The sequence below is a fragment of the Danio rerio genome, chromosome 3 (assembly GCF_049306965.1).
Source record: "Danio rerio strain Tuebingen ecotype United States chromosome 3, GRCz12tu, whole genome shotgun sequence".
NCBI classification, from domain to species: domain Eukaryota; kingdom Metazoa; phylum Chordata; class Actinopteri; order Cypriniformes; family Danionidae; genus Danio; species Danio rerio.
This window is the reverse complement of record NC_133178.1, coordinates 47,215,962-47,284,147: the sequence shown is the minus strand read 5'-3', so window position 1 is coordinate 47,284,147 and position 68,186 is coordinate 47,215,962.

The window sequence follows — 68,186 nt, the reverse complement described above, 5'->3', positions numbered from 1 at the left end:
GGGGCCCCTAGTTGGAGGTCCAGGGGGCAACCTGGGTTCTCTACTGCAAGTCCAGGGAGAAAGGTGGACCCCTGGGTAGCTTGCTGGGGTCAGAGGCCCCTAGGTGGAGGGCCAGGGAATCCCCTGGGGCCTATAGTGCAAGTCCAGGGAGTGAGGTGGACTTCTGGGTAGCTTGCTGGGGTCAGAGGCTCCTAGGTGGAGGGCCAGGGGGCACCCTGGGGCCTACACTGCAAGTCCAGGGAGAGATTTGGACCCCTGGGTAGCTTGCTGGGGTCAGGGGCCCCTAGGTGGAGGTCCAGGTGGCACCCTGAGGCCTATACTGCAAGTCCAGGGAGATCAGTGGACCCCTGGGTAGCTTGCTGAGGTCAGAGACTCCTATGTGGAGGGCCAGAAGGTTCCCTGGGGCCTATACTTCAAGTCCAGTGAGTGAGGTGGACTCCTGGGTAGCTTGCTGGGGTCAGAGGCCCCTAGGTGGAGGGCCAGGGGGCACCCTGGGGCCTATACTGCAAGTCCAGGGACATCGGTGGACCCCTGGGTAGCTTGCTGGGGTCAGAGGCCCCTAGGTGGAGGGCCAGGGGTTCCCCTGGGGCCTATACTACAAGTCCAGGGAGTGAGGTGGACTTCTGGGTAGCTTGCTGGGGCCATAGGCTCCTAGGTGGAGGGCCAGGGGGCACCCTGGGGCCTACACTGCAAGTCCAGGGAGAGATGTGGACCCCTGGGTAGCTTGCTGGGGTCAGGGGGCCCTAGGTGGAGGACCAGGGGGCACCCTGGGGCCTAAACTGCAAGTCCAGGGACATCAGTGGACCCCTGGGTAGCTTGCTGGGGTCAGAAGGCCCTAGGTGGAGGGCCAGGGGGCACCCTGGGGCCTATACTGCAAGTCCAGGGAAATCGGTGGACCACTGTGTAGCTTGCTGGGGTCAGGGGCCCTTAGGTGGAGGGCCATGGGGCACCCTTGGGCCTATACTGCAAGTCCAGGAAGAAAGGAGGACCCCTGGGTAGCTTGCTGGGGTTAGGGGCACCTAGGTGGAGGGCCAGGTGGCAGCCTGTGGGCTATACTGCAAGTCCAGGAAGAGAGGTTGACCCCTGGGTAGATTGCTGAAGTCAGGAGCCACTAGGTGGAGGGCCAGGGGGCACACTGGGGCCTATACTGCAAGTCCAGGGAGTGAGGTGGACTCCTGGGTAGCTTGCTGGGGTCAGAGGCCCCTAGGTGGAGGGCCAGAGGGCACACTGGGGCCTATACTGCAAGTCCAGGGACATCGGTGGACCCCTGGGTAGCTTGCTGGGGTCAGAGGTCCCTAGGTGGAGGGCCAGGGGTTCCCCTGGGGCCTATACTACAAGTCCAGGGAGTGAGGTGGACTTCTGGGTACCTTGCTGGGGCCATAGGCTCCTAGGTGGAGGGCCAGGGGGCACCCTTGGGCCTATACTGCAAGTCCAGGAAGAAAGGTGGACCCCTGGGTAGCTTGCTGGGGTTAGGGGCACCTATTTGGAGGGCCAGGTGGCAGCCTGTGGGCTATACTGCAAGTCCAGGAAGAGAGGTTGACCCCTGGGTAGCTTGCTGAAGTCAGGAGCCACTAGGTGAAGGGCCAGGGGCACCCTGGGGCCTATACTGCAAATCCAATGACATCGGTGGACTGCTGGGTAGCTTGCGGGGGTCAGAGGCCCCTAAGTGGAGGGCCAGGGGGCACCCTGGGGCCTGTACTGCAAGCCCAGGGAGGGAGGTGGACCCCTGGGTAGCTTGCTGGGGTCTGGGTCCCCTAGGTGTAAGGCCAGGGGGCACCGTGTGGGCTATACTGCAAGTCCAGGAAGTCCAGGAAGAGAGGTGGACTCCTGGGTAGCATGCTGGGGTCATAGGCTCCTAGGTGGAGGGCCAGGGGGCACCCTGGGGCCTACACTGCAAGTCCAGGGAGAGAGGTGGACCCCTGGGTAGCTTGCTGGGGTCAGAGGCCCCTAGGTGGAAGGCCAAGGGACACCCTGGGGCCTATACTGCAAGTCCAGGGAGATCGGTGGACCCCTGGGTAGCTTGCTGGGGTCAGGGGCCCTTAGGTGGAGGGCCATGGGGCACCCTTGGGCCTATACTGCAAGTCCAGGAAGAAAGGTGGACCCCTGGGTAGCTTGGTGGGGTCAGGGTCCCCTAGGTGGATGGCCAGGGGGCACCCTGTGGGCTATACTGCAAGTCCAGGAAGAGAGGTGGACCCCGGGGTAGCTTGCTGGGGTCAGAGGCCCCTAGGTGGAGGGCCAAGGGGCACCCTGGGGCCTACACTGCAAGTCCAGGGAGAGAGATGGACCCCTGGGTAGCTTGTTGGGGTCAGAGGCCCCTAGGTGGAGGGCCAAGGGGCACCCTGGGGCCTATACTACAAGTCCAGGGACATCGGTGGACTCCTGGGTAGCTTGCTGGGGTCAGAGGCCCCTAGGTGGAGGGCCAGGGGTTCCCCTGGGGCCTATACTGCAAGTCCAGGGAGTGAGGTGGACTTCTGGGTAGCTTGCTGGGGTCATAGGCTCCTAGGTGGAGGGCCAGGGGGCACCCTGGGGCCTACACTGCAAGTCCAGGGAGAGATGTGGACCCCTGGGTAGCTTGCTGGGGTCAGGGGCCCCTAGATTGAGGGCCAGGGGGCACCCTGGGGCCTATATTGCAAGTCCAGGGAGTGAGGTGGACTCCTGGGTAGCTTGCTGGGGTCAGAGGCCCCTAGGTGGAGGGCCAGGGGGCACCCTGGGGCCTATACTGCAAGTCCAGGGACATCGGTGGACCCCTGGGTAGCTTGCTGGGGTCAGAGGCCCCTAGAAGTAGGGCCAGGGGGCACCCTGGGGCCTATACTGCAAGTCCAGGGACATCGGTGGACCACTGGGTAGCTTGCTGGGGTCAGGGGCCCTTAGGTGGAGGGCCAGGGGGCACCCTGGGGCCTGTACTGCAAGTCCAGGAAGAGAAGTGGACCCCTGGGTAGCTTGCTGGGGTCTGGGTCCCCTAGGTGGAGGGAGAGAGGGCACACTGGGGCCTATACTGCAAGTCCAGGAAGAGAGGTGGACCCCTGGGTAGCTTGCTGGGGTTAGGGGCCCCTAGGTGGAGGGCCAGGTGGCAGCCTGTGGGCTATACTGCAAGTCCAGGAAGAGAGGTTGACCCCTGGGTAGCTTGCTGGGGTCAGGGTCCCCTAGGTGGATGGCCAGGGGGCACCCTGTGGGCTATACTGCAAGTCCAGGAAGAGAGGTGGAACCCTGGGTAGCTTGCTGGGGTCAGGGGCCCTTAGGTGGAGGGCCAGGTGGCAGCCTGTGGGCTATACTGCAAGTCCAGGAAGAGAGGTTGATCCCTGGGTAGCTTGCTGAAGTCAGGAGCCCCTAGGTGGAGGGCCAGGGAGCACACTGGGGCCTATACTGCAAGTCCAGGAACAAAGGTGGACCCCCGGGTAGCTTGCTGGGGTCAGAGGCCTCTATGTGAAGGGCCAGGGGGCACCCTGGGGCATATACTGCAAGTCCAGGGAGTAAGGTGGACTCCTGGGTAGCTTGCTGGGCTCATAGGCTCCTAGGTGGAGGGCCAAGGGGCACCCTGGGGCCTACACTGCAAATCCAGGGAGAGAGGTGGACCCCTGGGTAGCTTGCGGGGGTCAGAGGCCCTTAAGTGGAGGGCCAGGTGGCACCCTGGGGCATATACTGCAAGCCCAGGGAGGGAGGTGGACCCCTGGGTAGCTTCCTGGGGTCAGGGTCCCCTAGGCGGAGGGCCAGGGGTCACCCTTTGGGCTGTACTGCAAGCCCAGGAAAAGAGGTGGACCCCTGGGTAGCTTGGTGGGGTCAGGGGCCATTAGGTGGATGGCCAGGGGGCACCCTGTGGCCTATATTGCAAGTCCAGTAAGAGAGGTGGACCCCTGGGTAGCTTGCTGGGGTCAGGCGCCCCTAGGTGAAAGGCCAGGGGGCACCCTGAGGCCTATACTGCAAGCCCAGGGAGGGAGGTGGACAACTGGGTAGCTTGCTGGGGTCAGGGTCCCCTAGGTGGAGGGCCAGGGGGCACCCTGTGGGCTACACTGCTAGTACAGGAAGAGAGGTGGACTCCTGGGTAGCTTGCTGGGGTCATAGGCTCCTAGGTGGAGGGCCAGGGGGCACCCTGGGGCCTACACTGCAAGTCCAGGGAGAGAGGTGGCCCCCTGGGTAGCTTGCTGGGGTCAGAGGCCCCTAGGTGGAAGGCCAGGGGGCACCCTGGGGCCTTTACTGCAAGTCCAGGGAGGTAGGTGGACCCCTGGGTAGCTTGCTAGAGTCAGAGGCCCCTAGGTGGAAGGCCAAGGGGCACACTGGGGCCTATACAGCAAGTCCAGGGACATCGGTGGACCCCTGGGTAGCTTGCTGGGGTCAGAGGCCCCTAGGTGAAGGGCCAGGGGTTCCCCTGGGGCCTATACTACAAGTCCAGGGAGTGAGGTGGACTTCTGGGTAGCTTGCTGGGGTCATAGGCTCCTAGGTGGAGGGCCAGGGGGCACCCTGGGTCCTACACTGCAAGTCCAGGCAGAGATGTGGACCCCTGGGTAGATTGCTGGGGTCAGGGGCCCCTAGGTGGAGGACCAGGGGGCACCCTGGTGCCTATACTGCAAGTCCAGGGACATCGGTGGACCCCTGGGTAGCTTGCTGGGGTCAGGGGCCCTTAGGTGGAGGGCCAGGGGGCACCCTGAGGCCTAAACTGCAAGTCCAGGGAGATCAGTGGACAACTGGGTAGCTTGCTGAGGTCAGAGGCCCCTATGTGGAGGGCCAGAAGGTCCCCTGGGGCCTATACTGCAAGTTCAGGGAATGAGGTGGACTCCTGGGTAGCTTGCTGGGGTCAGAGGCCCCTAGGTGGAGGGTCAGGGGGCACCCTGGGGCCTATACTGCAAGTCCAGGGACATCGCTGGACCCCTGGGTAGCTTGCTGGGTTCAGAGGCCCCTAGGTGGAGGGCCAGGGGGCACCCTGAGGCCTATACTGCAAGTCCAGGGAAATCGGTGGACCACTGTGTAGCTTGCTGGGGTCAGGGGCCCTTAGTTGGAGGGCCATGGGGCACCCTGGGGACTATACTGCAAGTCCAGGAAGAGAGGTGGAGCCCTGGGTAGCTTGCTGGGGTTAGGGGCCCCTAGGTGGAGGGCCAGGTGGCAGCCTGTGGGCTATACTGCAAGTCCAGGAATAGAGGTTGACCCCTGGGTAGCTTGCTGAAGACAGGAGCCACTAGGTGGAGGGCCAGGGGGCACACTGGGGTCTATACTGCAAGTCTAGGAAGAGAGGTGGACCCCTGGGTAGCTTGCTGGGGTCAGAGGCCCCTAGGTGGATGACCTTTGGGCACCCTGTGGGCTATACTGCAAGTCAAGGAAGAGAGGTGGACCCCTGGGTAGCTTGCTGGGGTCAAGGTCCCCTAGGTGGATGGCCAGGGGGCACCCTGTGGGCTATATTGCAAGTCCAGGAAGAGAGGTGGACCCCTGGTTAGCTTGCTGGGGTCAGAGGCCCCTAGGTGGAGGGCCAGGGGTTCCCCTGGGGCATATACTGCAAGTCCAGGGAGTGAGGTGGACTTCTGGGTAGCTTGATGGGGTCATAGGCTCCTAGGTGGAGGGCCAGGGGGCACCCTGGGGCCTACACTGCAAGTCCAGGGAGAGATGTGGACCCCTGGGTAGCTTGTTGGGGTCAGGGGCCCCTAGGTTGAGGTACAGGGGGCACCCTGGGGCCTATACTGCAAGTCCAGGGACATCGGTGGACCCCTGGGTAGCTTTCTGGGGTCAGGGACCAAAAGGTGGTGGGCCAGGGGGCACCCTGGGGCCTATACTGCAAGTCCAGGGAGTGAGGTGGACTCCTGGGTAGCTTGCTGGGGTAAGAGGCCCCTTGGTGGAGGGCCAGGGGGCACCCTGGGGCCTATACTGCAAGTCCAGGGACATCGGTGGACCCCTGGGTAGCTTACAGGGGTCAGAGGAACCTAGGTGGAGAGCCAGGGGGCACCCTGGGGCCTATACTGCAAGTCCAGGGACATCGGTGGACCCCTGGGTAGCTTGCTGGGGTCAGAGGCCCCTAGGTGTAGGGCCAGGGGGCACCCTGGGGCCTATACTGCAAGTCCAGGGACATCGGTGGACCAATGGGTAGCTTGCTGGGGTCAGGGGCCCTTAGGTGGAGGGCCAGGGGGCACCCTGCGGCCTATACTGCAAGTCCAGGAAGAGAGGTTGACCCCTGGGTAGCTTGCTGAAGTCTGGAGCCCCTAGGTGGAGGGCCAGGGGGCAAACTGGGGCCTATACTGCAAGTCCAGGAAGAGAGGTGGACCCCTGGGTAGCTTGCTGGGGTCAGAGGCCCCTAGGTGAAGGGCCAGGGGGCACCCTGGGGCCTATACTGAAAGTCCAATGACATCGGTGGACCGCTGGGTAGCTTGCGGGGGTCAGAGGCCCCTAAGTGGAGGGCCAGGGGTCACCCTGGGGCCTATACTGCAAGCCCAGGGAGGGAGGTGGACCCCTGGGTAGCTTGCTGGGGTCAGGGTCCCCTAGGTGAAGGGCCAGGGGTCACCCTGTGGGCTATACTGCAAGTCCAGGAAGAGAGGTTGACCCTGGGAAGCTTGGTGGGGTCAAGGTTCCCTAGGTGGATGGCCAGTTGGCACCCAGGGGCCTATATTGCAAGTCCAGGAAGAGAGGTGGACCCCTGGGTATCTTGCTGGGGTCAGGCGCCCCTAAGTGAAAGGCCAGGGGGCACCCTGGGGCCTATACTGCAAGTCCAATGACATCGGTGGACCGCTGGGTAGCTTGCGGGGGTCAGAGGCCCCTAAGTGGAGGGCCAGGGGGCACCCTGGGGCCTATACTGCAAGCCCAGGGAGGGAGGTGGACCCCTGGGTAGCTTGCTGGGGTCTGGGTCCCCTAGGTGAAGGGCCAGGGGTCACCCTGTGGGCTATACTGCAAGTCCAGGAAGAGAGGTTGACCCCTGGGAAGCTTGGTGGGGTCAGGGTTCCTTAGGTGGATGGCCAGGGGGCACCCAGGGGCCTATATTGCAAGTCCAGGAAGAGAGGTGGACCCCTGGGTATCTTGCTGGGGTCAGGCGCCCCTAGGTGAAAGGCCAGGGGGCACCCTGAGACCTATACTGCAAGCCCAGGGAGGGAGGTGGACCCCTGGGTAGCTTGCTAGGGTCACCCTGTGGGCTATACTGCAAGTCCAGGAAGAGAGGTGGACCCCTGGGTAGCTTGCTGAGGTCATAGGCTCCGAGGTGGAGGGCCAGGGGGCACCCTGGGGTCTAAACTGCAAGTCCAGGGAGGTAGGTGGACCCCTGGGTAGCTTGCTGGAGACAGAGGCCCCTAGGTGGAGGGTCAAGGGGGCACCCTGGGGCCTATACTGCAAGTCCAGGGACATCGGTGGACCCCTGGGTAGCTTGCTGGGGTCAGAGGCCCCTAGGTGGAGGGCCAGGGGTTCCCCTGGGGCCTATACTGCAAGTCCAGGGAGTGAGGTGGACTTCTGGGTAGCTTGCTGGGGTCATAGGCTCCTAGGTGGAGTGCCAGGGGGCACCCTGGGGCCTACACTGCAAGTCCAGGGAGAGATGTGGACCCCTGGGTAGCTTGCTGGGGACAGGGGCCCCTAGGTGGAGGACCCGGGGGCACCCTGGGGCCTATACTGCAAGTCCAAGGACATAGGTGGACCCCTGGGTAGCTTGCTGGGGTCAGGGGCCCTTAGGTGGAGGGCCAGGGGGCACCCTGAGGCCTATACTGCAAGTCCAGGGAGATCAGTGGACCCCTGGGTAGCTTGCTGAGGTCAGAGACCCCTATGTGGAGGGCCAGAAGGTCCCCTGGGGCCTATACTGCAAGTACAGGGAGTGAGGTGGACTCCTGGGTAGCTTGCGTGGGTTAGGAGCCCCTAGGTGAAGGGCCAGGGGGCACCCTGAGGCCTATACTGCAAGCCCAGGGACATCGGTGGACCCCTGGGTAGCTTGCTGGGGTCAGGGGCCCTTAGGTGGAGGGCCAGGGGGCACCCTGGGGCCTATACTGCAAGTACAGGGAGTGAGGTGGACTCCTAGGTAGCTTGCTGGGGTCAGAGGCCCCTAGGTGGAGGGACAGGGGGCACCCTGGGGCCTATACGGCAAGTCCAGGGACATCGGTGGACCCCTGGGTAGCTTGCTGGGGTCTGGGTCGCCTAGGTGGAAGGCCAGGGTGCACCCTGTGGGCTATACTGCAAGTCCAGGAAGTCCAGGAAGAGAGGTGGACTCCTGGGTAGCTTGCTGGGGTCATAGGCTCCTAGGTGGAGGGCCAGGGGGCACCCTGGGGCCTACACTGCAAGTCCAGGGATAGAGGTGGACCCCTGGGTAGCTTGCTGGGGTCAGAGGCCCCTAGGTGGAAGGCCAAGGGGCACCCTGGGGCCTATACTGCAAGTCCAGGGAGGTAGGTGGACCCCTGGGTAGCTTGCTGGAGTCAGAGGCCCCTAGGTGGAGGGCCAAGGGGCACCCTGGGGCCTATACTGCAAGTCCAGGGACATCGGTGGACCCCTGGGTAGCTTGCTGGGGTCAGAGGCCCCTAGGTGGAGGGCCAGAGGTTCCCCTGGAGCCTATACTGCAAGTCAAGGGAGTGAGGTGGACTTCTGGGTAGCTTGCTGGGGTCAGAGGCTCCTAGGTGGAGGGCCAGGGGGCACCCTGGGGCCTACACTGCAAGTCCAGGGAGAGATGTGGACCCCTGGGTAGCTTGCTGGGGTCAGGGTCCCCTAGGTGGAGGTCAAGGGGGCACCCTGAGGCCTATACTGCAAGTCCAGGGAGATCAGTGGACCCCTGGGTAGCTTGCTGAGGTCAGAGACCCCTATGTGGAGGGCCAGAAGGTCCCCTGGGGCCTATACTGCAAGTCCAGGGAGTGAGGTGGACTCCTGGGTAGCTTGCTGGGGTCAGAGGCCCCTAGGTGGAGGGCCAGGGGGCACCCTGGGGCCTATACTGCAAGTCCAGGGACATCGGTGGACCCCTAAGTAGCTTGCTGGGGTCAGAGGCCCCTAGGTGGAGGGCCAGGGGGCACCCTGGGGCCTATACTGCAAGTCCAGGAAGAGAGGTTGACCCCTGGGTAGCTTGCTGAAGTCTGGAGCCCCTAGGTGAAGGGCCAGGGGGCACACTGGGGCCTATAATGCAAGTCCAGGAAGAGAGGTGGACCCCTGGGTAGCTTGCTGGGGTCAAAGGCCCCTAGGTGAAGGGCCAGGGGGCACCCTGGGGCCTATACTGCAAGTCCAAGGACATGGGTGGACCGCTGGGTAGCTTGCGGGGGTCAGAGGCCCCTAAATGGAGGGCCAGGAGGCACCCTGGGGCCTATACTGCAAGCACAGTGAGGGAGTTTGACCCCTGGGTATCTTGCTGGGGTCAGGGTCCCCTACGTGGAGGGCCAGGGGTCACCCTGTGGGCTATACTGCAAGTCCAGGAAGAGAGGTGGACCCCTGGGTATCTTGCTGGGGTCAGGCGCCCCTAGGTGAAAGGCCAGGGGGCACCCTGAGGCCTATACTGCAAGCCCAGGGAGGGAGGTGGACCCCTGGGTAGCTTGCTGGGGTCTGGGTCCCCTAGGTGGAAGGCCAGGGGGCACCCTGTGAGCTATACTGCAAGTCCAGGAAGTCCAGGAAGAGAGGTGGACCCCTGGGTATCTTGCTGGGGTCACGCGCCCCTAGGTGAAAGGCCAGGGGGCACCCTGAGGCCTATACTGCAAGCCCAGGGAGGGAGGTGGACCCTTGGATAGCTTGCTGGGGTCTGGGTCCCCTAGGTGGAAGGCCAGGGGGCACCCTGTGGGCTATACGGCAAGTCCAGGAAGTCCAGGAAGAGAGGTGGACTCCTGGGTAGCTTGCTGGGGTCATAGGCTCCTAGGTGGAGGGCCAGGGGGCACCCTGGGGCCTACACTGCAAGTCCAGAGAGAGAGGTGGACCCCTGGGTAGCTTGCTGGGGTCAGAGGCCCCTAGGTGGAAGGCCAAGGGGCACCCTGGGGCCTATACTGCAAGTCCAGGGAGGTAGGTGGACCCCTGGGTATCGTGCTGGAGTCAGAGGCCCCTAGGTGGAGGGCCAAGGGGCATCCTGGGGCCTATACTGCAAGTCCAGGGACATCGGTGGACCCCTGGGTAGCTTGCTGGGGTCAGAGGCCCCTAGGTGGAGGGCCAGGGGTTCCCCTGGGGCCTATACTGCAAGTCCAGGGAGTGAGGTGGACTTCTGGGTAGCTTGCTGGGGTCAGAGGCTCCTAGGTGGAGGGCCAGGGGGCACCCTGGGGCCTACACTGCAAGTCCAGGGAGAGATGTGGACCCCTGGGTAGCTTGCTGGGGTCAGGGGCCCCTAGGTGGAGGTCCTGGGGGCACCCTGAGGCCTATACTGCAAGTCCAGGGAGATCAGTGGACCCCTGGGTAGCTTGCTGAGGTCAGAGACCCCTATGTTGAGGGCCAGAAGGTCCCCTGGGGCCTATACTGCAAGTCCAGGGAGTGAGGAGGACTCCTGGGTAGCTTGCTGGGGTCAGAGGCCCCTAGGTGGAGGGCCAGGGGGCACCCTGGGGCCTACACTGCAAGTCCAGGGACATCGGTGGACCCCTAAGTAGCTTGCTGGGGTCAGAGGCCCCTAGGTGGAGGGCTAGGGGGCACCCTGGGGCCTATACTGCAAGTCCAGGAAGAGAGGTTGACCCCTGGGTAGCTTGCTGAAGTCTGGAGCCCCTAGGTGGATGGCCAGGGGGCACTCTGGGGCCTATATTGCAAGTCCAGGAAGAGAGGTGGACCCCTGGGTATCTTGCTGGGGTCAGGCGCCTCTAGGTGAAAGGCCAGGGGGCACCCTGAGGCCTATACTGCAAGCCCAGGGAGGGAGGTGGACCCCTGGGTAGCTTGCTGGGGTCAGGGTCCCCTAGGTGGAAGGCCAGGGGTCACCCTGTGGGCTTTAATGCAAGTCCAGGGAGGTAGGTGGACCCCTGGGTAGCTTGCTGGAGTCAGAGGCCCCTAGGTGGAGGGCCAGGGGGCACCCTGGGGCCTATATTGCAAGTCCAGGAAGAGTGGTGGACCCCAGGGTAGCTTGCTGGGGTAAGGGTCCCCTAGGTGGAGGGCCAGGGGGCACCCTGTGGGCTAAACTGCAAGTCCAGGAAGAGAGGTGGACCCCTGGGTAGCTTGCTGGGGTCTTAGGCTCCTAGGTGGAGGGCCAGGGGGCATCCTGGGGCCTACACTGCAAGTCCAGGGATAGAGGTGGACCCCTGGGTAGCTTGCCGGGGTCAGAGGGCCCTAGGTGGAGGGCCAGGGGGCACTCTGGGGCCTATACTGCAAGTCCAGGGACATTGGTGGACCCCTGGGTAGCTTGCTGGGGTCAGAGGCCCCTAGGTGGAGGGCCAGGGGGCACCCTGGGGCCTATACTGCAAGTCCAGGGACATCGGTGGACCCCTGGGTAGCTTGCTGGGGTCAGGGGCCCTTAGGTGGAGGGCCAGGGGGCACCCTGGGGCCTATACTGCAAGTCCAGGAAGAGAGGTGGACCCCTGGATAGCTTGCTGTGGTTAGGGGTCCCTAGAAGGAGGGCCAGGTGGCAGCCTGTGGGCTATACTGCAAGTCCAGGAAGAGAGGTTGACCCCTGGGTAGCTTGCTGAAGTCAGGAGCCACTAGGTGGAGGGCCAGGGGGCACACTGCGGCCTATACTGCAAGTCCAGGGACATTGGTGGACCCCTGGGTAGCTTGCTGGGGTCAGAGGCCCCTAGGTGAAGGGCCAGGGGGCACCCTGGGGCCTATACTGCAAGTCCAGGGAGATCGGTGGACCCCTGGGTAGCTTGCTGGGGTCAGGCTTCCCTAGGTGAAGGGCCAGGGGGCACCCTGAGGCCTATACTGCAAGCCCAGGGAGGGAGGTGGACCCCTGGGTAGCTTGCTGGGGTCAGGGTCCCCTAGGTGGATGGCCAGGGGGCACCCTGTGGGCTATACTGCAAGTCCAGGAAGAGAGGTGGACCCCGGGGTAGCTTGCTGGGGTCAGAGGCCCCTAGGTGGAAGGCCAAGAGGCACCCTGGGGCCTATATTGCAAGTCCAGGGACATTGGTGGACCCCTGGGTAGCTTGCTGGGGTCAGAGGCCCCTAGGTGGAGGGCAAGGGGTTCCCCTGGGGCCTACACTGCAAGTCCAGGGAGAGATGTGGACCCCTGGGTAGCTTGCTGGGGTCAGGGGCCCCTAGTTTGAGGGCAGGGGGCACCCTGGGGCCTATATTGCAAGTCCAGGGAGTGAGGTGGACTCCTGGGTAGCTTGCTGGGGTCAGAGGCCCCTAGGTGGAGGGCCAGGGGGCACCCTGGGGCCTATACTGCAAGTCCAGGGACATCGGTGGACCCCTGGGTAGCTTGCTGGGGTCAGAGGCCCCTAGAAGGAGAGCCAGAGGGCACCCTGGGGCCTATACTGCAAGTCCAGGGACATCGGTGGACCACTGGGTAGCTTGCTGGGGTCAGGGGCCCTTAGGTGGAGGGCCAGGGGACACCCTGGGGCCTGTACTGCAAGTCCATGAAGAGAAGTGGACCCCTGGGTAGCTTGCTGGGGTCAGGGTCCCCTAGGTGGAGGGAGAGAGGGCACACTGGGGCCTATACTGCAAGTCCAGGAAGAGAGGTGGACCCCTGGGTAGCTTGCTGGGGTCAGGCGCCCCTAGGTGGAGGACCAGGGGGCACCCTGGGGCCTAAACTGCAAGTCCAGGGACATCAGTGGAACCCTGGGTGGCTTGCTGGGGTCAGAGGGCCCTAGGTGGAGGGCCAGGGGGCACCCTGGGGCCTATACTGCAAGTCCAGGGAAATCGGTGGACCACTGTGTAGCTTGCTGGGGTCAGGGGCCCTTAGGTAGAGGGCCATGGGGCACCCTGGGGCCTATACTGCAAGTCCAGGAAGAGAGGTGGACCCCTGGGTAGCTTGCTGGGGTTAGGGGCACCTAGGTGGAGGGCCAGGTGGCAGCCTGTGGGCTATACTGCAAGTCCAGGAAGAGAGGTTGACCCCTGGGTAGCTTGCTGAAGTCAGGAGCCACTAGGTGGAGGGCCAGGGGGCACACTGGGGCCTATACTGCAAGTCTAGGAAGAGAGGTGGACCCCTGGGTAGCTTGCTGGGGTCAGAGGCCCCTAGGTGAAGGGCCAGGGGGCACCCTGGGGCCTATACTGCAAGTCCAGGGAGATCGGTTGACCCCTGGGTAGCTTGCTGGGGTCAGGCTTCCCTAGGTGAAGGGCCAGGGGGCACCCTGAGGCCTATACTGCAAGCCCAGGAGGGGAGGTGGACCCCTGGGTAGCTTGGTGGGGTCAGGGTCCCCTAGGTGGATGGCCAGGGGGCACCCTGTGGGCTATACTGCAAGTCCAGGAAGAGAGGTGTACTCCTGGGTAGCTTGCTGGGGTCTGAAGCCCCTAGGTGGAGGGCCAGGGGGCACCCTGGGGCCTATACTGCAAGTCCAGGGACATCGGTGGACCCCTGGGTAGCTTGCTGGGGTCAGAGGAACCTAGGTGGAGGGCCAGGGGGCACCCTGGGGCCTATACTGCAAGTCTAGGGACATCGGTGGACCCCTGGGTAGCTTGCTGGGGTCAGAGGCCCCTAGGTGGAGGGCCAGGGGGCACCCTGGGGCCTATACTGCAAGTCCAGGGACATCGGTGGACCCCTGGGTAGCTTGCTGAAGTCAGGAGCCACTAGGTGGAGGGCCAGGGGGCACACTGGGGCCTATACTGCAAGTCTAGGAAGAGAGGTGGACCCCTGGGTAGCTTGCTGGGGTCAGAGGCCCCTAGGTGAAGGGCCAGGGGGCACCCTGGGGCCTATACTGCAAGTCCAGGAAGAGAGGTTGACCCCTGGGTAGCTTGCTGAAGTCTGGAGCCCCTAGGTGAAGGGCCAGGGGGCACACTGGGGCCTATACTGCAAGTCCAGGAAGAGAGGTGGACCCCTGGGTAGCTTGCTGGGGTCAGAGGCCCCTAGGTGAAGGGCCAGGGGGCACCCTGGGGCTTATACTGCAAGTCCAATGACATCGGTGGACCGCTGGGTAGCTTGCGGGGGTCAGAGGCCCCTAAGTGGAGGGCCAGGGGGCACCCTGGGGCCTATACTGCAAGCCCAGGGAGGGAGGTGTACCCCTGGGTAGCTTGCTGGGGTCAGGGTCCCCTAGGTGGAGGGCCAGGGGTCAGCCTGTGGGCTATACTGCAAGTCCAGGAAGAGAGGTGGACTCCTGGGTAGCTTGGTGGGGTCAGGGTCCCCTAGGTGGATGGCCAGGGGGCACCCTGGGGCCTATATTGCAAGTCCAGGAAGAGAGGTGGACCCCTGGGTATCTTGCTGGGGTCAGGCGCCCCTAGGTGAAAGGCCAGGGGGCACCCCTGAGGCCTATACTGCAAGCCCAGGGAGGGAGGTGGACCCCTGGTAGCTTGCTGGGGTCAGGGTCCCCTAGGTGGAGGGCCAGGGGGCACCCTGGGGCCTATACTGCAAGTCCAGGGACATCGGTGGACCCCTGGGTAGCTTGCTGGGGTCAGAGCCCCCTAGGTGGAGGGTCAGGGGGCACCCTGGGGCCTATACTGCAAGTCCAGGAAGAGAGGTTGACCCCTGGGTAGCTTGCTGAAGTCTGGAGCCCCTAGGTGGAGGGCCAGGGGGCACACTGGGGCCTATACAGCAAGTCCAGGAAGAGAGGTGGACCTCTGGGTAGCTTGCTGGGGTCAGAAGCCCCTAGGTGAAGGGCCAGGGGGCACCCTGGGGCCTATACTGCAAGTCCAAGGACATGGGTGGACCGCTGGGTAGCTTGCGGGGGTCAGAGGCCCCTAAATGGAGGGCCAGGGGGCACCTTGGGGCCTATACTGCAAGCCCAGGAGGGAGTTTGACCCCTGGGTAGCTTGCTGGGGTCAGGGTCCCCTAGGTGGAGGGCCAGGGCTCACACTGTGGGCTATACTGCAAGTCCAGGAAGAGAGGTGGACCCCTGGGTATCTTGCTGGGGTCAGGCGCCCCTAGGTGAAAGGCCAGGGGGCACCCTGAGGCCTATACTGCAAGCCCAGGGAGGGAGGTGGACCCCTGGGTAGCTTGCTGGGGTCTGGGTACCCTAGGTGGAAGGCCAGGGGGCACCTTGTGGGCTATACTGCAAGTCCAGGAAGTCCAGGAAGAGAGGTGGACCCCTGGGTATCTTGCTGGGGTCAGGCGCCCCTAGGTGAAAGGCCAGGGGGCACCCTGAGGCCTATACTGCAAGCCCAGGGAGGGAGGTGGACCCCTGGGTAGCTTGCTGGGGTCTGGGTCCCCTAGGTGGAAGGCCAGGGGGCACCCTGTGGGCTATACTGCAAGTCCAGGAAGTCCAGGAAGAGAGGTGGACTCCTGGGTAGCTTGCTGGGGTCAGAGGCTCCTAGGTGGAGGGCCAGGGGGCACCCTGGGGCCTACACTGCAAGTCCAGGGAGAGAGGTGGACCCCTGGGTAGCTTGCTGGGGTCAGAGGCCCCTAGGTGGAAGGCCAAGGGACACCCTGGGGCCTATACTGCAAGTCCAGGGAGGTAGGTGGACCCCTGGGTAGCTTGCTGGAGTCAGAGGCCCCTAGGTGGAGGGCCAAGGGGCACCCTGGGGCCTATACTGCAAGTCCAGGGACAACGGTGGACCCCTGGGTAGCTTGCTGGGGTCAGGGTCCCCTAGGTGGAGGGCCAGGGGTCACCCTTTGGGCTATACAGCAAATCCAGGAAAAGAGGTGGACCCCTGGGTAGCTTGGTGGGGTCAGGGGCCATTAGGTGGATGGCCAGGGGGCACCCTGGGGCCTATATTGCAAGTCCAGGAAGAGAGGTGGACCCCTGGGTAGCTTGCTGGGGTCAGGCGCCCCTAGGTGAAAGGCCAGGGGGCACCCTGAGGCCTATACTGCAAGCCCAGGGAGGGAGGTGGACAACTGGGTAGCTTGCTGGGGTCAGGGTCCCCTAGGTGGAGGGCCAGGGGGCACCCTGTGGGCTACACTGCAAGTACAGGAAGAGAGGTGGAACCCTTGGTAGCTTGCTGGGGTCATAGGCTCCTAAGTGGAGGGCCAGGGGGCACCCTGGGGCCTACACTGCAAGTCCAGGGAGAGAGGTGGACCCCTGGGTAGCTTGCTGGAGTCAGAGGCCCCTAGGTGGAAGGCCAGGGGGCACCCTGGGGCCTATACTGCAAGTCTAGGGAGAGAGGTGGACTCCTGGGTAGCTTGCTGGATTCATAGGCTCCTAGGTGGAGGGCCAGAGTTCAACCTGGGGCCTACACTACAAGTCCAGGGAGATAGGTGGACCCCTGGGTAGCTTGCTGGGTCAGAGGCCCCTATGTGGAGGGCAAAGGGGCACCCTGGGGCCTACACTGCAAGTCCAGGGACATCGGTGGACCCCTGGGTAGCTTGCTGGGGTCAGAGGCCCATAGATGGAGGGTCAAGGGGCACCCTGGGGCCTATACTGCAAGTCCAGGGACATCAGTGGACCCCTGGGTAGCTTGCTGGGGTCAGAGGCCCATAGATGGAGGGCCAGGGGGCACCCTGGGGCCTATACTGCAAGTCCAGGGAGGGAGGTGGATCCCTGGGTAGCTTGTTGGGATCTGGGGCCCCTTGGTGGAGGGCCAGGGGCACCCTTTGTGCTATACTGCAAGTCCAGGAAGAGAAGTGGACCCCTGGGTAGCTTGCTGGGGTCAGGGGCCCCTAGTTGGAGGTCCAGGGGGCAACCTGGGTTGTATACTGCAAGTCCAGGGAGAGAGGTGGACCCCTGGGTAGCTTGCTTGGGTCAGGGGCCCATAGTTGGAGGTCCAGGGGGCAACCTGGGTTGTATACTGCAAGTCCAGGGAGAGAGGTGGACCCCTGGGTAGCTTGCTGGGGTCAGGGGCCCCTAGTTGGAGGTCCAGGGGGCAACCTGGGTTGTATACTGCAAGTCCAGGAAGAGAAGTGGACCCCTGGGTAGCTTGCTGGGGTCAGGGGCCCCTAGTTGGAGGTCCAGGGGGCAACCTGGGTTGTATACTGCAAGTCCAGGGACATCGGTTGACCCCTGGGTAGCTTGCTGGGGTCAGGGGCCCTTAGGTGGAGGGCCAGGGGGCACCCTGGGGCCTATACTGCAAGTCCAGGGAGTGAGGTGGACTCCTGGGTAGCTTGCTGGGGTCAGAGGCCCCTAGGTGGAGGGCCAGGGGCACCCTGGGGCCTATACTGCAAGTCCAGGGACATCGGTGGACCCCTGGGTAGCTTGCTGGGGTCAGATGCCCCTAGGTGGAGGGCCAGGGGGCACACTGGGGCCTATACTGCAAGTCCAGGGACATCGGTGGACCACTGGGTAGCTTGCTGGGGTCAGGGGCCCTTAGGTGGAGGGCCAGGGGGCACCCTGGGGCCTATACTGCAAGTCCAGGAAGAGAAGTGGACCCCTGGGTAGCTTGCTGGGTCAGAGGCCCCTATGTGGAGGGCAAAGGGGCACCCTGGGGCCTACACTGCAAGTCCAGGGACATCGGTGGACCCCTGGGTAGCTTGCTGGGGTCAGAGGCCCATAGATGGAGGGTCAAGGGGCACCCTGGGGCCTATACTGCAAGTCCAGGGACATCAGTGGACCCCTGGGTAGCTTGCTGGGGTCAGAGGCCCCTATGTGTAGGGCAAAGGGGCACCCTGAGGCCTACACTGCAAGTCCAGCGACATCGGTGGACCCCTGGGTAGCTTGCTGGGGTCAGAGGCCCATAGATGGAGGGCCAGGGGGCACCCTGGGGCCTATACTGCAAGTCCAGGGAGGGAGGTGGATCCCTGGGTAGCTTGTTGGGATCTGGGGCCCCTTGGTGGAGGGCCAGGGGCACCCTTTGTGCTATACTGCAAGTCCAGGAAGAGAAGTGGACCCCTGGGTAGCTTGCTGGGGTCAGGGGCCCCTAGTTGGAGGTCCAGGGGGCAACCTGGGTTGTATACTGCAAGTCCAGGGAGAGAGGTGGACCCCTGGGTAGCTTGCTTGGGTCAGGGGCCCCTAGGGGGAGGGCCAGGGGGCACCCTGGGGCCTATAGTGCAAGTCCAGGGACATCGGTGGACCCCTGGGTAGCTTGCTGGGGTCAGAGGCCCCTATGTGGAGGGCAAAGGGGCACCCTGGGGCCTACACTGCAAGTCCAGGGACATCGGTGGACCCCTGGGTAGCTTGCTGGGGTCAGAGGCCCATAGATGGAGGGCCAGGGGGCACCCTGGGGCCTATACTGCAAGTCCAGGGAGGGAGGTGGATCCCTGGGTAGCTTGTTGGGATCTGGGGCCCCTTGGTGGAGGGCCAGGGGCACCCTTTGGGCTATACTGCAAGTTCAGGAAGAGAAGTGGACCCCTGGTTAGCTTGCTGGGGTCAGGGGCCCCTAGTTGGAGGTCCAGGGGGACACCTGGGTTCTCTACTGCAAGTCCAGGGAGAAAGGTGGACCCCTGGGTAGCTTGCTTGGGTCAGAGGCCCCTAGGGGGAGGGCCAGGGGGCACCCTTGGGCCTATACTGCAAGTCCAGGGAGTAATGTGGACTCCTGGGTAGCTTGCTGGGGTCATAGGCTCAAAGGTGGAGGGCCAGGGGGCACCCTGGGGCCTACACTGCAAGTAAAGGGAGTGAGGTGGACCCAAGGATAGCTTGCTTGGGTCAGACGCCCCCAGGTGGATGGCCAGGGGGCACCCTGGGGCCTATACTGCAAGTCCAGGAAGAGAGGTGGACCCCTGGGTAGCTTGCTGGGGTCAGAGGCCCCTAAGTGGAGGGCCAGGGGGCACCCTGGGGCCTATCCTGCAAGTCCAAGGAGAGAGGTTGACCCCTGGGTAGCTTGCTGGGGTCAGAGGCGCCTAGGTGGAGGGCAAAGGGGGCACCCTGGGGCCAACACTGCATGTCCAGGGAGGGAGATGGACCCCTGGTTAGCTTGCTGAGGTCAGAGGCCCCTAGGTGGAGGGCCAAGGGGCATCCTGGGGCCTATACTGCAAGTCCAGGGACATCGGTGGACCCCTGGGTAGCTTGCTGGGGTCAGAGGCCCCTAGATGGAGGGCCAGGGGGCACCCTGGGGCCTATACTGCAAGTCCAGGGAGAGAGGTGGACCCCTGGGTAGCTTGCTGGGGTCAGAGGCCCCTAGGTGGAGGACCAGGGGGCACCCTGGGGCCTATACTGCAAGTCCAGGGACATCGGTGGAAAACTGGGTAGCTTGCTTGGGTCAGGGGCCTTAGGTGGAGGGCCAGGGGGCACCCTGAGGCCTATACTGCAAGTCCAGGGAGATCAGTGGACCCCTGGGTAGCTTGCTGAGGTCAGAGACCCCTATGTGGAGGGCCAGAAGGTCCCCTGGGGCCTATACTGCAAGTCCAGGAAGTGAGGTGGACTTCTGGGTAGCTTGTTGGGGTCAGAGGCCCCTAGGTGGAGGGCCAGGGGGCACCCTGGGGCCTATACTGCAAGTCCAAGGACATCGGTGGACCACTGTGTAGCTTGCTGGGGTCAGGGGCCCTTAGGTGGAGGGCCAGGGGGCACCCTGGGGCCTATACTGCAAGTCCAGTTAGAGAGGTGGACCCCTGGGTAGCTTGCTGGCTTCAGGGGCCCCTAGGTGGAGGGCCAGGTGGCAGCCTGTTGCTATACTGCAAGTCCAGGAAGAGAGGTTGACCCCTGGGTAGCTTGCTGAAGTCAGGAGCCCCTAGGTGGAGGGCCAAGGGGCACACTGGGGCCTATACTGCAAGTCCAGGGAGATCGGTGGACCCCTGGGTAGCTTGCTGGGGTCAGAGGCCCCTAGGTGGAGGGCCAGGGGTTCCCCTGGGGCCTATATTGCAAGTCCAGGAAGAGAGGTGGACCCCTGGGTAGCTTGCTGGGATCAGAGGCCCCTAGGTGGAGGGCCAAGGGGCACCCTGGGGCCTATACTGCAAGTCCAGGGACATCGGTGGACCTCTGGGTAGCTTGCTGGGGTCAGAGGCCCCTAGGTGGAGGGCCAGGGGGCACCCTGGGGCCTATACTGCAAGTCCAAGGAGATCGGTGCACCGCTGGGTAGCTTGCTAGGGTCAGAGACCCCTATGTGGAGGGCCAGAAGGTTCCCTGGGGCCTATATTGCAAGTCCAGGGAGTGAGGTGGACTCCTGGGTAGCTTGCTGGGCTCATAGGCTCCTAGGTGGAGGGCCAAGGGGCACCCTGGGGCCTACACTGCAAGTCCAGGGAGAGAGGTGGACCCCAGGGTAGCTTGTGGGGGTCAGAGACCCCTAAGTGGAGGGCCAGGGGGCACCCTGGGGCCTATACTGCAAGCCCAGGGAGGGAGGTGGACCCCTGGGTAGCTTGCTGGGGTCAGGGTCCCCTAGGTGGAGGGCCAAGGGTCACCCTGTGGGCTATACTGCAAGTCCAGGAATAGAGGTGGACCCCTGGGTAGCTTGGTGGGGTCAGGGGCCCCTAGTTGGATGGCCAGGGGGCACCCTGGGGCCTATATTGCAAGTCCAGTAAGAGAGGTGGACCCCTGGGTAGCTTGCTGGGGTCAGGGGCCCTTAGGTGGAGGGCCAGGGGGCACCCTGAGGCCTATACTGCAAGTCCAGGGAGAGCAGTGGACCCCTGGGTAGCTTGCTGAGGTCAGAGACCCCTATGTGGAGGGCCAGAAGGTCCCCTGAGGCCTATACTGCAAGTCCAGGGACATCGGTGAACCCCTGGGTAGCTTGCTGGGGTCAGAGGATTCTAGGTGGAGGGCCAGGGGGCACCCTGGGGCCTATACTGCAAGTCCAGGGACATCGGTGGACCACTGTGTAGTTGCTGGGGTCAGGGGCCCTTAGGTGGAGGGCCAGGGGGCACCCTGGGGCCTATACTGCAAGTCCAGGAAGAGAGGTGGACCCCTGGGTAGCTTGCTGGCGTCAGGGGCGCCTAGGTGGAGGGCCAGGTGGCTGCCTGTGGGCTATACTGCAAGTCCAGGAAGAGAGGTTGTCCCCTGGGTAGCTTGCTGAAGTCAGGAGCCCCTAGGTGGAAGGCCAGGGCGCACACTGGGGCCTATACTGCAAGTCCAGGAAGAGAGGCTGACCCCTGGGTAGCTTGCTGGGGTCAGGGGCCCCTAGGTGGAGGGCCAGGTGGCAGCCTGTGGGCTATACTGCAAGTCCAGGAAGAGAGGTTGACCCCTGGGTAGCTTGCTGAAGTCAGGAGCCCCTAGGTGGAGGGCCAGGGGGCACCCTGGGGCCTATACTGCAAGTCCAGGAACAGAGGTGGACCCCTGGGTAGCTTGCTGGGGTCAGAGGCCCCTATGTGAAGGGCCAGGGGGCACCCTATACTGCAAGCCCAGGGAGGGAGGTGGAGAACTGGGTAGCTTGCTGGGGTCAGGGTCCCCTAGGTGGAGGGCCAGGGGGCACCCTGTGAGCTATACTGCAAGTACAGGAAGAGAGGTGGACCCCTGGGTAGCTTGCTGGTGTCATAGGCTCCTAGGTGGAGGGCCAGGGGGCACCCTGGGGCCTACACTGCAAGTCCAGGGAGAGAGGTGGATCCCTGGGTAGCTTGCTGGGGTCAGGCGCAACTAGGCGAAAGGCCAGGGGGCACCTTGAGGCCTATACTGCATGCCCAGGGAGGGAGGTGGACCCCTAGGTAGCTTGCTGGGGACAGGGTCCCCTAGGTGGAGGGCCAGGCGGCACCCTGTGGGCTATACTGCAAGTCCAGGAAGCGATGTGGACCCCTGGGTAGCTTGCTGGGGTCATAGGCTCCTAGGTGGAGGGCCAGGGGGCACCCTGGGGCCTACACTGCAAGTCCAGGGAGAGAGGTGGACCCCTGGGTAGCTTGCTGTGGTCAGAGGCCCCTAGGTGGAAGGCCAGGGGGCACCCTGGTGCCTATACTGCAAGTCCAGGGAGGTAGGTGGACCCCTGGGTAGCTTGCTGGAGTCAAAGGCCCCTTGGTGGAGGGATAAGGGGCACCCTGGGGCCTATACTGCAAGTCCAGGGACATCGGTGGACCCCTGGGTAGCTTGCTGGGGTCAGAGGCCCCTAGGTGAAGGGCCAGGGGTTCCCCTGGAGCCTATACTGCAAGTCCAGGGAGTGAGGTGGACTTCTGGGTAGCTTGCTGGGGTCGTAGGCTCCTAGGTGGAGGGCCAGGGGGCACCCTGGGGCACCCTGGGGCCTATATTGCAAGTCCAGGGACATCGGTGGACCCCTGGGTAGCTTGCTGGGGTCAGGGGCCCTTAGGTGGAGGGCCAGGGGGCACCCTTGGGCCTATACTGCAAGTCCAGGGAGTGAGGTGGACCCCTGGGTAGCTTGCTGGGGTAATAGGCCCCTAGGTGGAGGGCCAGGGGGCACCCTGGGGCCTATACTGCAAGTCCAGGGACATCGGTGGACCCCTGGGTAGCTTGCTGGGGTCAGAAGCCCCTAGGTGGAGGGCCAGGGGGTACCCTGGGGCCTACACTGCAAGTCCAGGAACATCGGTGGACCACGGGGTAGCTTGCTGGGGTCAGGGGCCCTTAGGTGGAGGGCCAGCGGGCACCCTGGGGCCTATACTGCAAGTCCAGGAAGAGAGGTTGACCACTGGGTAGCTTGCTGAAGTCTGGAGCCTCTAGGTGGAGGGCCAGGGGGCACACTGGGGCCTATACTGCAAGTCCAGGAAGAGAGGTGGACCCCTGGGTAGCTTGCTGGGGACAGAGGCCCCTAGGTGAAGGGCCAGGGGGCACCCTGGGGCCTATACTGCAAGTCCAAGGACATCGGTGGACCGCTGGGTAGCTTGCGGGGGTCAGAGGCCCCTAAGTGGAGGGCCAGGGGTCACCCTGGGGCCTATACTGGAAGCCCAGTAGGGAGGTGGACCCCTGGGTAGCTTGCTGGGGTCAGGGTCCCCTAGGTGGAGGGCCAGGGGTCACCCTGTGGGCTATACTGCAAGTCCAGGAAGAGAGGTGAACCCCTGGGTAGCTTGGTGGGGTCAGGGGCCCCTAGGTGGATGGCCAGGGGGCACCCTGGGGCCTATTTTGCAAGTCCAGGAAGAGAGATGGACCCCTGGGTAGCTTGCTGGGGTCAGGCGCCCCTAGGTGAAAAAGCCAGGGGGCACCCTGAGGCCTATACTGCAAGTTCAGGGAGGGAGGTTTACCCCTGGGTAGCTTGCTGGGGTCAGGGTCCCCTAGGTGGAGGGCCAGGGGGCACCCTGTGGGCTATACTGCAAGTCCAGGAAGAGAGGTGGACCCCTGGGTAGCTTGCTGGGGTCACAGGCTCCTAGGTGGAGGGCCAGGGGGCACCCTGGGGCCTACACTGCAAGTCCAGAGAGAGAGGTGGTACCCTGGGTAGCTTGCTGAGGTCAGAGGCCCCTAGGTGGAAGGCCAGGGGGAACCCTGGGGCCTATACTGCAAGTCCAGGGACATCGGTGGACCCCTGGGTAGCTTGCTGGTGTCTGGAGCCCCTAGGTGGAGAGCCAGTGGGCAGCCTGGGGCCTATACTGCAAGTCCAGGAAGAGAGGTGGACCCCTGGGTAGCTTGCTGGGGTCAGGGGCCCCTAGGTGGAGGGCCAGGTGGCAGCCTGTTGGCTATACTGCAAGTCCAGGAAGAGAGGTTGACCCCTGGGTAGCTTGCTGAAGTCAGGAGCCCCTAGGTGGAGGGCCAGGGGGCACCTTGGGGCCTATACTGCAAGTCCAAGGAGATCGGTGGACCGCTGGGTAGCTTGCTGGGGTTAGAGACCCCTATGTGGAGGGCCAGAAGGTTCCCTGGGGCCTATATTGCAAGTCCAGGGAGTGAGGTGGACTCCTGGGTAGCTTGCTGGGCTCATAGGCTCCTAGGTGGAGGGCCAAGGGGCACCCTGGGGCCTACACTGCAAGTCCAGGGAGAGAGGAGGACCCCTGGGTAGCTTGTGGGGGTCAGAGACCCCTAAGTGGAGGGCCAGGGGGCACCCTGGGGCCTATACTGCAAGCCCAGGGAGGGAGGTGGACCCCTGGGTAGCTTGCTGGGGTCAGGGTCCCCTAGGTGGAGGGCCAGGGGTCACCCTGTGGGCTATACTGCAAGTCCAGGAATAGAGGTGGACCCCTGGGTAGCTTGGTGGGGTCAGGGGCCCCTAGGTGGATGGCCAGGGGGCACCCTGGGGCCTATATTGCAAGTCCAGTAAGAGAGGTGGACCCCTGGGTAGCTTGCTGGGGTCAGGCGCCCCTAGGTGAAAGTCCAGGGGCACCCTGAGGCCTATACTGCAAGCCCAGGGAGGGAGGTGGACCCCTGGGTAGCTTGCTGGGGTCAGGGTCTCCTAGGTGGAGGGCCAGGGGACACCCTGTGGGCTATACTGCAAGTCCAGGAAAGGAGGTGGACCCCTGGGTAGCTTGCTGGGGTCAGGGGCCCTTAGGTGGAGGTCCAGGGGGCACCCTGGGGCCTAAACTGCAAGTCCAGGGACATCGGTGGACCCCTGGGTAGCTTGCTGGGGTCAGGGGCCCTTAGGTGGAGGGCCAGGGGGCACCCTGAGGCCTATACTGCAAGTCCAGGGAGAGCAGTGGACCCCTGGGTAGCTTGCTGAGGACAGAGACCCCTATGTGGAGGGCCAGAAGGTCCCCTGGGGCCTATACTGCAAGTCCAGGGAGTGAGGTAGACTCCGGGGTAGCTTGCTGGGGTCAGAGGCCCCTAGGTGGAGGGCCAGGGGGCACCCTGAGGCCTATACTGCAAGTCCAGGGACATCGGTGGACCCCTGGGTAGCTTGCTGGGGTCAGAGGATTCTAGGTGGAGGGCCAGGGGGCACCCTGGGGCCTATACTGCAAGTCCAGGGACATCGGTGGACCACTGTGTAGCTTGCTGGGGTCAGGGGCCCTTAGGTGGAGGGCCAGGGGGCACCCTGGGGCCTATAATGCAAGTCCAGGAAGAGAGGTGGACCCCTGGGTAGCTTGCTGGTGTCAGGGGCGCCTAGGTGGAGGGCCAGGTGGCTGCCTGTGGGCTATACTGCAAGTCCAGGAAGAGAGGTTGACCCCTGGGTAGCTTGCTGAAGTCAGGAGCCCCTAGGTGGAAGGCCAGGGCGCACACTGGGGCCTATACTGCAAGTCCAGGAAGAGAGGTGGACCCCTGGGTAGCTTGCTGGGGTCAGAGGCCCCTTGGTGGAGGGCCAGGGGGCACCCTGGGGCCTATACTGCAAGTCCAGGGACATCGGTGGACCCCTGGGTAGCTTGCTGGGGTCAGAGGCCCCTAGGTGGAGGGCCAGGGGGCACCCTTGGGCCTATACTGCAAGTCCAGGGACATCAGTGGACCACTGGGTAGCTTGCTGGGGTCAGGGGCCCTTAGGTGGAGGGCCAGGGGGCACCCTGGGGCCTATACTGCAAGTCCAGGGACATCGGTTTACCCCTGGGTAGCTTGCTGGGGTCAGAGGCCCCTGGGTGGAGGGCCAGGGGGCACCCTGAGGCCTGTACTGCAAGCCCAGGGACGGAGGTGGACCCCTGGGTAGCTTGCTGGGGTCAGAGTCCCCTAGGTGGAGGGCCAGGGGGCACCCTGTGGGCCATACTTCAAGTCCAGGAAGAGAGGTGGACCCCTGGGTAACTTGCTGGGGTCATAGGCTCCTAGGTGGAGGGCCAGGGGGCACCCTGGGGCCTACACTGCAAGTCCAGGGAGAGAGGTGGACCCCTGGGTAGCTTGCTGGGGTCAGAGGCCCCTAGGTGGAAGGCCAGGGGGCACCCTGGGGCTTATACTGCAAGTCCAGGGAGGTAGGTGGACCCCTGGGTAGCTTGCTGGGGTCAGAGGCCCCTAGGTGGAGGGCCAGGGGGCACCCTGGGGCCTATACTGCAAGTCCAGGGACATCGGTTGACCCCTGGGTAGCTTGCTGGGGTCAGGGGCCCTTAGGTGGAGGGCCAGGGGGCACCCTGGGGCCTATACTGCAAGTCCAGGGAGTGAGGTGGACTCCTGGGTAGCTTGCTGGGGTCAGAGGCCCCTAGGTGGAGGGCCAGGGGGCACCCTGGGGCCTATACTGCAAGTCCAGGGACATCGGTGGACCCCTGGGTAGCTTGCTGGGGTCAGATGCCCCTAGGTGGAGGGCCAGGGGGCACACTGGGGCCTATACTGCAAGTCCAGGGACATCGGTGGACCACTGGGTAGCTTGCTGGGGTCAGGGGCCCTTAGGTGGAGGGCCAGGGGGCACCCTGGGGCCTATACTGCAAGTCCAGGAAGAGAAGTGGACCCCTGGGTAGCTTGCTGGGGTCAGGGTCCCATAGGTGGAGGGAGAGGGGGCACACTGGGGCCTATACTGCAAGTCCAGGAAGAGAGGTTGACCCCTGGGTAGCTTGCTGAAGTCAGGAGCCCCTAGGTGGAGGGCCAGGGGGCACACTGGGGCCTATACTGCAAGTCCAGGAAGAGAGGTGGACCCCTGGGTAGCTTGCTGGGGTCAGAGGCCCCTAGGTGAAGGGCCAGTGGGCACCCTGGGGCCTATACTGCAAGTCCAAGGAGATCGGTGGACCGCTGGGTAGCTCGCTGGGGTCAGAGACCCCTATGTGGAGGGCCAGAAGGTTCCCTGGGGCCTATACTGCAAGTCCAGTGAGTGAGGTGGACTCCTGGGTAGCTTGCTGGGCTCATAGGCTCCTAGGTGGAGCTCCAAGGGGCACCCTGGGGCCTACACTGCAAGTCCAGGGAGAGAGATGGACCCCTGGGTAGCTTGCAGGGGTCATAGGCCCCTAAGTGGAGGGCCAGGGGGCACCCTGGGGCCTATACTGCAAGCCCAGGGAGGGAGGTGGACCCCTGGGTAGCTTGCTGGGGTCATTGTCCCCTAGGTGGAGGGCCAGGAGTCACCCTGTGGGCTATACTGCAAGTCCAGGAATAGAGGTGGACCCCTGGGTAGCTTGGTGGGGTCAGGGGCCCCTAGGTGGGTGGCCAGGGGGCACCCTGGGGCCTATATTGCAAGTCCAGTAAGAGAGGTGGACCCCTGGGTAGCTTGCTGGGGTCAGGCGCCCCTAGGTGAAAGGCCAGGGGGCACCCTGAGGCCTACACTGCAAGCTCAGGGAGGGAGGTGGACCCCTGAGTAGCTTGCTGGGGTCAGGGTCCCCTAGGTGGAGGGCCAGGGGGCACCCTGTGGGCTATACTGCAAGTCCAGGAAGAGAGGTGGACCCCTCTGTAGCTTGCTGGGGTCAGGGGCTCCTAGGTGGAGGTCCAGGGGGAACCCTGGGGCCTATACTACAAGTCCAGGAAGAGAGGTGGACCCCTGGGTAGCTTGCTGGGGTCAGGGGAACCTAGGTGGAGGGCCAGGTGGCAGCCTGTGGGCTATACTGCAAGTCCAGGAAGAGAGGTTGACCCCTGGGTAGCTTGCTGAAGTCAGGAGCCCCTAGGTGGAGGGCCAGGGGGCACACTGGGGCCTATACTGCAAGTCCAGGGACATCGGTGGACCCCTGGGTAGCTTGCTGGAGTCAGAGGCCCCTATGTGGAGGGCAAAGGGGCACCCTGGGGCCTACACTGCAAGTCCAGGGACATCGGTGGACCCCTGGGTAGCTTGCTGGGGTCAGAGGCCCATAGATGGAGGGCCAGGGGGCACCCTGGGGCCTATACTGCAAGTCCAGGGAGGGAGGTGGATCCCTGGGTAGCTTTTTGGGATCTGGGGCCCCTTGGTGGAGGGCCAGGGGCACCCTTTGGGCTATACTGCAAGTCCAGGAAGAGAAGTGGACCCCTGGGTAGCTTGCTGGGGTCAGGGGCCCGTAGTTGGAGGTCCAGGGGGCAACCTGGGGCCTACACTGCAAGTCCAGGGAGAGAGGTGGACCCCTAGGTAGCTTGCTGGTGTCAGAGGCCCCTAGATGGAGGCCCAGGGGGCACCCTGGGGCCTACACTGCAAGTCCAGGGAGAGAGTTGGACCCCTGGGTAGCTTGTTGGGGTCAGGGGCATCTAGGTGGATGGCCAGGGGCACCCTGGGGCCTGCACTGCAAGTCCAGGGACATAGGTGGACCCCTGGGTGGCTTGCTTGGGTCAGAGGCCCTTAGGTGGAGGGCCAGGGGGCACCTTGGGGCCTATACTGCAAGTCCAGGAAGAGAGGTGGACTCCTGGGTAGCTTGCTGGGGTCATAGGCTCATAGGTGGAGGACCAGGGGGCACCCAGGGGCCTACACTGCAAGTCCAGGGAGAGAGGTGGACCCCTGGGTAGCTTGCTGGGGTCAGAGACCCCTAGGTGGAGGGCCAGGGGGCACCCTGGGGCCTACACTGCAAGTCCAGGGAGAGAGCTGGACCCCTTGCTAGCTTGTTGGGGTCAGAGACCCCTAGGAGGAGGGCAAGGGGGCACCCTGGGGCCTAAACTGCAAGTCCAAGGAGGGAGATGGACCCCTTGGTAGCTTGCTTGGTTCAGTGGCCCCTAGGTGAAGAACAGGGGGCACCCTGGGTCCTATACTGCAAGTCCAGGGAGATCGGTGGACCCCTGGGTAGCTTGCTGGAGTCAGAGGCATCTAGGTGGAGTGCCAGGGGATCCCCTGGGGCCTATACTGCAAGTCCAGTGAGAGAGGTGGACCACTGGGTAGCTTGCTGGGGTCAGAAGGCCCTAGGTTGAGGGCAAGGGGGCACCCTGTGGCCTATACTGCAAGTCTAGGGAGAGAGGTGGACTCCTGGGTAGCTTGCTGGGGTCATAGGCTCCTAGGTGGAGGGCCAGAGTTCAACCTGGGGCCTACACTACAAGTCCAGGGAGATAGGTGGACCCCTGGGTAGCTTGCTGGGTCAGAGGCCCCTATGTGGAGGGCAAAGGGGCACCCTGGGGCCTACACTGCAAGTCCAGGGACATCGGTGGACCCCTGGGTAGCTTGCTGGGGTCAGAGGCCCATAGATGGAGGGTCAAGGGGCACCCTGGGGCCTATACTGCAAGTCCAGGGACATCAGTGGACCCCTGGGTAGCTTGCTGGGGTCAGAGGCCCCTATGTGGAGGGCAAAGGGGCACCCTGGGGCCTACACTGCAAGTCCAGCGACATCGGTGGACCCCTGGGTAGCTTGCTGGGGTCAGAGGCCCATAGATGGAGGGCCAGGGGGCACCCTGGGGCCTATACTGCAAGTCCAGGGAGGGAGGTGGATCCCTGGGTAGCTTGTTGGGATCTGGGGCCCCTTGGTGGAGGGCCAGGGGCACCCTTTGTGCTATACTGCAAGTCCAGGAAGAGAAGTGGACCCCTGGGTAGCTTGCTGGGGTCAGAGGCCCCTAGTTGGAGGTCCAGGGGGCAACCTGGGTTGTATACTGCAAGTCCAGGGAGAGAGGTGGACCCCTGGGTAGCTTGCTTGGGTCAGGGGCCCCTAGGGGGAGGGCCAGGGGGCACCCTGGGGCCTATACTGCAAGTCCAGGGACATCGGTGGACCCCTGGGTAGCTTGCTGGGGTCAGAGGCCCCTATGTGGAGGGCAAAGGGGCACCCTGGGGCCTACACTGCAAGTCCAGGGACATCGGTGGACCCCTGGGTAGCTTGCTGGGGTCAGAGGCCCATAGATGGAGGGCCAGGGGGCACCCTGGGGCCTATACTGCAAGTCCAGGGAGGGAGGTGGATCCCTGGGTAGCTTGTTGGGATCTGGGGCCCCTTGGTGGAGGGCCAGGGGCACCCTTTGGGCTATACTGCAAGTTCAGGAAGAGAAGTGGACCCCTGGGTAGCTTGCTGGGGTCAGGGGCCCCTAGTTAGAGGTCCAGGGGGACACCTGGGTTCTCTACTGCAAGTCCAGGGAGAAAAATGGACCCCTGAGTAGCTTGCTTGGGTCAGAGGCCCCTAGGGGGAGGGCCAGGGGGCACCCTTGGGCCTATACTGCAAGTCCAGGGAGTAATGTGGACTCCTGGGTAGCTTGCTGGGGTCATAGGCTCAAAGGTGGAGGGCCAGGGGGCACCCTGGGGCCTACACTGCAAGTAAAGGGAGTGAGGTGGACCCAAGGATAGCTTGATTGGGTCAGAAGCCCCCAGGTGGATGGCCAGGGGGCACCCTGGGGCCTATACTGCAAGTCCAGGAAGAGAGGTGGACCCCTGGGTAGCTTGCTGGGGTCAGAGGCCCCTAAGTGGAGGGCCAGGGGGCACCCTGGGGCCTATCCTGCAAGTCCAAGGAGAGAGGTTGACCCCTGGGTAGCTTGCTGGGGTCAGAGGCGCCTAGGTGGAGGGCAAAGGGGGCACCCTGGGGCCAACACTGCATGTCCAGGGAGGGAGATGGACCCCTGGTTAGCTTGCTGAGGTCAGAGGCCCCTAGGTGGAGGGCCAAGGGGCATCCTGGGGCCTATACTGCAAGTCCAGGGACATCGGTGGACCCCTGGGTAGCTTGCTGGGGTCAGAGGCCCCTAGATGGAGGGCCAGGGGGCACCCTGGGGCCTATACTGCAAGTCCAGGGAGAGATGTGGACCCCTGGGTAGCTTGCTGGGGTCAGGGGCCCCTAGGTGGAGGACCAGGGGGCACCCTGGGGCCTATACTGCAAGTCCAGGGACATCGGTGGAAAAGTGGGTAGCTTGCTTGGGTCAGGGGCCTTAGGTGGAGGGCCAGGGGGCACCCTGAGGCCTATACTGCAAGTCCAGGGAGATCAGTGGACCCCTGGGTAGCTTGCTGAGGTCAGAGACCCCTATGTGGAGGGCCAGAAGGTCCCCTGGGGCCTATACTGCAAGTCCAGGGAGTGAGGTGGACTTCTGGGTAGCTTGTTGGGGTCAGAGGCCCCTAGGTGGAGGGCCAGGGGGCACCCTGGGGCCTATACTGCAAGTCCAAGGACATCGGTGGACCACTGTGTAGCTTGCTGGGGTCAGGGGCCCTTAGGTGGAGGGCCAGGGGGCACCCTGGGGCCTATACTGCAAGTCCAGTTAGAGAGGTGGACCCCTGGGTAGCTTGCTGGCTTCAGGGGCCCCTAGGTGGAGGGCCAGGTGGCAGCCTGTTGCTATACTGCAAGTCCAGGAAGAGAGGTTGACCCCTGGGTAGCTTGCTGAAGTCAGGAGCCCCTAGGTGGAGGGCCAAGGGGCACACTGGGGCCTATACTGCAAGTCCAGGAAGAGAGGTGGACCCCTGGGTAGCTTGCTGGGGTCAGAGGCCCCTAGGTGAATGGCCAGGGGGCACCCTGGGGCCTATACTGCAAGTCCAGGGAGATCGGTGGACCCCTGGGTAGCTTGCTGGGGTCAGAGGCCCCTAGGTGGAGGGCCAGGGGTTCCCCTGGGGCCTATATTGCAAGTCCAGGAAGAAAGGGTGGACCCCTGGGTAGCTTGCTGGGATCAGAGGCCCCTAGGTGGAGGGCCAAGGGGCACCCTGGGGCCTATACTGCAAGTCCAGGGACATCGGTGGACCTCTGGGTAGCTTGCTGGGGTCAGAGGCCCCTAGGTGGAGGGCCAGGGGTTCCCCTGGGGCCTATACTGCAAGTCCAGGGAGTGAGGTGGACTCCTGGGTAGCTTGCTGGTGTCAGGGGCCCTTAGGTGGAGGGCCAGGGGGCACCCTGGGGCCTATACTGCAAGTCCATGAAGAGAGGTTGACCCCTGGGTAGCTTGCTGAAGTCTGGAGCCCCTAGGTGGAGGGCCAGGGGGCACACTGGGGCCTATACTGCAAGTCCAGGAAGAGAGGTGGACCCCTGGGTAGCTTGCTGGGGTCAGAGGCCCCTAGGTGAAGGGCCAGGGTGCACCCTGGGGCCTATAATGCAAGTCCAAGGACATCGGTGGACCGCTGGGTAGCTTGCGGGGGTCAGAGGCCCCTAAGTGGAGGGCCAGGGGGCACCCTGGGGCCTATACTGGAAGCCCAGGGAGGGAGGTGGACCCCTGGGTAGCTTGCTGGGGTCAGGGTCCCCTAGGTGTAGGGCCAGGGGTCACCCTGTGGGCTATACTGCAAGTCCAGGAAGAGAGGTGAACCCCTGGGTAGCTTGCTGGGGTCATAGGCTCCTAGGATGGTGGGCCAGGGGGCACCCTGGGGCCTACACTGCAAATCCAGGGAGAGAGGTGGACCCCTGGGTAGCTTGCAGGGGTCAGAGGCCCCTAGGTGGAAGGCCAGGGGGCACCCTGGGGCCTATACTGCAAGTCCAGGGAGGTAGGTGGACCCCTGGGTAGCTTGATGGAGTCAGAGGCCCCTAGGTGGAGGGCCAGGGGTTCCCCTGGGGTATATACTGTAAGTCCAGGGAGTGAGGTGGACTTCTGGGTAGCTTGATGGCGTCATAGGCTCCTAGGTGGAGGGCCAGGGGGCACCCTGGGGCCTACACTGCAAGTCCAGGGAGAGATGTGGACCCCTGGGTAGCTTGCTGGGGTCAGGGGCCCCTAGGTTGAGGTCCAGGGGGCACCCTGGGGCCTATACTGCAAGTCCAGGGACATCGGTGGATGCCGGGGTAGCTTGCTGGGGTCCGGGGCCCTTAGGTGGAGGGCCAGGGGGCACCCTGGGGCCTATACTGCAAGTCCAGGGAGTGAGGTGGACTCCTGGGTAGCTTGCTGGGGTCAGAGGCCCCTAGGTGGAGGGCCAGGGGGCACCCTGGGGCCTATACTGCAAGTCCAGGGACATCAGTTGACCCCTGGGTAGCTTGCTGGGGTCAGAGGCCCCTAGGTGGAGGGCCAGGGGGCACCCTGGGGCCTATACTGCAAGTCCAGGGACATCGGTGGACCAATGGGTAGCTAGCTGGGGTCAGTGGCCCTTAGGTGGAGGGCCAGGGGGCAAGCTGGGGCCTATACTGCAAATCCAGGAAGAGAGGATGACCCCTGGGTAGCTTGCTGAAGTCTGGAGCCCCTAGGTGGAGGGCCAGGGGGCACACTGGGGCCTATACTGCAAGTCCAGAGAGTGAGGTGGACTCCTGGGTAGCTTGCTTTGGTCAGAGGCTCTAGGTGGAGGGCCAGGGGGCACCCTGGGGCCTATACTGCAAGTCCAGGGACATCGGTGGACCCCTGGGTAGCTTGCTGGGGTCAGAGGCCCCTAGGTCGAGTGCCAGGGGGCACCCTGGGGCCTATACTGCAAGTCCAGGGACATCGGTGGACCCCTGGGTAGCTTGCTGGGGTCAGAGGCCCCTAGGTGGAGGGCCAGGGGGCACCCTGGGGCCTATACTGCAAGTCCAGAGACATCGGTGGACCAATGGGTAGCTTGCTGAAGTCTGGAGCCCCTAGGTGGAGGGCCAGGGGGCACACTGGGGCCTATACTGCAAGTCCAGGAAGAGAAGTGGACCCCTGGGTAGCTTGCTGGGGTGAGAGGCCCCTAGGTGAAGTGCCAGGGGGCACCCTGGGGCCTATAGTGCAAGTCCAATGACATCGGTGGACCGCTGGGTAGCTTGCGGGGGTCAGAGGCCCCTAAGTGGAGGGCCAAGGGGCACCCTGGGGCCTATACTGCAAGCCCAGGGAGGGAGGTGGACCCCTGGGTAGCTTGCTGGGGTCAGGGTCCCCTAGGTGGAGGGCCAGGGGTCACCCTGTGGGCTATACTGCAAGTCCAGGAAAAGCGGTGGACCCCTGGGTAGCTTGGTGGGGTCAGGGGCCCCTAGGTGGATGGCCAGGGAGCACCCTGGGGCCTATATTGCAAGTCCAGGAAGAGAGGTGGACCCCTGGGTATCTTGCTGGGGTCAGGGGCCCCTAGGTGGAGGGCCAGGTGGCAGCCTGTGGGCTATACTGCAAGTCCAGGAAGAGAGGTTGTCCCCTGGGTAGCTTGCTGAAGTCAGGCGCCCCTAGGTGAAAGGCCAGGGGGCACCCTGAGGCCTATACTGCAAGCCCAAGGAGATCAGTGGACCCCTGTGTAGATTGCTGAGGTCAGAGACCCCTATGTGGAGGGCCAGAAGGTCCCCTGGGGCCTATACTGCAAGTCCAGGGAGTGAGATGAACTCCTGGGTAGCTTGCTGGGGTCAGAGGCCCCTAGGTGGAGGGCCAGGGGGCACCCTGGGGCCTATACTGCAAGTCCAGGGAGGTAGGTGGACCCCTGGGTAGCTTGCTGGGGTCAGAGGCCCCTAGGTGGAGGGCCAGGGGGCACCCTGGGGCCTATACTGCAAGTCCAGGGACATCGGTGGACCCCTGGGTAGCTTGCTGGGGTCATAGGCTCTTAGGTGGAGGGCTAGGGGGCACCCTGGGGCCTACACTGCAAGTCCAGGGAGAGAGGTGGACCCCTGGGTAGCTTGCTGGGGTCAGAGGCCCCTAGGTAGAAGGCCAGGAGGCACCCTGGGGCCTATACTGCAAGTCCAGGGAGGTAGGTGGACCCCTGGGTAGCTTGCTTGAGTCAGAGGCCCCTAGGTGGAGGGCCAAGGGGCACCCTGGGGCCTATACTGCAAGTCCAGGGACATCGGTGGACCCCTGGGTAGCTTGCTGGGGTCAGGGGCCCCTAGGTGGAGGTCCAGGGGGCCCCCTGGGACCTATACTGCAAGTCCAGGGTCATCGGTGGACCACTGTGTAGCTTGCTGGGGTCAGGGGCCCTTAGGTGGAGGGCCAGGGGGCTCCCTGGGGCCTATACTGCAAGTCCAGGAAGAGAGGTGGACCCCTGGGTAGCTTGCTGGGGTCAGGGGCCCCTAGGTGGAGGGCCAGTTGGCAGCCTGTGGGCTATACTGCAAGTCCAGGAAGAGAGGTTGACCCCTGGGTAGCTTGCTGAAGTCAGGAGCCACTAGGTGGAGGGCCAAGGGGCACACTGGGGCCTATACTGCAAGTCCAGTAAGAGAGGTGGACCCCTGGGTAGCTTGCTGGGGTCAGAGGCCCCTAGGTGAAGGGCCAGGGGGCACCCTGGGGCCTATACTGCATGTCCAGGGAGATCGGTGGACCCCTGGGTAGCTTGCTGGGGTCAGAGGCCCCTAGGTGGAGGGCCAAGGGGCACCCTGGGGCCAATACTGCAAGTCCAGGGAGTGAGGTGGACCCCTGGGTAGCTTGCTGGGGTCAGAGGCCCCTAGGTGGAGGGCCAGGGGTTCCCCTGGGGCCAATACTGCAAGTCCAGGGAGTGAGGTGGACTTCTGGGTAGCTTGCTGGGGTCATAGGCCCCTAGGTGGTGGGCCAGGTGGCAGCCTGTGGGCTATACTGCAAGTCCAGGAAGAGAAGTTGACCCCTGGGTAGCTTTCTGAAGTCAGGAGCCCCTAGGTGGAGGGCCAGGGGGCACACTGGGGCCTATACTGCAAGTCCAGGAACAGAGGTGGACCCCTGGGTAGCTTGCTGGGGTCAGAGACCCCTATGTGAAGAGCCAGGGGGCACCCTGGGGCCTATACTGCAAGTCCAAGGAGATCGGTGCACCGCTGGGTAGCTTGCTGGGGTCAGAGACCCCTATGTGGAGGGCCAGAAGGTCCCCTGGGGCCTATACTGCAAGTCCAGGGAGTGAGGTGGACTCCTGGGTAGCTTGCTGGGCTCATAGGCTCCTTGGTGGAGGGCCAAGGGGCACCCTGGGTTCTACAATGCAAGTCCAGGGAGAGAGGTGGACCCCTGGGTAGCTTGCGGGGGTCAGAGGCCCCAAGTGGAGGGCCAGGGGGCACCCTGGGGCCTATACTGCAAGCCCAGTGAGAGAGGTGGACCCCTGGGTAGCTTGCTGGGGTCAGGGTCCCCTAGGTGGAGGGCCAGGGGTCACCCCGTGGGCTATACTGCAAGTCCAAGAAGAGAGGTGGACCCATGGGTAGCTTGGTGGGGTCAGGGGCCCCTAGGTGGATGGCCAGGGGGCACCCTGGGGCCTATATTGCAAGTCCAGGCAGAGAGGTGGACCCCTGTGTAGCTTGCTGGGGTCAGGCGCCCCTAGGTGAAAGGCCGGGGGGCACCCTGAGGCCTATACTGCAAGCCCATGGAGGGAGGTGGACAACTGGGTAGCTTGCTGGGGTCAGGGTCCCCTAGGTGGAGGGCCAGGGGCACCCTGTGGGCTATACTGCAAGTACAGGAAAAGAGTTGGACCGCTGGGTAGCTTGCTGGGGTCATAGGTTCCTAGGTGGAGGGCCAGGGGGCACCCTGGGGCCTACACTGCAAGTCCAGGGAGAGAGGTGGACCCCTGGGTAGCTTGCTGGGGTCAGAGGCCCCTAGGTGGAAGGCCAGGGGGCACCCTGGGGCCTATACTGCAAGTCCAGGGAGGTAGGTGGACCCCTGGGTAGCTTGTTGGAGTCAGAGGCCCCTAGGTGGAGGGCCAAGGGGCACCCTGGGGCCTATACTGCAAGTCCAGGGAAATCGGTGGACCCCTGGGTAGCTTGCTGGGGTCAGAGGCCCCTAGGTGGAGGGTCAGGGGTTCACCTGGGGCCTATACTGCAAGTCCAGGGAGTGATGTGGACCCCTGGTTAGCTTGCTGGGGTCAGGGGCCCCTAGGTGGAGGTCCAGGGGGCACCCTGGGACCTATACTGCAAGTCCAGGGACATCGGTGGACCCCTGGGTAGCTTGCTGGGGTCAGGGGCCTTTAGGTGGAGGGCCAGGGGGCACCCTGAGGCCTATACTGCAAGTCCAGGGAGATCAGTGGACCCCTGGGTAGCTTGCTGAGGTCAGATACCCCTATGTGGAGGGCCAGAAGGTCCCCTGGGGCCTATACTGCAAGTCCAGGGAGTGAGGTGGACTCCTGGGTAGCTTTCTGGGGTCAGAGGCCCCCAGGTGGAGGGCCAGGGGGTACCCTGAGGCCTATACTGCAAGTCCAGGGAGACCAGTGGACCCCTGGGTAGCTTGCGGAGGTTAAAGACCCCTATGTGGAGGGCCAGAAGGTCCCCTGGGGCCTATACTGCAAGTCCAGGGAGTGAGGTGGACTCCTGGGTAGCTTGCTGGGGTCAGAGGCCCCTAGGTGGAGGGCCAGGGGGCACCCTGGGGCCTATACTGCAAGTCCAGGGACATCGGTGGACCCCTGGGTAGCTTGCTGGGGTCAGAGGCCCCTAGGTTTAGGGCCAGGGGGCACCCTGGGGCCTATACTACAAGTCCAGGGACATCGGTGGACCACTGTGTAGCTCACTGGAGTCAGGGGCCCTTAGGTGGAGGGCCAGGGGGCACCCTGGTTCCTATACTGCAAGTCCAGGAAGAGAGGTGGACCCCTGGGTAGCTTGCTGGGGTCTGGCGCCCCTAGGTGAAGGGCCAGGGAGCACCCTGAGGCCTATACTGCAAGCCCAGGGAGGGAGGTGGACCCCTTGGTAGCTTGCTGGGGTCAGGGTCCCCTAGGTGGAGGGCCAGGGGGCATACTGGGGCCTTCACTACAAGTCCAGGAAGAGAGGTGGACATCTGGGTAGCTTGCTGGGGTCAGAGGCCCCTAGGTGAAGTGCCAGGGGGCACCCTGGGGCCTATACTACAAGTCCAGGGAGATCGGTGGACCGCTGGGTAGCTTGCAGGGGTCAGAGGCCCCTAGGTGGATGGCCAAGGGGGCACCTTCTGGGCTATACTGCAAGTCCAGGAAGACAGGTGGACTCCTGGGTAGCTTTCTGGGGTCAGAGGCCCCCAGGTGGAGGGCCAGAAGGTCCCCTGGGGCCTATACTGCAAGTCCAGGGAGTGAGGTGGACTCCTGGGTAGCTTTCTGGGGTCAGAGGCCCCCAGGTGGAGGGCCAGGGGTTCCCCTGGGGCCTATACTGCAAGTCCAGGGAGTGAGGTGGACTTCTGGGTAGCTTGATGGGGACATAGGCTCCTAGGTGGAGGGCCAGGGGGCACCCTGGGGCCTACACTGCAAGTCCAGGGAGAGATGTGGACCCCTGGGTAGCTTGCTGGGGTCAGGGGCCCCTAGGTTGAGGTCGAGGGGGCACCCTGGGGCCTATACTGCAAGTCCAGGGACATCGGTGGACCCCTGGGTAGCTTGCTGGGGTCAGGGACCCTTAGGTGGAGGGCCAGGGGGCACCCTGGGGCCTAAACTGCAAGTCCAGGGAGAGAGGTGGACTCCTGGGTAGCTTGCTGGGGTCAGAGGCCCCTAGGTGGAGGGCCAGGGGGCACCCTGGGGCCTATACTGCAAGTCCAGGGACATCAGTGGACCCCTGGGTAGCTTGCTGGGGTCAGAGGCCCCTAGGTGGAGGGCCAGGGGGCAGCCTGGGGCCTATACTGCAAGTCCAGGGACATCCGTGGACCACTGGGTAGCTTGCTGGGGTCAGGGGCCCTTAGGTGGAGGGCCAGGGGGCACCCTGGGGTCTATACTGCAAAACCAGGAAGAGAGGTTGACCCCTGGGTAGCTTGCTGAAGTCTGCAGCCCCTAGGTGGAGGGCCAGGGGGCACACTGGGGCCTATACTGCAAGTCCAGGAAGAGAGGTGGACCCCTGGGTAGCTTGCTGGGGTCAGAGGCCCCTAGGTGAAGTGCCAGGGGGCACCCTGGGGCCTATACTACAAGTCCAAGGAGATCGGTGGACCGCTGGGTAGCTTGCAGGGGTCAGAGGCCCCTAAGTTGAGGGCCAGGGGGCACCCTGGGGCCTATACTGCAAGCTCAGGGAGGGAGGTGGACCCCTGGGTAGCTTGCTGGGGTCAGGGTCCCCTAGGTGGAGGGCCAGGGGTCACCCTGTGGGCTATACTGCAAGTCCAGGAAGAGAGGTGGACCCCTGGGTAGCTTGGTGGGGTCAGGGGCCCCTAGTTTGATGGCCAGGGGGCACCCTTGGGCCTATGTTGCATGTCCAGGAAGAGAAGTGGACCCCTGGGTAGCTTGCTGGGGTCAGGGGCCCCTAGTTGGAGGTCCAGGGGGCAACCTGGGTTCTCTACTGCAAGTCCAGGGAGAAAGGTGGACCCCTGGGTAGCTTGCTGGGGTCAGAGGCCCCTAGGTGGAGGGCCAGGGATTCCCCTGGGGCCTATAGTGCAAGTCCAGGGAGTGAGGTGGACTTCTGGGTAGCTTGCTGGGGTCAGAGGCTCCTAGGTGGAGGGCCAAAGGGCACCCTGGGGCCTACACTGCAAGTCCAGGGAGAGATTTGGACCCCTGGGTAGCTTGCTGGGGTCAGGGGCCCCTAGGTGGAGGTCCAGGGGGCACCCTGAGGCCTATACTGCAAGTCCAGGGAGATCAGTGGACCCCTGGGTAGCTTGCTGAGGTCAGAGACTCCTATGTGGAGGGCCAGAAGGTTCCCTGGGGCCTATACTTAAAGTCCAGTGAGTGAGGTGGACTCCTGGGTAGCTTGCTGGGGTCAGAGGCCCCTAGGTGGAGGGCCAGGGGGCACCCTGGGGCCTATACTGCAAGTCCAGGGACATCTGTGGACCCCTGGGTAGCTTGCTGGGGTCAGAGGCCCCTAGGTGGAGGGCCAGGGGTTCCCCTGGGGCCTATACTACAAGTCCAGGGAGTGAGGTGGACTTCTGGGTAGCTTGCTGGGGCCATAGGCTCCTAGGTGGAAGGCCAGGGGGCACCCTGGGGCCTACACTGCAAGTCCAGGGAGAGATGTGGACCCCTGGGTAGCTTGCTGGGGTCAGGGGGCCCTAGGTGGAGGACCAGGGGGCACCCTGGGGCCTAAACTGCAAGTCCAGGGACATCAGTGGACCCCTGGGTAGCTTGCTGGGGTCAGAGGGCCCTAGGTGGAGGGCCATGGGGCACCCTTGGGCCTATACTGCAAGTCCAGGAAGAAAGGTGGACCCCTGGGTAGCTTGCTGGGGTTAGGGGCACCTAGGTGGAGGGCCAGGTGGCAGCCTGTGGGCTATACTGCAAGTCCAGGAAGAGAGGTTGACCCCTGGGTAGATTGCTGAAGTCAGGAGCCACTAGGTGGAGGGCCAGGGGGCACACTGGGGCCTATACTGCAAGTCCAGGGAGTGAGGTGGACTCCTGGGTAGCTTGCTGGGGTCAGAGGCCCCTAGGTGGAGGGCCAGAGGGCACCCTGGGGCCTATACTGCAAGTCCAGGGACATCGGTGGACCCCTGGGTAGCTTGCTGGGGTCAGAGGCCCCTAGGTGGAGGGCCAGGGGTTCCCCTGGGGCCTATACTACAAGTCCAGGGAGTGAGGTGGACATCTGGGTAGCTTGCTGGGGCCATAGGCTCCTAGGTGGAGGGCCAGGGGGCACCCTTGGGCCTATACTGCAAGTCCAGGAAGAAAGGTGGACTCCTGGGTAGCTTGCTGGGGTTAGGGGCACCTAGGTGGAGGGCCAGGTGGCAGCCTGTGGGCTATACTGCAAGTCCAGGAAGAGAGGTTGACCCCTGGGTAGCTTGCTGAAGTCAGGAGCCACTAGGTGAAGGGCCAGGGGCACCCTGGGGCCTATACTGCAAATCCAATGACATCGGTGGACTGCTGGGTAGCTTGCGGGGGTCAGAGGCCCCTAAGTGGAGGGCCAGGGGGCACCCTGGGGCCTATACTGCAAGCCCAGGGAGGGAGGTGGACCCCTGGGTAGCTTGCTGGGGTCTGGGTCCCCTAGGTGTAAGGCCAGGGGGCACCGTGTGGGCTATACTGCAAGTCCAGGAAGTCCAGGAAGAGAGGTGGACCCCTGGGTAGCTTGCTGGGGTCAGAGGCCCCTAGGTGGAGGGCCAGGGGGCAGCCTGGGGCCTATACTGCAAGTCCAGGGACATCCGTGGACCACTGGGTAGCTTGCTGGGGTCAGGGGCCCTTAGGTGGAGGGCCAGGGGGCACCCTTGGGCCTATGTTGCATGTCCAGGAAGAGAAGTGGACCCCTGGGTAGCTTGCTGGGGTCAGGGGCCCCTAGTTGGAGGTCCAGGGGGCAACCTGGGTTCTCTACTGCAAGTCCAGGGAGAAAGGTGGACCCCTGGGTAGCTTGCTGGGGTCAGAGGCCCCTAGGTGGAGGGCCAGGGATTCCCCTGGGGCCTATAGTGCAAGTCCAGGGAGTGAGGTGGACTTCTGGGTAGCTTGCTGGGGTCAGAGGCTCCTAGGTGGAGGGCCAAAGGGCACCCTGGGGCCTACACTGCAAGTCCAGAGAGAGATTTGGACCCCTGGGTAGCTTGCTGGGGTCTGGGTCGCCTAGGTGGAGGTCCAGGGGGCACCCTGAGGCCTATACTGCAAGTCCAGGGAGATCAGTGGACCCCTGGGTAGCTTGCTGAGGTCAGAGACTCCTATGTGGAGGGCCAGAAGGTTCCCTGGGGCCTATACTTAAAGTCCAGTGAGTGAGGTGGACTCCTGGGTAGCTTGCTGGGGTCAGAGGCCCCTAGGTGGAGGGCCAGGGGGCACCCTGGGGCCTATACTGCAAGTCCAGGGACATCTGTGGACCCCTGGGTAGCTTGCTGGGGTCAGAGGCCCCTAGGTGGAGGGCCAGGGGTTCCCCTGGGGCCTATACTACAAGTCCAGGGAGTGAGGTGGACTTCTGGGTAGCTTGCTGGGGCCATAGGCTCCTAGGTGGAGGGCCAGGGGGCACCCTGGGGCCTACACTGCAAGTCCAGGGAGAGATGTGGACCCCTGGGTAGCTTGCTGGGGTCAGGGGGCCCTAGGTGGAGGACCAGGGGGCACCCTGGGGCCTAAACTGCAAGTCCAGGGACATCAGTGGACCCCTGGGTAGCTTGCTGGGGTCAGAGGGCCCTAGGTGGAGGGCCAGGGGGCACCCTGGGGCCTATACTGCAAGTCCAGGGAAATCGGTGGACCACTGTGTAGCTTGCTGGGGTCAGGGGCCCTTAGGTGGAGGGCCATGGGGCACCCTTGGGCCTATACTGCAAGTCCAGGAAGAAAGGTGGACCCCTGGGTAGCTTGCTGGGGTTAGGGGCACCTAGGTGGAGGGCCAGGTGGCAGCCTGTGGGCTATACTGCAAGTCCAGGAAGAGAGGTTGACCCCTGGGTAGATTGCTGAAGTCAGGAGCCACTAGGTGGAGGGCCAGGGGGCACACTGGGGCCTATACTGCAAGTCCAGGGAGTGAGGTGGACTCCTGGGTAGCTTGCTGGGGTCAGAGGCCCCTATGTGGAGGGCCAGAGGGCACCCTGGGGCCTATACTGCAAGTCCAGGGACATCGGTGGACCCCTGGGTAGCTTGCTGGGGTCAGAGGCCCCTAGGTGGAGGGCCAGGGGTTCCCCTGGGGCCTATACTACAAGTCCAGGGAGTGAGGTGGACATCTGGGTAGCTTGCTGGGGCCATAGGCTCCTAGGTGGAGGGCCAGGGGGCACCCTTGGGCCTATACTGCAAGTCCAGGAAGAAAGGTGGACTCCTGGGTAGCTTGCTGGGGTTAGGGGCACCTAGGTGGAGGGCCAGGTGGCAGCCTGTGGGCTATACTGCAAGTCCAGGAAGAGAGGTTGACCCCTGGGTAGCTTGCTGAAGTCAGGAGCCACTAGGTGAAGGGCCAGGGGCACCCTGGGGCCTATACTGCAAATCCAATGACATCGGTGGACTGCTGGGTAGCTTGCGGGGGTCAGAGGCCCCTAAGTGGAGGGCCAGGGGGCACCCTGGGGCCTATACTGCAAGCCCAGGGAGGGAGGTGGACCCCTGGGTAGCTTGCTGGGGTCTGGGTCCCCTAGGTGTAAGGCCAGGGGGCACCGTGTGGGCTATACTGCAAGTCCAGGAAGTCCAGGAAGAGAGGTGGACTCCTGGGTAGCATGCTGGGGTCATAGGCTCCTAGGTGGAGGGCCAGGGGGCACCCTGGGGCCTACACTGCAAGTCCAGGGAGAGAGGTGGACCCCTGGGTAGCTTGCTGGGGTCAGAGGCCCCTAGGTGGAAGGCCAAGGGACACCCTGGGGCCTATACTGCAAGTCCAGGGAGGTAGGTGGACCCCTGGGTAGCTTGCTGGAGTCAGAGGCCCCTAGGTGGAGGGCCAAGGGGCACCGTGGGGCCTATACTGCAAGTCCAGGGACAACGGTGGACCCCTGGGTAGCTTGCTGGGGTCAGAGGCCCCTAGGTGAAGGGCCAGGGGGCACCCTGGGGCCTATACTGCAAGTCCAGGGAGATCGGTGGACCCCTGGGTAGCTTGCTGGGGTCAGGGGCCCTTAGGTGGAGGGCCATGGGGCACCCTTGGGCCTATACTGCAAGTCCAGGAAGAAAGGTGGACCCCTGGGTAGCTTGGTGGGGTCAGGGTCCCCTAGGTGGATGGCCAGGGGGCACCCTGTGGGCTATACTGCAAGTCCAGGAAGAGAGGTGGACCCCGGGGTAGCTTGCTGGGGTCAGAGGCCCCTAGGTGGAGGGCCAAGGGGCACCCTGGGGCCTACACTGCAAGTCCAGGGAGAGAGATGGACCCCTGGGTAGCTTGCTGGGGTCAGAGGCCCCTAGGTGGAGGGCCAAGGGGCACCCTGGGGCCTATACTGCAAGTCCAGGGACATCGGTGGACTCCTGGGTAGCTTGCTGGGGTCAGAGGCCCCTAGGTGGAGGGCCAGGGGTTCCCCTGGGGCCTATACTGCAAGTCCAGGGAGTGAGGTGGACTTCTGGGTAGCTTGCTGGGGTCATAGGCTCCTAGGTGGAGGGCCAGGGGGCACCCTGGGGCCTACACTGCAAGTCCAGGGAGAGATGTGGACCCCTGGGTAGCTTGCTGGGGTCAGGGGCCCCTAGTTTGAAGGCCAGGGGGCACCCTGGGGCCTATATTGCAAGTCCAGGGAGTGAGGTGGACTCCTGGGTAGCTTGCTGGGGTCAGAGGCCCCTAGGTGGAGGGCCAGGGGGCACCCTGGGGCCTATACTGCAAGTCCAGGGACATCGGTGGACCCCTGGGTAGCTTGCTGGGGTCAGAGGCCCCTAGAAGTAGGGCCAGGGGGCACCCTGGGGCCTATACTGCAAGTCCAGGGACATCGGTGGACCACTGGGTAGCTTGCTGGGGTCAGGGGCCCTTAGGTGGAGGGCCAGGGGGCACCCTGGGGCCTGTACTGCAAGTCCAGGAAGAGAAGTGGACCCCTGGGTAGCTTGCTGGGGTCTGGGTCCCTAGGTGGAGGGAGAGAGGGCACACTGGGGCCTATACTGCAAGTCCAGGAAGAGAGGTGGACCCCTGGGTAGCTTGCTGGGGTTAGGGGCCCCTAGGTGGAGGGCCAGGTGGCAGCCTGTGGGCTATACTGCAAGTCCAGGAAGAGAGGTTGACCCCTGGGTAGCTTGCTGGGGTCAGGGTCCCCTAGGTGGATGGCCAGGGGGCACCCTGTGGGCTATACTGCAAGTCCAGGAAGAGAGGTGGAACCCTGGGTAGCTTGCTGGGGTCAGGGGCCCTTAGGTGGAGGGCCAGGTGGCAGCCTGTGGGCTATACTGCAAGTCCAGGAAGAGAGGTTGATCCCTGGGTAGCTTGCTGAAGTCAGGAGCCCCTAGGTGGAGGGCCAGGGAGCACACTGGGGCCTATACTGCAAGTCCAGGAACAAAGGTGGACCCCCGGGTAGCTTGCTGGGGTCAGAGGCCCCTATGTGAAGGGCCAGGGGGCACCCTGGGGCATATACTGCAAGTCCAGGGAGTAAGGTGGACTCCTGGGTAGCTTGCTGGGCTCATAGGCTCCTAGGTGGAGGGCCAAGGGGCACCCTGGGGCCTACACTGCAAATCCAGGGAGAGAGGTGGACCCCTGGGTAGCTTGCGGGGGTCAGAGGCCCTTAAGTGGAGGGCCAGGTGGCACCCTGGGGCATATACTGCAAGCCCAGGGAGGGAGGTGGACCCCTGGGTAGCTTGCTGGGGTCAGGGTCCCCTAGGCGGAGGGCCAGGGGTCACCCTTTGGGCTGTACTGCAAGCCCAGGAAAAGAGGTGGACCCCTGGGTAGCTTGGTGGGGTCAGGGGCCATTAGGTGGATGGCCAGGGGGCACCCTGGGGCCTATATTGCAAGTCCAGTAAGAGAGGTGGACCCCTGGGTAGCTTGCTGGGGTCAGGCGCCCCTAGGTGAAAGGCCAGGGGGCACCCTGAGACCTATACTGCAAGCCCAGCGAGGGAGGTGGACAACTGGGTAGCTTGCTGGGGTCAGGGTCCCCTATGTGGAGGGCCAGGGGGCACCCTGTGGGCTACACTGCTAGTACAGGAAGAGAGGTGGACCCCTGGGTAGCTTGCTGGGGTCATAGGCTCCTAGGTGGAGGGCCAGGGGGCACCCTGGGGCCTACACTGCAAGTCCAGGGAGAGAGGTGGCCCCCTGGGTAGCTTGCTGGGGTCAGAGGCCCCTAGGTGGAAGGCCAGGGGGCACCCTGGGGCCTTTACTGCAAGTCCAGGGAGGTAGGTGGACCCCTGGGTAGCTTGCTAGAGTCAGAGGCCCCTAGGTGGAAGGCCAAGGGGCACACTGGGGCCTATACAGCAAGTCCAGGGACATCGGTGGACCCCTGGGTAGCTTGCTGGGGTCAGAGGCCCCTAGGTGAAGGGCCAGGGGTTCCCCTGGGGCCTATACTACAAGTCCAGGGAGTGAGGTGGACTTCTGGGTAGCTTGCTGGGGTCATAGGCTCCTAGGTGGAGGGCCAGGGGGCACCCTGGGTCCTACACTGCAAGTCCAGGCAGAGATGTGGACCCCTGGGTAGATTGCTGGGGTCAGGGGCCCCTAGGTGGAGGACCAGGGGGCACCCTGGGGCCTATACTGCAAGTCCAGGGACATCGGTGGACCCCTGGGTAGCTTGCTGGGGTCAGGGGCCCTTAGGTGGAGGGCCAGGGGGCACCCTGAGGCCTAAACTGCAAGTCCAGGGAGATCAGTGGACAACTGGGTAGCTTGCTGAGGTCAGAGGCCCCTATGTGGAGGGCCAGAAGGTCCCCTGGGGCCTATACTGCAAGTTCAGGGAATGAGGTGGACTCCTGGGTAGCTTGCTGGGGTCAGAGGCCCCTAGGTGGAGGGTCAGGGGGCACCCTGGGGCCTATACTGCAAGTCCAGGGACATCGCTGGACCCCTGGGTAGCTTGCTGGGTTCAGAGGCCCCTAGGTGGAGGGCCAGGGGGCACCCTGAGGCCTATACTGCAAGTCCAGGGAAATCGGTGGACCACTGTGTAGCTTGCTGGGGTCAGGGGCCCTTAGTTGGAGGGCCATGGGGCACCCTGGGGACTATACTGCAAGTCCAGGAAGAGAGGTGGAGCCCTGGGTAGCTTGTTGGGGTTAGGGGCCCCTAGGTGGAGGGCCAGGTGGCAGCCTGTTGGCTATACTGCAAGTCCAGGAATAGAGGTTGACCCCTGGGTAGCTTGCTGAAGTCAGGAGCCACTAGGTGGAGGGCCAGGGGGCACACTGGGGTCTATACTGCAAGTCTAGGAAGAGAGGTGGACCCCTGGGTAGCTTGCTGGGGTCAGAGGCCCCTAGGTGAAGGGCCAGGGGGCACCCTGGGGCCTATACTGCAAGTCCAGGGAGATCGGTGGACCCCTGGGTAGCTTGCTGGGGTCAGGTATCCCTAGGTGAAGGGCCAGGGGGCACCCTGAGGCCTATACTGCAAGCCCAGGGAGGGAGGTGGACCCCTGGGTAGCTTGCTGGGGTCAGGGTCCCCTAGGTGGATGACCTTTGGGCACCCTGTGGGCTATACTGCAAGTCCAGGAAGAGAGGTGGACCCCTGGGTAGCTTGCTGGGGTCAGGGTCCCCTAGGTGGATGGCCAGGGGGCACCCTGTGGGCTATATTGCAAGTCCAGGAAGAGAGGTGGACCCCTGGTTAGCTTGCTGGGGTCAGAGGCCCCTAGGTGGAGGGCCAGGGGTTCCCCTGGGGCATATACTGCAAGTCCAGGGAGTGAGGTGGACTTCTGGGTAGCTTGATGGGGTCATAGGCTCCTAGGTGGAGGGCCAGGGGGCACCCTGGGGCCTACACTGCAAGTCCAGGGAGAGATGTGGACCCCTGGGTAGCTTGCTGGGGTCAGGGGCCCCTAGGTTGAGGTACAGGGGGCACCCTGGGGCCTATACTGCAAGTCCAGGGACATCGGTGGACCCCTGGGTAGCTTTCTGGGGTCAGGGACCCTTAGGTGGTGGGCCAGGGGGCACCCTGGGGCCTATACTGCAAGTCCAGGGAGTGAGGTGGACTCCTGGGTAGCTTGCTGGGGTCAGAGGCCCCTAGGTGGAGGGCCAGGGGGCACCCTGGGGCCTATACTGCAAGTCCAGGGACATCGGTGGACCCCTGGGTAGCTTGCTGGGGTCAGAGGAACGTAGGTGGAGAGCCAGGGGGCACCCTGGGGCCTATACTGCAAGTCCAGGGACATCGGTGGACCCCTGGGTAGCTTGCTGGGGTCAGAGGCCCCTAGGTGTAGGGCCAGGGGGCACCCTGGGGCCTATACTGCAAGTCCAGGGACATCGGTGGACCAATGGGTAGCTTGCTGGGGTCAGGGGCCCTTAGGTGGAGGGCCAGGGGGCACCCTGCGGCCTATACTGCAAGTCCAGGAAGAGAAGTTGAGCCCTGGGTAGCTTGCTGAAGTCTGGAGCCCCTAGGTGGAGGGCCAGGGGGCAAACTGGGGCCTATACTGCAAGTCCAGGAAGAGAGGTGGACCCCTGGGTAGCTTGCTGGGGTCAGAGGCCCCTAGGTGAAGGGCCAGGGGGCACCCTGGGGCCTATACTGAAAGTCCAATGACATCTGTGGACCGCTGGGTAGCTTGCGGGGGTCAGAGGCCCCTAAGTGGAGGGCCAGGGGTCACCCTGGGGCCTATACTGCAAGCCCAGGGATGGAGGTGGACCCCTGGGTAGCTTGCTGGGGTCAGGGTCCCCTAGGTGAAGGGCCAGGGGTCACCCTGTGGGCTATACTGCAAGTCCAGGAAGAGAGGTTGACCCCTGGGAAGCTTGGTGGGGTCAGGGTTCCCTAGGTGGATGGCCAGGGGGCACCCAGGGGCCTATATTGCAAGTCCAGGAAGAGAGGTGGACCCCTGGGTATCTTGCTGGGGTCAGGCGCCCCTAAGTGAAAGGCCAGGGGGCACCCTGGGGCCTATACTGCAAGTCCAATGACATCGGTGGACCGCTGGGTAGCTTGCGGGGGTCAGAGGCCCCTAAGTGGAGGGCCAGGGGGCACCCTGGGGCCTATACTGCAAGCCCAGGGAGGGAGGTGGACCCCTGGGTAGCTTGCTGGGGTCTGGGTCCCCTAGGTGAAGGGCCATGTGTCACCCTGTGGGCTATACTGCAAGTCCAGGAAGAGAGGTTGACCCCTGGGAAGCTTGGTGGGGTCAGGGTTCCCTAGGTGGATGGCCAGGGGGCACCCAGGGGCCTATATTGCAAGTCCAGGAAGAGAGGTGGACCCCTGGGTATCTTGCTGGGGTCAGGCGCACCTAGGTGAAAGGCCAGGGGGCACCCTGAGACCTATACTGCAAGCCCAGGGAGGGAGGTGGACCCCTGGGTAGCTTGCTAGGGTCACCCTGTGGGCTATACTGCAAGTCCAGGAAGAGAGGTGGACCCCTGGGTAGCTTGCTGAGGTCATAGGCTCCGAGGTGGAGGGCCAGGGGGCACCCTGGGGTCTAAACTGCAAGTCCAGGGAGGTAGGTGGACCCCTGGGTAGCTTGCTGGAGACAGAGGCCCCTAGGTGGAGGGTCAAGGGGGCACCCTGGGGCCTATACTGCAAGTCCAGGGACATCGGTGGACCCCTGGGTAGCTTGCTGGGGTCAGAGGCCCCTAGGTGGAGGGCCAGGGGTTCCCCTGGGGCCTATACTGCAAGTCCAGGGAGTGAGGTGGACTTCTGGGTAGCTTGCTGGGGTCATAGGCTCCTAGGTGGAGTGCCAGGGGGCACCCTGGGGCCTACACTGCAAGTCCAGGGAGAGATGTGGACCCCTGGGTAGCTTGCTGGGGACAGGGGCCCCTAGGTGGAGGACCCGGGGGCACCCTGGGGCCTATACTGCAAGTCCAAGGACATAGGTGGACCCCTGGGTAGCTTGCTGGGGTCAGGGGCCCTTAGGTGGAGGGCCAGGGGGCACCCTGAGGCCTATACTGCAAGTCCAGGGAGATCAGTGGACCCCTGGGTAGCTTGCTGAGGTCAGAGACCCCTATGTGGAGGGCCAGAAAGTCCCCTGGGGCCTATACTGCAAGTACAGGGAGTGAGGTGGACTCCTGGGTAGCTTGCTGGGGTTAGGAGCCCCTAGGTGAAGGGCCAGGGGGCACCCTGAGGCCTATACTGCAAGCCCAGGGACATCGGTGGACCCCTGGGTAGCTTGCTGGGGTCAGGGGCCCTTAGGTGGAGGGCCAGGGGGCACCCTGGGGCCTATACTGCAAGTACAGGGAGTGAGGTGGACTCCTGGGTAGCTTGCTGGGGTCAGAGGCCCCTAGGTGGAGGGACAGGGGGCACCCTGGGGCCTATACGGCAAGTCCAGGGACATCGGTGGACCCCTGGGTAGCTTGCTGGGGTCTGGGTCGCCTAGGTGGAAGGCCAGGGTGCACCCTGTGGGCTATACTGCAAGTCCAGGAAGTCCAGGAAGAGAGGTGGACTCCTGGGTAGCTTGCTGGGGTCATAGGCTCCTAGGTGGAGGTCCAGGGGGCACCCTGGGGCCTACACTGCAAGTCCAGGGATAGAGGTGGACCCCTGGGTAGCTTGCTGGGGTCAGAGGCCCCTAGGTGGAAGGCCAAGGGGCACCCTGGGGCCTATACTGCAAGTCCAGGGAGGTAGGTGGACCCCTGGGTAGCTTGCTGGAGTCAGAGGCCCCTAGGTGGATGGAAAAGGGGCACCCTGGGGCCTATACTGCAAGTCCAGGGACATCGGTGGACCCCTGGGTAGCTTGCTGGGGTCAGAGGCCCCTAGGTGGAGGGCCAGAGGTTCCCCTGGAGCCTATACTGCAAGTCCAGGGAGTGAGGTGGACTTCTGGGTAGCTTACTGGGGTCAGAGGCTCCAAGGTGGAGGGCCAGGGGGCACCCTGGGGCCTACACTGCAAGTCCAGGGAGAGATGTGGACCCCTGGGTAGCTTGCTGGGGTCAGGGGCCCCTAGGTGGAGGTCAAGGGGGCACCCTGAGGCCTATACTGCAAGTCCAGGGAGATCAGTGGACCCCTGGGTAGCTTGCTGAGGTCAGAGACCCCTATGTGGAGGGCCAGAAGGTCCCCTGGGGCCTATACTGCAAGTCCAGGGAGTGAGGTGGACTCCTGGGTAGCTTGCTGGGGTCAGAGGCCCCTAGGTGGAGGGCCAGGGGGCACCCTGGGGCCTATACTGCAAGTCCAGGGACATCGGTGGACCCCTAAGTAGCTTGCTGGGGTCAGAGGCCCCTAGGTGGAGGGCCAGGGGGCACCCTGGGGCCTATACTGCAAGTCCAGGAAGAGAGGTTGACCCCTGGGTAGCTTGCTGAAGTCTGGAGCCCCTAGGTGAAGGGCCAGGGGGCACACTGGGGCCTATACTGCAAGTCCAGGAAGAGAGGTGGACCCCTGGGTAGCTTGCTGGGGTCAAAGGCCCCTAGGTGAAGGGCCAGGGGGCACCCTGGGGCCTATACTGCAAGTCCAAGGACATGGGTGGACCGCTGGGTAGCTTGCGGGGGTCAGAGGCCCCTAAATTTAGGGCCAGGAGGCACCCTGGGGCCTATACTGCAAGCACAGTGAGGGAGTTTGACCCCTGGGTATCTTGCTGGGGTCAGGGTCCCCTACGTGGAGGGCCAGGGGTCACCCTGTGGGCTATACTGCAAGTCCAGGAAGAGAGGTGGACCCCTGGGTATCTTGCTGGGGTCAGGCGCCCCTAGGTGAAAGGCCAGGGGGCACCCTGAGGCCTATACTGCAAGCCCAGGGAGGGAGGTGGACCCCTGGGTAGCTTGCTTGGGTCTGGGTCCCCTAGGTGGAAGGCCAGGGGGCACCCTGTGGGCTATACTGCAAGTCCAGGAAGTCCAGGAAGAGAGGTGGACCCCTGGGTATCTTGCTGGGGTCACGCGCCCCTAGGTGAAAGGCCAGGGGGCACCCTGAGGCCTATACTGCAAGCCCAGGGAGGGAGGTGGACCCCTGGATAGCTTGCTGGGGTCTGGGTCCCCTAGGTGGAAGGCCAGGGGGCACCCTGTGGGCTATACGGCAAGTCCAGGAAGTCCAGGAAGAGAGGTGGACTCCTGGGTAGCTTGCTGGGGTCATAGGCTCCTAGGTGGAGGGCCAGGGGGCACCCTGGGGCCTACACTGCAAGTCCAGAGAGAGAGGTGGACCCCTGGGTAGCTTGCTGGGGTCAGAGGCCACTAGGTGGAGGGCCAGGGGGCACACTGGGGTCTATACTGCAAGTCTAGGAAGAGAGGTGGACCCCTGGGTAGCTTGCTGGGGTCAGAGGCCCCTAGCTGAAGGGCCAGGGGGCACCCTGGGGCCTATACTGCAAGTCCAGGGAGATCGGTGGACCCCTGGGTAGCTTGCTGGGGTCAGGTATCCCTAGGTGAAGGGCCAGGGGGCACCCTGAGGCCTATACTGCAAGCCCAGGGAGGGAGGTGGACCCCTGGGTAGCTTGCTGGGGTCAGGGTCCCCTAGGTGGATGACCTTTGGGCACCCTGTGGGCTATACTGCAAGTCCAGGAAGAGAGGTGGACCCCTGGGTAGCTTGCTGGGGTCAGGGTCCCCTAGGTGGATGGCCAGAGGGCACCCTGTGGGCTATATTGCAAGTCCAGGAAGAGAGGTGGACCCCTGGTTAGCTTGCTGGGGTCAGAGGCCCCTAGGTGGAGGGCCAGGGGTTCCCCTGGGGCATATACTGCAAGTCCAGGGAGTGAGGTGGACTTCTGGGTAGCTTGATGGGGTCATAGGCTCCTAGGTGGAGGGCCAGGGGGCACCCTGGGGCCTACACTGCAAGTCCAGGGAGAGATGTGGACCCCTGGGTAGCTTGCTGGGGTCAGGGGCCCCTAGGTTGAGGTACAGGGGGCACCCTGGGGCCTATACTGCAAGTCCAGGGACATCGGTGGACCCCTGGGTAGCTTTCTGGGGTCAGGGACCCTTAGGTGGTGGGCCAGGGGGCACCCTGGGGCCTATACTGCAAGTCCAGGGAGTGAGGTGGACTCCTGGGTAGCTTGCTGGGGTCAGAGGAACCTAGGTGGAGAGCCAGGGGGCACCCTGGGGCCTATACTGCAAGTCCAGGGACATCGGTGGACCCCTGGGTAGCTTGCTGGGGTCAGAGGCCCCTAGGTGTAGGGCCAGGGGGCACCCTGGGGCCTATACTGCAAGTCCAGGGACATCGGTGGACCAATGGGTAGCTTGCTGGGGTCAGGGGCCCTTAGGTGGAGGGCCAGGGGGCACCCTGCGGCCTATACTGCAAGTCCAGGAAGAGAGGTTGACCCCTGGGTAGCTTGCTGAAATCTGGAGCCCCTAGGTGGAGGGCCAGGGGGCAAACTGGGGCCTATACTGCAAGTCTAGGAAGAGAGGTGGACCCCTGGGTAGCTTGCTGGGGTCAGAGGCCCCTAGGTGAAGGGCCAGGGGGCACCCTGGGGCCTATACTGAAAGTCCAATGACATCGGTGGACCGCTGGGTAGCTTGCGGGGGTCAGAGGCCCCTAAGTGGAGGGCCAGGGGTCACCCTGGGGCCTATACTGCAAGCCCAGGGAGGGAGGTGGACCCCTGGGTAGCTTGCTGGGGTCAGGGTCCCTTAGGTGAAGGGCCAGGGGTCACCCTGTGGGCTATACTGCAAGTCCAGGAAGAGAGGTTGACCCCTGGGAAGCTTGGTGGGGTCAGGGTTCCCTAGGTGGATGGCCAGGGGGCACCCAGGGGCCTATATTGCAAGTCCAGGAAGAGAGGTGGACCCCTAAGTATCTTGCTGGGGTCAGGCGCCCCTAAGTGAAAGGCCAGGGGGCACCCTGGGGCCTATACTGCAAGTCCAATGACATCGGTGGACCGCTGGGTAGCTTGCGGGGGTCAGAGGCCCCTAAGTGGAGGGCCAGGGGGCACCCTGGGGCCTATACTGCAAGCCCAGGGAGGGAGGTGGACCCCTGGGTAGCTTGCTGGGGTCTGGGTCCCCTAGGTGAAGGGCCAGGGGTCACCCTGTGGGCTATACTGCAAGTCCAGGAAGAGAGGTTGACCCCTGGGAAGCTTGGTGGGGTCAGGGTTCCCTAGGTGGATGGCCAGGGGGCACCCAGGGGCCTATATTGCAAGTCCAGGAAGAGAGGTGGACCCCTGGGTATCTTGCTGGGGTCAGGCGCCCCTAGGTGAAAGGCCAGGGGGCACCCTGAGACCTATACTGCAAGCCCAGGGAGGGAGGTGGACCCCTGGGTAGCTTGCTAGGGTCACCCTGTGGGCTATACTGCAAGTCCAGGAAGAGAGGTGGACCCCTGGGTAGCTTGCTGAGGTCATAGGCTCCGAGGTGGAGGGCCAGGGGGCACCCTGGGGTCTAAACTGCAAGTCCAGGGAGGTAGGTGGACCCCTGGGTAGCTTGCTGGAGACAGAGGCCCCTAGGTGGAGGGTCAAGGGGGCACCCTGGGGCCTATACTGCAAGTCCAGGGACATCGGTGGACCCCTGGGTAGCTTGCTGGGGTCAGAGGCCCCTAGGTGGAGGGCCAGGGGTTCCCCTGGGGCCTATACTGCAAGTCCAGGGAGTGAGGTGGACTTCTGGGTAGCTTGCTGGGGTCATAGGCTCCTAGGTGGAGTGCCAGGGGGCACCCTGGGGCCTACACTGCAAGTCCAGGGAGAGATGTGGACCCCTGGGTAGCTTGCTGGGGACAGGGGCCCCTAGGTGGAGGACCCGGGGGCACCCTGGGGCCTATACTGCAAGTCCAAGGACATAGGTGGACCCCTGGGTAGCTTGCTGGGGTCAGGGGCCCTTAGGTGGAGGGCCAGGGGGCACCCTGAGGCCTATACTGCAAGTCCAGGGAGATCAGTGGACCCCTGGGTAGCTTGCTGAGGTCAGAGACCCCTATGTGGAGGGCCAGAAGGTCCCCTGGGGCCTATACTGCAAGTACAGGGAGTGAGGTGGACTCCTGGGTAGCTTGCTGGGGTTAGGAGCCCCTAGGTGAAGGGCCAGGGGGCACCCTGAGGCCTATACTGCAAGCCCAGGGACATCGGTGGACCCCTGGGTAGCTTGCTGGGGTCAGGGGCCCTTAGGTGGAGGGCCAGGGGGCACCCTGGGGCCTATACTGCAAGTACAGGGAGTGAGGTGGACTCCTGGGTAGCTTGCTGGGGTCAGAGGCCCCTAGGTGGAGGGACAGGGGGCACCCTGGGGCCTATACGGCAAGTCCAGGGACATCGGTGGACCCCTGGGTAGCTTGCTGGGGTCTGGGTCGCCTAGGTGGAAGGCCAGGGTGCACCCTGTGGGCTATACTGCAAGTCCAGGAAGTCCAGGAAGAGAGGTGGACTCCTGGGTAGCTTGCTGGGGTCATAGGCTCCTAGGTGGAGGGCCAGGGGGCACCCTGGGGCCTACACTGCAAGTCCAGGGATAGAGGTGGACCCCTGGGTAGCTTGCTGGGGTCAGAGGCCCCTAGGTGGAAGGCCAAGGGGCACCCTGGGGCCTATACTGCAAGTCCAGGGAGGTAGTTGGACCCCTGGGTAGCTTGCTGGAGTCAGAGGCCCCTAGGTGGAGGGCCAAGGGGCACCCTGGGGCCTATACTGCAAGTCCAGGGACATCGGTGGACCCCTGGGTAGCTTGCTGGGGTCAGAGGCCCCTAGGTGGAGGGCCAGAGGTTCCCCTGGAGCCTATACTGCAAGTCCAGGGAGTGAGGTGGACTTCTGGGTAGCTTGCTGGGGTCAGAGGCTCCTAGGTGGAGGGCCAGGGGGCACCCTGGGGCCTACACTGCAAGTCCAGGGAGAGATGTGGACTCCTGGGTAGCTTGCTGGGGTCAGGGGCCCCTAGGTGGAGGTCAAGGGGGCACCCTGAGGCCTATACTGCAAGTCCAGGGAGATCAGTGGACCCCTGGGTAGCTTGCTGAGGTCAGAGACCCCTATGTGGAGGGCCAGAAGGTCCCCTGGGGCCTATACTGCAAGTCCAGGGAGTGAGGTGGACTCCTGGGTAGCTTGCTGGGGTCAGAGGCCCCTAGGTGGAGGGCCAGGGGGCACCCTGGGGCCTATACTGCAAGTCCAGGGACATCGGTGGACCCCTAAGTAGCTTGCTGGGGTCAGAGGCCCCTAGGTGGAGGGCCAGGGGGCACCCTGGGGCCTATACTGCAAGTCCAGGAAGAGAGGTTGACCCCTGGGTAGCTTGCTGAAGTCTGGAGCCCCTAGGTGAAGGGCCAGGGGGCACACTGGGGCCTATACTGCAAGTCCAGGAAGAGAGGTGGACCCCTGGGTAGCTTGCTGGGGTCAAAGGCCCCTAGGTGAAGGGCCAGGGGGCACCCTGGGGCCTATACTGCAAGTCCAAGGACATGGGTGGACCGCTGGGTAGCTTGCGGGGGTCAGAGGCCCCTAAATGGAGGGCCAGGAGGCACCCTGGGGCCTATACTGCAAGCACAGTGAGGGAGTTTGACCCCTGGGTATCTTGCTGGGGACAGGGTCCCCTACGTGGAGGGCCAGGGGTCACCCTGTGGGCTATACTGCAAGTCCAGGAAGAGAGGTGGACCCCTGGGTATCTTGCTGGGGTCAGGCGCCCCTAGGTGAAAGGCCAGGGGGCACCCTGTGGGCTATATTGCAAGTCCAGGAAGAGAGGTGGACCCCTGGTTAGCTTGCTGGGGTCAGAGGCCCCTAGGTGGAGGGCCAGGGGTTCCCCTGGGGCCTATACTGCAAGTCCAGGGAGTGAGGAGGACTCCTGGGTAGCTTGCTGGGGTCAGAGGCCCCTAGGTGGAGGGCCAGGGGGCACCCTGGGGCCTACACTGCAAGTCCAGGGACATCGGTGGACCCCTAAGTAGCTTGCTGGGGTCAGAGGCCCCTAGGTGGAGGGCTAGGGGCACCCTGGGGCCTATACTGCAAGTCCAGGAAGAGAGGTTGACCCCTGGGTAGCTTGCTGAAGTCTGGAGCCCCTAGGTGGATGGCCAGGGGGCACTCTGGGGCCTATATTGCAAGTCCAGGAAGAGAGGTGGACCCCTGGGTATCTTGCTGGGGTAAGGGTCCCCTAGGTGGAGGGCCAGGGGGCACCCTGTGGGCTAAACTGCAAGTCCAGGAAGAGAGGTGGACCCCTGGGTAGCTTGCTGGGGTCTTAGGCTCCTAGGTGGAGGGCCAGGGGGCATCCTGGGGCCTACACTGCAAGTCCAGGGATAGAGGTGGACCCCTGGGTAGCTTGCCGGGGTCAGAGGGCCCTAGGTGGAGGGCCAGGGGGCACTCTGGGGCCTATACTGCAAGTCCAGGGACATTGGTGGACCCCTGGGTAGCTTGCTGGGGTCAGAGGCCCCTAGGTGGAGGGCCAGGGGGCACCCTGGGGCCTATACTGCAAGTCCAGGGACATCGGTGGACCCCTGGGTAGCTTGCTGGGGTCAGGGGCCCTTAGGTGGAGGGCCAGGGGGCACCCTGGGGCCTATACTGCAAGTCCAGGAAGAGAGGTGGACCCCTGGATAGCTTGCTGGGGTTAGGGGTCCCTAGAAGGAGGGCCAGGTGGCAGCCTGTGGGCTATACTGCAAGTCCAGGAAGAAAGGTTGATCCCTGGGTAGCTTGCTGAAGTCAGGAGCCACTAGGTGGAGGGCCAGGGGGCACACTGCGGCCTATACTGCAAGTCCAGGGACATTGGTGGACCCCTGGGTAGCTTGCTGGGGTCAGAGGCCCCTAGGTGAAGGGCCAGGGGGCACCCTGGGGAATATACTGCAAGTCCAGGGAGATCGGTGGACCCCTGGGTAGCTTGCTGGGGTCAGGCTTCCCTAGGTGAAGGGCCAGGGGGCACCCTGAGGCCTATACTGCAAGCCCAGGGAGGGAGGTGGACCCCTGGGTAGCTTGCTGGGGTCAGGGTCCCCTAGGTGGATGGCCAGGGGGCACCCTGTGGGCTATACTGCAAGTCCAGGAAGAGAGGTGGACCCCGGGGTAGCTTGCTGGGGTCAGAGGCCCCTAGGTGGAAGGCCAAGAGGCACCCTGGGGCCTATATTGCAAGTCCAGGGACATCGGTGGACCCCTGGGTAGCTTGCTGGGGTCAGAGGCCCCTAGGTGGAGGGCAAGGGGTTCCCCTGGGGCCTATACTGCAAGTCCAGGGAGTGAGGTGGACTTCTGGGTAGCTTGCTGGGGTCATAGGCTCCTAGGTGGAGGGCCAGGGGGCACCCTGGGGCCTACACTGCAAGTCCAGGGAGAGATGTGGACCCCTGGGTAGCTTGCTGGGGTCAGGGGCCCCTAGTTTGAGGGCAGGGGGCACCCTGGGGCCTATATTGCAAGTCCAGGGAGTGAGGTGGACTCCTGGGTAGCTTGCTGGGGTCAGAGGCCCCTAGGTGGAGGGCCAGGGGGCACCCTGGGGCCTATACTGCAAGTCCAGGGACATCGGTGGACCCCTGGGTAGCTTGCTGGGGTCAGAGGCCCCTAGAAGGAGGGCCAGGGGGCACCCTGGGGCCTATACTGCAAGTCCAGGGACATCGGTGGACCACTGGGTAGCTTGCTGGGGTCAGGGGCCCTTAGGTGGAGGGCCAGGGGACACCCTGGGGCCTGTACTGCAAGTCCAGGAAGAGAAGTGGACCCCTGGGTAGCTTGCTGGGGTCAGGCGCCCCTAGGTGGAGGACCAGGGGGCACCCTGGGGCCTAAACTGCAAGTCCAGGGACATCAGTGGAACCCTGGGTGGCTTGCTGGGGTCAGAGGGCCCTAGGTGGAGGGCCGGGGGCACCCTGGGGCCTATACTGCAAGTCCAGGGAAATCGGTGGACCACTGTGTAGCTTGCTGGGGTCAGGGGCCCTTAGGTAGAGGGCCATGGGGCACCCTGGGGCCTATACTGCAAGTCCAGGAAGAGAGGTGGACCCCTGGGTAGCTTGCTGGGGTTAGGGGCACCTAGGTGGAGGGCCAGGTGGCAGCCTGTGGGCTATACTGCAAGTCCAGGAAGAGAGGTTGACCCCTGGGTAGCTTGCTGAAGTCAGGAGCCACTAGGTGGAGGGCCAGAGGGCACACTGGGGCCTATACTGCAAGTCTAGGAAGAGAGGTGGACCCCTGGGTAGCTTGCTGGGGTCAGAGGCCCCTAGGTGAAGGGCCAGGGGGCACCCTGGGGCCTATACTGCAAGTCCAGGGAGATCGGTTGACCCCTGGGTAGCTTGCTGGGGTCAGGCTTCCCTAGGTGAAGGGCCAGGGGGCACCCTGAGGCCTATACTGCAAGCCCAGGAGGGGAGGTGGACCCCTGGGTAGCTTGGTGGGGTCAGGGTCCCCTAGGTGGATGGCCAGGGGGCACCCTGTGGGCTATACTGCAAGTCCAGGAAGAGAGGTGTACTCCTGGGTAGCTTGCTGGGGTCTGAAGCCCCTAGGTGGAGGGCCAGGGGGCACCCTGGGGCCTATACTGCAAGTCCAGGGACATCGGTGGACCCCTGGGTAGCTTGCTGGGGTCAGAGGAACCTAGGTGGAGGGCCAGGGGGCACCCTGGGGCCTATACTGCAAGTCTAGGGAAATCGGTGGACCCCTGGGTAGCTTTCTGGGGTCAGAGGCCCTTAGGTGGAGGGCCAGGGGGCACCCTGGGGCCTATACTGCAAGTCCAGGGACATCGGTGGACCCCTGGGTAGCTTGCTGAAGTCAGGAGCCACTAGGTGGAGGGCCAGGGGGCACACTGGGGCCTATACTGCAAGTCTAGGAAGAGAGGTGGGACCCTGGGTAGCTTGCTGGGGTCAGAGGCCCCTAGGTGGAGGGCCAGGGGGCACCCTGGGGCCTATACTGCAAGTCCAGGAAGAGAGGTTGACCCCTGGGTAGCTTGCTGAAGTCTGGAGCCCCTAGGTGGAGGGCCAGGGGGCACACTGGGGCCTATACAGCAAGTCCAGGAAGAGAGGTGGACCTCTGGGTAGCTTGCTGGGGTCAGAGGCCCCTAGGTGAAGGGCCAGGGGGCACCCTGGGGCCTATACTGCAAGTCCAAGGACATGGGTGGACCGCTGGGTAGCTTGCGGGGGTCAGAGGCCCCTAATGGAGGGCCAGGGGGCACCCTGGGGCCTATACTGCAAGCCCAGTGAGGGAGTTTGACCCCTGGGTAGCTTGATAGGGTCAGGGTACCCTAGGTGGAGGGCCAGGGGTCACCCTGTGGGCTATACTGCAAGTCCAGGAAGAGAGGTGGACCCCTGGGTAGCTTGGTGGGGTCAGGGGCCCCTTGGTGGATGGCCAGGGGGCACCCTGGGGCCTATAGTGCAAGTCCAGGAAGAGAGGTGGACCCCTGGGTATCTTGCTGGGGTCAGGCGCCCCTAGGTGAAAGGCCAGGGGGCACCCTGAGGCCTATACTGCAAGACCAGGGAGGGAGGTGGACCCCTGGGTAGCTTGCTGGGGTCTGGGTCCCCTAGGTGGAAGGCCAGGGGGCACCTTGTGGGCTATACTGCAAGTCCAGGAAATCCAGGAAGTTAGGTGGACCCCTGGGTATCTTGCTGGGGTCAGGCGCCCCTAGGTGAAAGGCAAGGGGGCACCCTGAGGCCTATACTGCAAGCCCAGGGAGGGAGGTGGACCCCTGGGTAGCTTGCTGGGGCCTGGGTCCCCTAGGTGGAAGGCCAGGGGGCACCCTGTGGGCTATACTGCAAGTCCAGGAAGTCGAGGAAGAGAGGTGGACTCCTGGGTAGCTTGCTGGGGTCATAGGCTCCTAGGTGGAGGGCCAGGGGGCACCCTGGGGCCTACACTGCAAGTCCAGGGAGAGAGGTGGACCCCTGGGTAGCTTGCTGGGGTCAGAGGCCCCTAGGTGGAAGGCCAAGGGACACCCTGGGGCCTATACTGCAAGTCCAGGGAGGTAGGTGGACCCCTGGGTAGCTTGCTGGAGTCAGAGGCCCCTAGGTGGAGGGCAAAGGGGCACCCTGGGGCCTATACTGCAAGTCCAGGGACAACGGTGGACCCCTGGGTAGCTTGCTGGGGTCAGAGGCTCCAAGGTGGAGGGCCAGGGGGCACCCTGGGGCCTACACTGCAAGTCCAGGGAGAGATTTGGACCCCTGGGTAGCTTGCTGGGGTCAGGGGCCCCTGGGTTGAGGTCCAGGGGGCACCCTGAGGCCTATACTGCAAGTCCAGGGAGATCAGTGGACCCCTGGATAGCTTGCTGAGGTCAGAGACCCCTATGTGGAGGGCCAGAAGGTCCCCTGGGGCCTATACTGCAAGTCCAGGGAGTGAGGTGGACTCCTGGGTAGCTTGCTGGGGTCATAGGCTCCTAGGTGGAGGGCCAGGGGGCACCCTGGGGCCTACACTGCAAGTCCAGGGAGAGATGTGGACCCCTGGGTAGCTTGCTGGGGTCAGGGGCCCCTAGGTGGAGGACCAGGGGGCACCTTGGGGTCTAAACTGCAAGTCCAGGGACATCAGTGGACCCCTGGGTAGCTTGCTGGGGTCAGAGGGCCCTAGGTGGAGGGCCAGGGGGCACCCTGGGGCCTATACTGCAAGTCCAGGGAAATCGGTGGACCACTGTGTAGCTTGCTGGGGTCAGGGGCCCTTAGGTAGAGGGCCATGGGGCACCCTGGGGCCTATACTGCAAGTCCAGGAAGAGAGGTGGACCCCTGGGTAGCTTGCTGGGGTTAGGGGCACCTAGGTGGAGGGCCAGGTGGCAGCCTGTGGGCTATACTGCAAGTCCAGGAAGAGAGTTTGACCCCTGGGTAGCTTGCTGAAGTCAGGAGCCACTAGGTGGAGGGCCAGGGGGCACACTGGGGCCTATACTGCAAGTCTAGGAAGAGAGGTGGACCCCTGGGTAGCTTGCTGGGGTCAGAGGCCCCTAGGTGAAGGGCCAGGGGGCACCCTGGGGCCTATACTGCAAGTCCAGGGAGATCGGTTGACCCCTGGGTAGCTTGCTGGGGTCAGGCTTCCCTAGGTGAATAGCCAGGGGGCACCCTGAGGCCTATACTGCAAGCCCAGGAGGGGAGGTGGACCCCTGGGTAGCTTGGTGGGGTCAGGGTCCCCTAGGTGGATGGCCAGGGGGAACCCTGTGGGCTATACTGCAAGTCCAGGAAGAGAGGTGGACTCCTGGGTAGCTTGCTGGGGTCAGAGGCCCCTAGGTGGAGGGCCAGAGGGCACCCTGGGGCCTATACTGCAAGTCCAGGGACATCGGTGGACCCCTGGGTAGCTTGCTGGGGTCAGAGGAACCTAGGTGGAGAGCCAGGGGGCACCCTGGGGCCTATACTGCAAGTCTAGGGACATCGGTGGACCCCTGGGTAGCTTGCTGGGGTCAGAGGCCCCTAGGTGGAGGGCCAGGGGGCACCCTGGGGCCTATACTGCAAGTCCAGGGACATCGGTGGACCAATGGGTAGCTTGCTGGGGTCAGGGGCCCTTAGGTGGAGGGCCAGGGGGCACCCTGCGGCCTTTACTGCAAGTCCAGGAAGAGAGGTTGACCCCTGGGTAGCTTGCTGAAGTCTGGAGCCCCTAGGTGAAGGGCCAGGGGGCACACTGGGTCCTATACTGCAAGTCCAGGAAGAGAGGTGGACCCCTGGGTAGCTTGCTGGGGTCAGAGGCCCCTAGGTGAAGGGCCAGGGGGCACCCTGGGGCCTATACTGCAAGTCCAATGACATCGGTGGACCGCTGGGTAGCTTGCGGGGGTCAGAGGCCCCTAAGTGGAGGGCCAGGGGGCACCCTGGGGCCTATACTGCAAGCCCAGGGAGGGAGGTGTACCCCTGGGTAGCTTGCTGGCGTCAGGATCCCCTAGGTGGAGGGCCAGGGGTCACCCTGTGGGCTATACTGCAAGTCCAGGAAGAGAGGTGGACTCCTGGGTAGCTTGGTGGGGTCAGGGGCCCCTAGGTGGATGGCCAGGGGGCACCCTGGGGCCTATATTGCAAGTCCAGGAAGAGAGGTGGACCCCTGGGTATCTTGCTGGGGTCAGGCGCCCCTAGGTGAAAGGCCAGGGGGCACCCTGAGGCCTATACTGCAAGCTCAGGGAGGGAGGTGGACCCCTGGTAGCTTGCTGGGGTCAGGGTCCCCTAGGTGGAGGGCCAGGGGGCACCCTGGGCCTATACTGCAAGTCCAGGGACATCGGTGGACCCCTGGGTAGCTTGCTGGGGTCAGAGGCCCCTAGGTGGAGGGCCAGGGGGCACCCTGGGGCCTATACTGCAAGTCCAGGAAGAGAGGTTGACCCCTGGGTAGCTTGCTGAAGTCTGGAGCCCCTAGGTGGAGGGCCAGGGGGCACACTGGGGCCTATACAGCAAGTCCAGGAAGAGAGGTGGACCTCTGGGTAGCTTGCTGGGGTCAGAAGCCCCTAGGTGAAGGGCCAAGGGGCACCCTGGGGCCTATACTGCAAGTCCAAGGACATGGGTGGACCGCTGGGTAGCTTGCGGGGGTCAGAGGCCCCTAAATGGAGGGCCAGGGGGCACCCTGGGGCCTATACTGCAAGCCCAGTGAGGGAGTTTGACCCCTGGGTAGCTTGCTGGGGTCAGGGTCCCCTAGGTGGAGGGAGAGAGGGCACACTGGGGCCTATACTGCAAGTCCAGGGACATCGGTGGACCCCTGGGTAGCTTGCTGGGGTCAGAGGCCCCTAGGTGGAGGGCCAGGGGGCACCCTGGGGCCTACACTGCAAGTCCAGGGAGAGATGTGGACCCCTGGGTAGCTTGCTGGGGTCAGGGGCCCTTAGGTGGAGGGCCATGGGGCACCTTGGGGACTATACTGCAAGTCCAGGAAGAGAGGTGGACCCCTGGGTAGCTTGCTGGGGTTAGGGGCCCCTAGGTGGAGGGCCAGGTGGCAGCCTGTGGGCTATACTGCAAGTCCAGGAAGAGAGGTGGACCCCTGGGTAGCTTGCTGAAGTCAGGAGCCACTAGGTGGAGGTTCAGGGGGCACACTGGGGCCTATACTGCAAGTCTAGGAAGTGAGGTGGACCCCTGGGTAGCTTGCTGGGGTCAGAAGCCCCTAGGTGAAGGGCCAGGGGGCACCCTGGGGCCTATACTGCAAGTCCAGGGAGATCAGTGGACCCCTGGGTAGCTTGCTGGGGTCAGGCATCCCTAGGTGAAGGGCCAGGGGGCACCCTGATGCCTATACTGCAAGCCCAGGGAGGGAGGTGGACCCCTGGGTAGCTTGCTGGGGTCAGGGTCCCCTAGGTGGATGGCCAGGGGGCACCCTCTGGGCTATACTGCAAGTCCAGGAAGAGAGGTGGACCCCTGGGTAACTTGCTGGGGTCAGGGGCCCCTAGAAGGAGGGCCAGGGGGCACCCTGGGGCCTATACTGCAAGTCCAGGGAAATCGGTGGACCACTGTGTAGCTTGCTGGGGTCAGGGGCCCTTAGGTAGAGGGCCATGGGGCACCCTGGGGCCTATACTGCAAGTCCAGGAAGAGAGGTGGACCCCTGGGTAGCTTGCTGGGGTTAGGGGCACCTAGGTGGAGGGCCAGGTGGCAGCCTGTGGGCTATACTGCAAGTCCAGGAAGAGAGTTTGACCCCTGGGTAGCTTGCTGAAGTCAGGAGCCACTAGGTGGAGGGCCAGGGGGCACACTGGGGCCTATACTGCAAGTCTAGGAAGAGAGGTGGACCCCTGGGTAGCTTGCTGGGGTCAGAGGCCCCTAGGTGAAGGGCCAGGGGGCACCCTGGGGCCTATACTGCAAGTCCAGGGAGATCGGTTGACCCCTGGGTAGCTTGCTGGGGTCAGGCTTCCCTAGGTGAATAGCCAGGGGGCACCCTGAGGCCTATACTGCAAGCCCAGGAGGGGAGGTGGACCCCTGGGTAGCTTGGTGGGGTCAGGGTCCCCTAGGTGGATGGCCAGGGGGAACCCTGTGGGCTATACTGCAAGTCCAGGAAGAGAGGTGGACTCCTGGGTAGCTTGCTGGGGTCAGAGGCCCCTAGGTGGAGGGCCAGAGGGCACCCTGGGGCCTATACTGCAAGTCCAGGGACATCGGTGGACCCCTGGGTAGCTTGCTGGGGTCAGAGGAACCTAGGTGGAGGGCCAGGGGGCACCCTGGGGCCTATACTGCAAGTCTAGGGACATCGGTGGACCCCTGGGTAGCTTGCTGGGGTCAGAGGCCCCTAGGTGGAGGGCCAGGGGGCACCCTGGGGCCTATACTGCAAGTCCAGGGACATCGGTGGACCAATGGGTAGCTTGCTGGGGTCAGGGGCCCTTAGGTGGAGGGCCAGGGGGCACCCTGCGGCCTTTACTGCAAGTCCAGGAAGAGAGGTTGACCCCTGGGTAGCTTGCTGAAGTCTGGAGCCCCTAGGTGAAGGGCCAGGGGGCACACTGGGGCCTATACTGCAAGTCCAGGAAGAGAGGTGGACCCCTGGGTAGCTTGCTGGGGTCAGAGGCCCCTAGGTGAAGGGCCAGGGGGCACCCTGGGGCCTATACTGCAAGTCCAATGACATCGGTGGACCGCTGGGTAGCTTGCGGGGGTCAGAGGCCCCTAAGTGGAGGGCCAGGGGGCACCCTGGGGCCTATACTGCAAGCCCAGGGAGGGAGGTGTACCCCTGGGTAGCTTGCTGGCGTCAGGATCCCCTAGGTGGAGGGCCAGGGGTCACCCTGTGGGCTATACTGCAAGTCCAGGAAGAGAGGTGGACTCCTGGGTAGCTTGGTGGGGTCAGGGGCCCCTAGGTGGATGGCCAGGGGGCACCCTGGGGCCTATATTGCAAGTCCAGGAAGAGAGGTGGACCCCTGGGTATCTTGCTGGGGTCAGGCGCCCCTAGGTGAAAGGCCAGGGGGCACCCTGAGGCCTATACTGCAAGCTCAGGGAGGGAGGTGGACCCCTGGTAGCTTGCTGGGGTCAGGGTCCCCTAGGTGGAGGGCCAGGGGGCACCCTGGGGCCTATACTGCAAGTCCAGGGACATCGGTGGACCCCTGGGTAGCTTGCTGGGGTCAGAGGCCCCTAGGTGGAGGGCCAGGGGGCACCCTGGGGCCTATACTGCAAGTCCAGGAAGAGAGGTTGACCCCTGGGTAGCTTGCTGAAGTCTGGAGCCCCTAGGTGGAGGGCCAGGGGGCACACTGGGGCCTATACAGCAAGTCCAGGAAGAGAGGTGGACCTCTGGGTAGCTTGCTGGGGTCAGAAGCCCCTAGGTGAAGGGCCAAGGGGCACCCTGGGGCCTATACTGCAAGTCCAAGGACATGGGTGGACCGCTGGGTAGCTTGCGGGGGTCAGAGGCCCCTAAATGGAGGGCCAGGGGGCACCCTGGGGCCTATACTGCAAGCCCAGTGAGGGAGTTTGACCCCTGGGTAGCTTGCTGGGGTCAGGGTCCCCTAGGTGGAGGGAGAGAGGGCACACTGGGGCCTATACTGCAAGTCCAGGGACATCGGTGGACCCCTGGGTAGCTTGCTGGGGTCAGAGGCCCCTAGGTGGAGGGCCAGGGGTTCCCCTGGGGCCTATACTACAAGTCCAGGGAGTGAGGTGGACTTCTGGGTAGCTTGCTGGGGTCATAGGCTCCTAGGTGGAGGGCCAGGGGGCACCCTGGGGCCTACACTGCAAGTCCAGGGAGAGATGTGGACCCCTGGGTAGCTTGCTGGGGTCAGGGGCCCTTAGGTGGAGGGCCATGGGGCACCTTGTGGGCTATACTGCAAGTCCAGGAAGAGAGGTGGACCCCTGGGTAGCTTGCTGGGGTTAGGGGCCCCTAGGTGGAGGGCCAGGTGGCAGCCTGTGGGCTATACTGCAAGTCCAGGAAGAGAGGTGGACCCCTGGGTAGCTTGCTGAAGTCAGGAGCCACTAGGTGGAGGTTCAGGGGGCACACTGGGGCCTATACTGCAAGTCTAGGAAGTGAGGTGGACCCCTGGGTAGCTTGCTGGGGTCAGAGGCCCCTAGGTGAAGGGCCAGGGGGCACCCTGGGGCCTATACTGCAAGTCCAGGGAGATCAGTGGACCCCTGGGTAGCTTGCTGGGGTCAGGCATCCCTAGGTGAAGGGCCAGGGGGCACCCTGATGCCTATTCTGCAAGCCCAGGGAGGGAGGTGGACCCCTGGGTAGCTTGCTGGGGTCAGGGTCCCCTAGGTGGATGGCCAGGGGGCACCCTCTGGGCTATACTGCAAGTCCAGGAAGAGAGGTGGACCCCTGGGTAACTTGCTGGGGTCAGGGGCCCCTAGAAGGAGGGCCAGGGGGCACCCTGGGGCCTATACTGCAAGTCCAGGGACATCGGTGGACCACTGGGTAGCTTGCTGGGGTCAGGAGCCCCTAGGTGGAGGGCCAGGGGGCACCCTGGGGCCTGTACTGCAAGTTCAGGAAGAGAAGTGGACCCCTGGGTAGCTTGCAGGGTTCAGGGTCCCCTAGGTGGAGGGAGAGAGGGCACACTGGGGCCTATACTGCAAGTCCAGGAAGAGAGGTGGACCCCTGGGTAGCTTGCTGGGGTCAGGGGCCCCTAGGTGGAGGGCCAGGGGGCACACTGGGGCCTATACTACAAGTCCAGGAACAGAGGTGGACCCCTGGGTAGCTTGCTGGGGTCAGAGGCCCCTATGTGAAGGGCCAGGGGCACCCTGGGGCCTATACTGCAAGTCCAGGGAGTGAGGTGGACTCCTGGGTAGCTTGCTGGGCTCATAGGCTCCTAGGTGGAGGGCCAAGGGGCACCCTGGGGCCTACACTGCAAATCCAGGGAGAGAAGTGGACCCCTGGGTAGCTTGCGGGGGTCAGAGGCCCTTAAGTGGAGGGCCAGGGGGCACCCTGGGGCATATACTGCAAGCCCAGGGAGGGAGGTGGACCCCTGGGTAGCTTGCTGGGGTCAGGGTCCCCTAGGTGGAGGGCCAGGGGTCACCCTTTGGGCTATACTGCAAGTCCAGGAAAAGAGGTGGACCCCTGGGTAGCTTGGTGGGGTCAGAGGCCATTAGGTGGATGGCCAGGGGGCACCCTGGGGCCTATATTGCACGTCCAGGAAAAGAGAAGGACCCCTGGGTAGCTTGCTGGGGTCAGGCGCCCCTAGGTGAAAGGCCAGGGGGCACCTTGAGGCCTATACTGCAAGCCCAGGGAGGGAGGTAGACAACTGGGTAGCTTGCTGGGGTCAGGGTCCCCTAGGTGGATGGCCAGGGGGCACCCTGTGGGCTACACTGCAAGTACAGGAAGAGAGGTGGACCCCTTGGTAGCTTGCTGGGGTCATAGGCTCCTAAGTGGAGGGCCAGGGGGCACCCTGGGGCCTACACAGCAAGTCCAGGGAGAGAGGTGGACCCCTGGGTAGCTTGCTGGAGTCAGAGGCCCCTAGGTGGAAGGCCAAGGGGCACACTGGGGCCTATACTGCAAGTCCAGGGACATCGGTGGACCCCTGGGTAGCTTGCTGGGGTCAGAGGCCCCTAGATGGAGGGCCAGGGGTTCTCCTGCGGCCTATACTACAAGTCCAGGCAGTGAGGTGGACTTCTGGGTAGCTTGCTTGGGTCATAGGCTCCTAGGTGGAGGGCCAGGGGGCACCCTGGTTCCTACACTGCAAGTCCAGGGAAAGATGTGGACCCCTGGGTAGCTTGCTGGGGTCAGGGGCCCCTTGTTGGAGGACCAGGGGGCACCCTGGGGCCTATACTGCAAGTCCAGGGACATCGGTGGACCCCTGGGTAGCTTGCTGGGGTCAGGGGCCCTTAGGTGGAGGGCCAGGGGGCACCCTGAGGCCTAAACTGCAAGTCCAGGGAGATCAGTGGACCCCTGGGTAGCTTGCTGAGGTCAGAGGCCCCTATGTGGAGGGCCAGAAGGTCCCCTGGGGCCTATACTGCAAGTTCAGGGAATGAGGTGCACTCCTGGGTAGCTTGCTGGGGTCAGAGGCTCCTAGGTGGAGGGCCAGGGGGCACCCTGGGGCCTATACTGCAAGTCCAGGGACATCGGTGGACCCCTGGGTAGCTTGCTGGGGTCAGAGGCCCCTAGGTGGAGGGCCAGGGGGCACCCTGAGGCCTATACTGCAAGTCCAGGGAAATCGGTGGACCACTGTGTAGCTTGCTGGGGTCAGGGGCCCTTAGGTGGAGGGCCATGGGGCACCCTGGGGACTATACTGCAAGTCCAGGAAGAGAGGTGGACCCCTGGGTAGCTTGCTTTGGTTAGGGGCCCCTAGGTGGAGGGCCAGGTGGCAGCCTGTGGGCTATACTGCAAGTCCAGGAAGAGAGGTTGACTCCTGGGTAGCTTGCTGAAGTCAGGAGCCACTAGGTGGAGGGCCAGGGGGCACACTGGGGCCTATACTGCAAGTCTAGGAAGAGAGGTGGACCCCTGGGTAGCTTGCTGGGGTCAGAGGCCCCTAGGTGAAGGGCCAGGGGGCACCCTGGGGTCTATACTGCAAGTCCAGGGAGATCAGTGGACCCCTGGGTAGCTTGCTGGGGTCAGGCATCCCTAGGTGAAGGGCCAGGGGGCACCCTGAGGCCTATACTGCAAGCCCAGGGAGGGAGGTGGACCCCTGGGAAGCTAGCTGGGGTCAAGGTCTCCTAGGTGGATGGCCAGGGGGCACCCTGTGGGCTATACTGCAAGTCCAGGAAGAGAGGTGGACCCCTGGGTAGCTTGCTGGGGTCAGGGGCCCCTAGAAGGAGGGCCAGGGGGCACCCTGGGGCCTATACTGCAAGTCCAGGGACATCGGTGGACCACTGGGTAGCTTGCTGGGGTCAGAGGAACCTAGGTGGAGGGCCAGGGGGCACCCTGGGGCCTATACTGCAAGTCTAGGGACATCGGTGGACCCCTGGGTAGCTTGCTGGGGTCAGAGGCCCCTAGGTGGAGGGCCAGGGGGCACCCTGGGGCCTTTACTGCAAGTCCAGGAAGAGAGGTTGACCCCTGGGTACCTTGCTGAAGTCTGGAGCCCCTAGGTGAAGGGCCAGGGGGCACACTGGGGCCTATACTGCAAGTCCAGGAAGAGAGGTGGACCCCTGGGTAGCTTGCTGGGGTCAGAGGCCCCTAGGTGAAGGGCCAGGGGGCACCCTGGGGCCTATACTGCAAGTTCAATGACATCGGTGGACCGCTGGGTAGCTTGCGGGGGTCAGAGGCCCCTAAGTGGAGGGCCAGGGGGCACCCTGGGGCCTATACTGCAAGCCCAGGGAGGGAGGTGGACCCCTGGGTAGCTTGCTGGGGTCAGGGTCCCCTAGGTGGAGGGCCAGGGGTCACCCTGTGGGCTATACTGCAAGTCCAGGAAGAGAGGTGGACCCCTGGGTAGCTTGGTGGGGTCAGGGGCCCCTAGGTGGAGGGCCATGGGGCACCCTGGGGCCTATATTGCAAGTCCAGGAAGAGAGGTGGACCCCTGGGTATCTTGCTGGGGTCAGGCGCCCCTAGGTGAAAGGCCAGGGGGCACCCTGAGGCCTATACTGCAAGCCCAGGGAGGGAGGTGGACCCCTGGGTAGCTTGCTGGGGTCA